The sequence below is a fragment of the Aulonocara stuartgranti genome (assembly GCF_965226115.1).
Source record: "Aulonocara stuartgranti genome assembly, chromosome: 6".
Lineage (NCBI taxonomy): Eukaryota > Metazoa > Chordata > Actinopteri > Cichliformes > Cichlidae > Aulonocara > Aulonocara stuartgranti.
The window spans coordinates 16,024,653-16,095,989 of NC_138944.1; the positions used below are offsets into that span (position 1 = coordinate 16,024,653).

At 39.0% G+C, this 71,337-nt stretch overlaps 4 protein-coding genes and 1 long non-coding RNA gene across 6 annotated transcripts; all 5 read left to right on the forward strand.

Annotated features, from left to right (window-relative positions):
* Positions 1 to 1,355: 1,355 nt before the first annotated feature.
* On the forward strand, positions 1,356 to 11,955 carry gga3a (golgi associated, gamma adaptin ear containing, ARF binding protein 3a). The gene is made up of 17 exons (XM_082536817.1): positions 1,356 to 1,439; positions 2,069 to 2,153; positions 2,308 to 2,383; positions 2,502 to 2,600; positions 2,692 to 2,815; positions 2,975 to 3,078; positions 4,624 to 4,704; positions 4,861 to 4,998; positions 5,300 to 5,381; positions 5,576 to 5,698; positions 6,155 to 6,367; positions 6,976 to 7,049; positions 7,129 to 7,574; positions 8,149 to 8,348; positions 9,124 to 9,293; positions 9,421 to 9,531; positions 9,735 to 11,955. The coding sequence occupies exons 1-17, from the start codon at positions 1,403 to 1,405 to the stop codon at positions 9,843 to 9,845; spliced, it is 2,274 nt and encodes a 757-aa protein (XP_082392943.1). The 5' UTR covers positions 1,356 to 1,402; the 3' UTR covers positions 9,846 to 11,955.
* Positions 11,956 to 12,215: 260 nt separating this feature from the next.
* On the forward strand, positions 12,216 to 16,831 carry sumo2a (small ubiquitin like modifier 2a). The gene is made up of 4 exons (XM_082536818.1): positions 12,216 to 12,324; positions 13,213 to 13,344; positions 14,670 to 14,741; positions 16,309 to 16,831. The coding sequence occupies exons 1-4, from the start codon at positions 12,304 to 12,306 to the stop codon at positions 16,372 to 16,374; spliced, it is 291 nt and encodes a 96-aa protein (XP_082392944.1). The 5' UTR covers positions 12,216 to 12,303; the 3' UTR covers positions 16,375 to 16,831.
* A 4,365-nt stretch (positions 16,832 to 21,196) lies between these two features.
* On the forward strand, positions 21,197 to 38,997 carry jpt1a (Jupiter microtubule associated homolog 1a). Its single transcript, XM_082535912.1, has 5 exons — positions 21,197 to 21,422; positions 23,715 to 23,857; positions 36,539 to 36,636; positions 36,908 to 36,935; positions 37,453 to 38,997. Exons 1-5 carry the CDS (start codon positions 21,367 to 21,369, stop codon positions 37,584 to 37,586), a joined length of 459 nt encoding a protein of 152 aa, XP_082392038.1. The 5' UTR covers positions 21,197 to 21,366; the 3' UTR covers positions 37,587 to 38,997.
* A 2,536-nt stretch (positions 38,998 to 41,533) lies between these two features.
* Positions 41,534 to 46,775, forward strand: LOC309709099 (tapasin-related protein-like). The gene is made up of 4 exons (XM_082537562.1): positions 41,534 to 41,628; positions 45,383 to 45,456; positions 45,544 to 45,897; positions 46,270 to 46,775. The coding sequence occupies exons 2-4, from the start codon at positions 45,393 to 45,395 to the stop codon at positions 46,758 to 46,760; spliced, it is 909 nt and encodes a 302-aa protein (XP_082393688.1). The 5' UTR covers positions 41,534 to 41,628; positions 45,383 to 45,392; the 3' UTR covers positions 46,761 to 46,775.
* A 649-nt stretch (positions 46,776 to 47,424) lies between these two features.
* On the forward strand, positions 47,425 to 50,779 carry LOC309708379. 2 transcript variants are annotated; one of them, XR_014277254.1, is made up of 5 exons: positions 47,425 to 47,553; positions 48,044 to 48,076; positions 48,793 to 48,828; positions 48,948 to 48,995; positions 49,135 to 50,779. It is a non-coding gene; the product is annotated as an uncharacterized lncRNA (long non-coding RNA). The 2 variants fall into 2 exon arrangements; XR_014277255.1 differs by lacking the exon at positions 48,044 to 48,076 and having other exon boundaries at positions 47,426 to 47,553.
* The last annotated feature ends 20,558 nt before the right edge of the window (positions 50,780 to 71,337 follow it).

Below are 71,337 nucleotides of genomic sequence, written 5' to 3' on the forward strand. Positions count from 1 at the left end.
CTCTCTAAACAGATACATTAAACCGGACCTAAGACAAAACAATTGCAGCAGATGTCATGACAAAGAGTCTTGCTGGACTGTATTTCCTCCTTAGAAGCTTGATGAATGTGAGGTATAGGTGACAAAGTTGGCCTACTGTGCTTTTTTTGGTCTGTCTCAAGATGTAAGATATCTAAAACCTGTTACACAGTAGCACTGGAATTCATGTTAGGGATTTTTTGCACAGGAGCCACTAAAGTCCTTGAAGATATCTGAAGATCAAGATTCCTTGAATAGTTCATGCAGTTTTATTTGCAAACTCAGAGGGAGCCAGACTGAATTTACAATGGCATGCAGTGCAAGGAAACAACACCAGACAAACGCTTGCCATTACACAAAGCCGTAGCTCGTAATAGCTTCTTAGTCTATAAAGAAATCAAATTTTTGTGAAAAGTATTTATTTTAAGTTTAAACTGACATCTCAAAGCTAAACTTTAAAATAACTGACAGAACAATCTGATAGAAAATTGGAATTTTCGAGTCATTACATTTTAAATGCAATGGTACGTATAGCCAATAATTGGCTATATACTGAACACATTTATTTTTGTTATACAGTTGTGGTCAGAAGTGTATATACACTCAGCATGGTAATTTTGGTCTTTTAATGAATTCTTTGAACTTTCTTTTGCTACAAGCATGCCTCTTACCATATATTCCAGGAGCTGGAACAAACCATTTTAGGAGGGGGGGGGGGGGGGGGTTATTTATACTTTTGTTGTCAAAATGTTTCGTCTCAACCAAGTACTGTATGCTTTTTATATTTTTAGTAGTGTGTCACACAAACAGCAGATATTGTCAAAATTAAGTAAGAAATCTTTGGGGGTGCTTTGATTCAAAAAGCACCCCCAAAGATGGGCTGAAATCGCCCAAAATGGGCTGAAATCGCCCCTGGCACCACGTATTAAAATGTTTAAGAAAGCCTGTATAAATGCACACACTAAGTATGTATAAAGTTGCATAGAGGAAAAATTTTAAATAAATTCACACTTGTGCACCCAGTTCTTTTTTTCTTTCTTAGGCATTCACGGTGTATAATGTAAAGTCGCTCCACTGCAGTGAATGTACAGCAAAAGGAGCGTAGTTCAAAAGAATGAATTGAAAATCAAAGTTACGACATTCATAAATTTCTGATCTCAGCTGCATGCTTTTTGTGAAAAAAAAAGACATATAAACGCACAAATACACAAAAAGCTGAGATTAAAATATTATACTGTCTAAAAAAATGTTTTCAAATCATCACATGATGGTAGGGTAGAAATGTAGATTTTACAAATACACACAGTTTGAAGCAGGGAGCGCAGTGTCCCATTTATCCGGAAGCACGTGAAGGCAGCAGAAGTCACGCGTTGTTTGTACAAATATGGCGGACTATGGCGAGTCATTGGAGTCTTGGCTTAGTAAGTATATATTTAAACTCTTTCCCCCCGCTATTTATTCCTGACAGAAGTAGTCGCGTATGCTCTACGTTAACTTGGTTGTGCTAAATATTAGTTGCACTCGTATGACACAACTGCACTTGGAATTTACCATGCTAATTCATCTGTGTTGTCACAAGAGGTTAGCACGGTCAGCTGCTGTCAACTGATGGTTGATACACGACAAATATTAACCCTTTTTGAATTATTATTATTATTCGTTTCCGGTGGTTATAGTTGGTATGCCTAGAAAGATATGAGTGTTTTGTATTAAACTGGGTCTCCATAATGCACTTATACGTTTGCTTCCTGAAACACCTTTAGGCTTTAACCGAAGTTTAACACAGTCTGAAAACGACAAACATAAACAGGATCAGTAAAGTGTCTTGCGGTTTAGTAAGAGTGAATTCACATTAAGCTGAATATTTTGAACAACTGCCTGAATTGTTCGTAAGGTGGTCTGGGAATGGAGGGAGCTCGATGCTGGAGGGCTGATTGGATTCTTGGTAGTAAACAAATCTGTAGTCTTCAGTGGCTGTCCTTGGATTTAGGTGAACCAAAGAAGCTGTCAGAGTTGTATGTTCATGAGATTTTATATTTTTTTGTTTCAGACAAAGCCACTAACCCTTCAAACCGGCAGGAAGACTGGGAGTATATTATGAGTTTCTGTGATCAAATCAATAAGGAGCTAGAAGGGTACGGCCACGTACATTTAATAAGCCCAGCCTCTCCCTGCACTCATAATCAAATCGTGTGTCCCCTCCTTGTGGTAAACACACAAGCCTTTGTATTTCTTACATTATTGAGTTTGCATTGCATTGTTTGAATTGCCTTTCTGGCATATTTTCAGTCCACAGATATCTGTCAGACTGTTGGCATACAAGATTCAATCACCACAGGAATGGGAAGCAATGCAAGCATTAACGGTGTGTGGTGGATTTATTTCACTGTGTTTTTCATTCTGATATTAGTAAAGATACTTGTTTGGGGTTTTTTTTTGGTTTTTTTAAAGAATATTTTTTGAGCTTGTTTTTGTTTTTGCAGGTTCTTGAAGCTTGTATGAAGAATTGTGGGCGAAGGTTTCACAACGAAGTTGGGAAATTTAAGTTTTTGAATGAATTAATTAAGGTGGTTTCACCCAAAGTAAGTACCAAATGTTTTACATTTGCAGACAGCATCATACTTTGAGTTGTTGTTTTCCTTTATTAAGCAGTTCGTCTACATCTTTTTTTAGTACCTGGGAGATAAAGTGTCAGAACAAGTGAAGAAAAAAGTGATAGAGATGCTGTATAGTTGGACAGTGTCTCTGCCAGATGAAACAAAGATTGCTGAAGCATATCAGATGCTGAAATTACAGGGTGAGACATACACAGCTTCAAAAATGATTAAATATACTGAGTGAAATTTAAACATTATGAAGTGATCACAGTAAAATCCAAAAATCACAGCGTGCATTGTGCTATGAAGTCCTGAAGCTGTCTTTACCAAAGTTCAAAGCTACCTGTTTTTATTTTTAGGTATTGTTTTAGCTGACCCAGAAATTCCTCTTGATGCCACATTAATACCATCACCTTCTCCACGACCCAAGAATCCTGTGTTTGAGGATGAGAAGAAGAGCAAAGTAAGAGAAACTATTTTAGGATATTGTGTGAATGCCGCTTCTCATTAACTGCAATTAATTCTTGTTTTCACTTCTCCCGTCTCTGTTACGGATGTAGGTTTTTAATTATAGGTTATTCGGCATTATTTAAGATGGTATATCACTTATACCTCAGAAGATAATAGTACAATAGTGCATTTCAGGATGGAGCTCATTTGGTAGCTTAGGAGTCAGTGGCTATATGAGTCATCATGGAAAAAATGTGGCCCTGCAAACACCTTTTGTTGCACACTGAGAGATGTTTATATGTCTGGATTTATGTTGGTGCATTTTGTCAACGCAGTAGCATCTCAACTATGCATTATGCACCCCCGAAATGTTAAAGGTGTGGCGTAGGGATGAAGAATGACAAGATTGTGCTGATCCTAATGTTGTTATAGGTCTTGTTTGTAGTTCAGTTGACCTATTGATTCATATTCTTTTCTTTCTGTGCTGAAAATAAGTATGCCTACGCAGGTTTTCAGTACCACTCGGTCTTCATATTATGGCCACACTGCAGAAACTATACTGAGAAAGACCTGTATGCGACTCAGGTGTGCAAAAATGCAGCAGTTCTGAACTTAACATTTCTTTTGCAATTAACAGCAAAAACAGCAAGCACTGGTAAAATGATTAAGCTCACAGGCTAATGATTCCAATTGATTGGGCAATTAAGCACTGGTTGTCAATTAGAACTTCCTGATTCCAGCTTCTAGTCAAAATAAAAGTGCGATGTGAAGATCAATGGTCAAAGAAATGAGTCGTTGAATAATGCAGTAATTAACACTATTAAATATGTATGGCATAACCGTGAGTTGAGATTATCTGTGGCCATAAATTGCCAGAGTTACATGAGAACCATTCTGATATATGCACTTAAATACAAAGCTACAGGCAGAACACAGTTAGAGTAGCCTTGGGCAGTCAGAGAAACCGTTTAAAAACACTTCAGAGATATGGATAAAGTTCAGTGAAAAAAGTCTAATGCTTTCAGAACAGATTTTGAATAATCTTTGCTTTGTGACAGCTGTGAGCTAGCTTCTTTTCCCAAGGCCTGTTATGCTTCACTTACTATCTGATGACATTAACTTCACAAGCTTTGGCCGATATCCCAACTGAAGCCCTGAAATACTGGCCGTTTGTCCTCAGCAGCTCAGCTAACAGATTCCAGCTGATGGCTTTTCAGTCTGTTCTTGCCAGTACCTCTATGCCGTTTTCATGCTTGAATAGGAAACTTTGATTATTGGATTTTCTCACTACATACTTAAAATCGAAACACTCCAAAAGATCAAACGAAGAGATTCTCTCATGGCTGTCTCTTTGGGGGGTTTTCGAAATCCTTTCTCACTCTTGCATCATGATTTTCATTGTGGCATTTCACAGAAATAAAGACCAACTTTGTACATTTATGATGCTGCTTAACTAGCTCATTGGTTGCTACAAATATATTGGGTTTACAGGTAGGTGTGTGGGTGTTTACTTTGGGTTCACAGCAGTTGATCTAATAGTTCTCCTATCTCTCTGCAGAGATTATCAGAACTGCTGAAGAGCAAAAAGCCAGAAGATCTGCAAGAGGCTAACAGGCTCATCAAGAACATGGTCAAGGAGGTGTGTCAATGTCAGATGAAATGTTTTTGTTGTAATATTTGAGTATGAATGAAGTCGGACCTCTGGCTGCTCTCTTTTGGAGACATTTTACCTCCTTACATCAGGAATAAAGAGTCTGATCAACAAATACTAACAAATGTAGTTTTTCTTTTTCAGGATGAGGTGAGAACACAGAAAGCAACAAAGCAAAAAAGCACACTGGAGGCGGTGAACAACAGCGTCAAACTACTTAATGAGATGCTTGCACATTTCAACCCAGAAGACTCCACAGACGCAGACAGGGAGCTTATTAGGGTTCGTTATTTACTGGCTAAGATTCAAATGACCTTTTTGAAAAGATTAAAATTCAAATTGATTGATCTGTCTATTATTAGTTGACCTTTCTGGAAATACTAATAGAAAATTCCAAATGTTTCCCATACAACCCTTAAGCAGTTTGAGGTAATTCTGGGCTTTTTAATTTATAATCCCCTATGAATAATTTCTGAATTAGTTTGAAATTCTAAACTTATTTTATTTATTTTTATTATTATTGTTATTATTTTTGTAGTTTAGTCCCTTTTTAAATAATGATTTCTTTTTCATTGTTTTCCAGGAGCTGTATGGTGATTGTGACAAACTCAGGCAAACGGTAGTTCAGCTTGCTACTGAGACCGAGGATAATGACAGTAGTTTGGGTAATAAAATATTTGATTTGTTTATTCTGCTGAAATGTCTTTCTCAGTTTGCTTGGGTGTGATTCACCCATCAGACCCAGGTGACTCAGAATCATTCTGCTCACAGTTTGTAAATTGTCAGTGTCTTCACTTGTCTTCTCAAGGTTATATTAAATCTCACCCTGGTCTAATTTATTTTGAAATTCACATGTTAGGAGACATCTTGCAGGCCAATGATGACCTCTCTCAGGTTATTAATTTATATAAGAAGATTGTGGAAGGACAAACCATGAATGGAGAGACTGGAGGACGCCAAACACAAACGTCAGTCAGTGCAGGTAAATTTGAAGTGTAGGTCATTCTAATCAGAGAGAACAGTTCCTAACTATTCTACCATTTGGCATGGTTGTTTGTGACATGTTCTCAGTGGGGTGTATGTGGTATTGACTTTAGTGTTGTGCCTGTCAAAACCGATTAATGCACAGTCAGCACTAGCGTAGCCACACTGAAAGCTTATTGCGTTTGAAGCAGGACTTTGCTGAGAATCCCGACTACCATGTTTTTTAAAATATATTATAATGTGTAAGAACACATAAGGATAATCTTAAGAGTGGATATCCTGTCTAACCTGAGAAAGGAATAACACTTTTAAGTGAATGGCCTTTGTGCGTATTGGAATGGCGTGTACCGTTTACAAGCAAGGTTTGGTCTCAGTATTATTTTTAGGGGAAGTTTTATTGGTGAAGACTGACAGTACTACTGCTTTGAGTGCATTTACATACTGTATCTGATAGGCACTGGAAGCACAAATCAATCAGAGATTTTGATTGATCTGGTGGGTCTGGACATCCAGAGCTCCTCTGCATCTGAGCAGCAACCTCCAGCATCTTCGCAGTCATTTCCTGCTGACCTGTTGTGTGGATCAGCTGCCACTGACCCACCGTCCCAGAGTGTTAACGTACCCTCCACAGCACTGTCACTGCTGGATGAAGAGCTGCTGTCTTTAGGTAACATTCAGCATGATGTGGATTAATCACACTGATTTATTTTTTAATTTTGGAACTGAATGTTAAAAGGACCTATTACGCTTTTCTTTCTTTTTTTGTGTTACTGTGTATTGTTGCTATAGTGCATCCATAATATAGTGGTTAACACATTTATCTTAAGACTCATGATTTGAGACTAGGGTCCCAAGCTAGTGTACTTCTAGTGCAGGTCCCAAGCCTGGATAAATGGGAAGGTTGCATCAAATCCAACACAAGCGTGTGACCCCTTAGGAAACAAAGGAGCAGCCAAAAGTACCTTCTTCTATAGTTGTATTTTCACAGTGCTGATACATGAGCCAAAAACTCAGGCATCAGACTGCTCTAAACACTCATGGAAGTTGGTTGATAAGTGAGTTGGAAACTATTTTGTTTCAGGTAGTGTATGAACTTTGGCCTGTACCGTGAGCCTGTACAAATTTAACAAAGCTAAACTGTATGTTATGCAGCGCTACTGTGGTCCAACAATGAAAATTTGGAGTTAAATATCAAAATAATGGGTCCCGTTTAACAATTGTATCAGAATTTATAGATTTTGATGCAAATTCTGTCACAATTGTTTTTATTTACAGGCCTCAATGAACCTATTACTGAGCTTAATAAATCAACACATGGAAACCCAAGCAATCCGTTGCCATCTACACAGGTATTTAAGTGAATTAATTTAAAGTCATTTGAAGTATTGTCTTGTTGGTTAGAAGTGTTTTTATTCCCTTGATTTCCAGGATTCCAGTCAAGATTTGGATCTTTTTGACACTTTACCCACAGTTCCTGTGTTTTCTACGCCTTCTCTCTTTCTGGATGCCCTCTCTACAACAGGAGCCCCAGCTAATCCTTCCAAGACTTATACACCAGCTTCTTCCTTAAACTTCACTGGCCCTGTCTTTTCTACACCTCTGGCTTCTACAACATCCCTTTCAACAACACCCATTTCAACAACATCCCTTTCAACAACATCAGTCATATCCCCACAACCCTTCAGTTCTATATTGACCACCGTGGCTCCAGCTGCTCCTCCTCAGTCATTCAGCTTGACCTCATCTGCTCCCTCAGCCGCTGATATCACCCCTCAACTAATTTCAACTTCGACTTTGGGCTTCCACTCTCCATCGCTTTCTCCAGGTCAGATCCTGCAAGATCTCACTTTGCTGGATCTGGGCAACAATAATAGGTGAGTAATACATGTGCTGTTGTGTAAAATTCTGTAGACTGGGTCACTCCATCTGTACACTTTCACACATATTTATTTTTTATTTATTTTTTTTTTATAAAGAAACCCAGTATATGGTGCAAACTCTTCATTCCATTAAGACTGTGTCTCTTAATCAATTTTAAAGATGGTATTTATTTATGGTATTTACAGACATGACTGAGGGATAGGAGAGAGAGAGAAAGAGAAAGAAACTCTCTTTGGGACTCAGATTGAGATTACCAGTCAATAGCAACAAGCTCGGCGCTTCAGATCTTTTGTGTTTAATTTGCATTGAAAAAATGAGGAGACAGACTTAATCTGGCCAAGAAACTACTTGTTAGTCACTTGTCCAATTACAGTTGAGTCTCTGAAAATAGGGGGCGTTGTATAAGTTGTAGTACTTTTGTTAAACTCACCAAATCCAATTTATCAGTCTGCACTTACATCACATTTTGATTGTGGAATGTTAAAAGCCACTGTGGTGGTGTACAGAGGCAAAATCACAAAAAATGTGGGTTTTTTCCAAACATTTTCTTTGCTCTTTGTCTTTCAGTCTTGAAGCCACATCCACCCAAATTATATCAGAAGGAATACATGCATGGTCTGCTCCTCTGTCTATCAAGAGTCAGGCAGATGACAGCCCTCTGTTGCGCTCTCTGTCCCCTGTTCTACCCCTGAGCCAGTCAAGTCCAGGTAGAGGACAAGAGGTGTCCCTGGCCAATGTATTTGTCCCTCTTGATACCATTAAGCCAAGTGAGTTCACTAAGTGGTCTTTACTGACTATATGTTTATCTCTAAGTGAAGGTTTTTGTAGCCCATTGGAGTGTTTGCTCAGGGTCCTTGACAAGATTAATTTGAGGTCAAACCAGATCATCTGATGTCTTTCTGAAGGTTTTCAGTGATGGAAAAATGGTGTTTACTCTATTAAGCACTTAACACTATTTTAAGTGCTTAAAACCTATTGGAAATATATATTTCTGAAGTAGATTTTCACTGAAAAGGACCAGTGTAAAAGCTGTTCAAAAAAAGCTTTATGTTCTCAAAATGTGAAGATGTATTTTGTTTTTATTAGGACATTTTTGTTTTGCCAACCAGTAATTTGAAATGTTGGCTGCTATTTGACCATCTATCTACTTCGATAGAAAATCCTGTAGAGAGAATAATCACCTGAGAGATTTTGGGAACGCATTCGTGCCTGCGTACTGCAGATGGTTCACTGACCTCCAGGTGTTTTTTTGTCAAAACATAATTGTTAGATGGGAGAAAATGAACATATGGTCATTACTGGTGACAGTGAAAAAGTGAATAACAAATTGACAGTGAAAAACGTACTAATACTGTTAGTTTTATGTTCTCACTGTGGTCAGAAATTAAGCATCGCAGCATGCACGAAAGGAACGATGTGCATGAAAGCAGAAATCTCTTCTAGCTGACTCAAATGACTGTGTTGAGGGTCGTGTGTACTGGCTTATCAGTTTATGAAGTAATCTCAGTTTATTCTTTTTCTTTGCGCTACCTACACTTTTAGGTAAAGTGTGCCCAGTGACAGCTTATGATAAAAATGGTGTTCGCGTTCTGCTGCATTTCGCCACCGACTTTCCACCAGGCAGGCCGGATGTGCTGGTGATGGTGGCGTCCATGCTTAACACAGCCACTCAGCCGGTGAAGAACATTGTTCTGCAGGCTGCTGTGCCCAGGGTAAAACATGACGTGCATACGTAACACTGTTCCTCCATCATGAGATTAGATTTCAGTAAAAATTGAATTTGGGTGGGATGCAGCTTGTGTTTGATGTATGTGGATGTCTCTTCTGCCAATTCTCCAGACGATGAAAGTAAAACTGCAGCCACCCTCAGGGACAGAGCTGGCCTCTTTTAACCCAATACTTCCCCCTGCTGCCATCACTCAGATCATGCTGCTTGCCAATCCTCTCAAGGTAAAGCTCAGCCTTGAGCTTTTCTGGTGTCCATGCATTTAAGCATTTATTTATTGACAGAGCGCTTACTCAGTTGAGCTGTTCATTCAATAAAGCACAGTGAAACATCTTTTACTGTCTTCCTTGTCAATCAATATGAGAAAATAATGGTTAATGGCTCAGTGTGATCCTTAACTGAAATGTTCTGCTTTTATGTCTTGCAGGAAAAGGTCCGGATGAGATATAAATTGGGATTCACGCTGGGAGACCAGCCATTCACAGAAGTGGGGGAGGTGAATGATTTTCCACCTGTTGATAAATGGGGAGCTCTATAGCTCTGTAGGCTGATCGCTATAAGACTACTTGAACGATTTGGCTTTCAGTGTTCTGCTATGGTCAAAAGAAGGCAAAATATTAAAGCTTTCAGGCAGAGTTTCAATATTTGATAAATGTTGTTGGATTTCAGAGAGTTGAAGATGGTCTGCTGATGTAGCACAAATACAGTAATTTTATTACGATACCAGAGGTAGTCAGTGTGATGCAGTTACTAACAAAATGAACTGTCTGAATGCTAATGGTGGTTGTTTGGTGAATTTTAAATATTGTCGTGCTTTCAATTTTTTTTTAGTACCCTTTTGATATAATTTTAATGTTCCTATTTGTGTCTCTGTTTTATTGGAGAATAGTTGCACTTTTGAAAACAGCAGTCTTGCATAGAGGTTGAAATGATTATGAAACTGTGGTTGTATGAGCAGGTGATCGCAATCAGAGTTTCACATGATTTCTTGATGACTATGTAAGATTTTTACAGTTGAGACAGGCTGAAGCGAACAAGAGCCCCTCTATTTCTGAAAAATCACTCCAATATTGGCTGATTGGAAATTGGTCACTTCCAGTCTGGCTCAAAACTACAACTGAATACTTTTCTTCTTCTGGGTTTTACAGGAAATCACAGCTCAGCCTCTTATACTCACCACTTATGTTTTTTTTAGTATTTCAGTATTTATTGTCATGAATGTATTTATTTTGGTTAGTGAGGAAGCTATCACAACTCCTAACGTAATGTATGGTGATGCAGTTGTCAGCTGTATTCTGCATACCCCTTATTAATAGATACTTTGAGTATTGTGTTAATCTATTAATACAATACTCAAAGTTAGTGTGCTTTTCAGAGTCTTTAATGTTACCAAATAGTCATACAGATTTGTTATAAACGTTACATTATTTAGCAAACTAGAGATGGGCTTAACAAGGAAATTTAATTCCTGTTAGAAGAAACGGCGGCCATAGGTCAAGGCATAACCACTGGGTAACTTTACATGTTCATACAGAATTGTGACCTCTTTATCTCTATCTTCTTGGAGTTATGTGTGCTGGAGGTTCTCTACATATTTCTTATAAGTTTATTTATTTGTCATATTGTTAAATTACCTTGTCATTGCATTTTTGAACAACTACTTCTGTGCATGGATAAATAAAGACTGGGATGGATTTTATTTATGTTACACCTTTTAACATGACTGGTTTTTTTTTTTTTGGTTTTTTTTGTTGTTTTTTTCAGTGTTCAAAATCAGTGTAAATGCAACTGAATGTTTTTCAATTTTAGAATTGTTATCTCAGGTCCTTAAATTAGCTTGAAAAATGTCTAAGGTATGCAAAACTGCCACATTTTGCCCCATTGAAAGTCATTGAAATACAATTTTTTTGATCCTACATTTATTTTTGACATTGACTAATTCATTCCGTTATGTTAAGGTTTTATTTTGGAGTACTCTCCTTCAGTTTTTTATTTTTATAGTTGCCCACCAGGTGGTACTGCTTTTTCCCATTCAAAGCAAGCAGCAAAATTTTGCCTTTTCTTTTTTTCTGCAAGGCTGCTTTGCTACTGAAATAAATGTTGTTGGATAATCGTATGTGTGAGAGAGAGGTCCACCTTTAAGTCTTTTGTCTTAGTTTATAATGCAGGGTGTGGCTTTCTAATTCAATAACAGTAAATGTATTGTATTGCATTTTGTCCATCTCCATATTTTGATATTCTTCAAATGTTTGCCTCCCACAAAGACTGCAACAGTCTGAGTTTGAACCTGGGACCTGCACACCATGCCACCAGCTATGCACTGCTGCTGATTGTAAGTTGTGGCCATGGGAAACACTCAGTGGTGTATATGGACACAGAGGAACTACAGCCTATTTAGGGATGCTCATTTCAGATGGTGTTTGCAGGTAACAAAAATTAATCAGTTCAACTTAACATGTTTCAAGCTGAAGTAGTTTTAAAAGACTCTGTCATTTAAAGTGGAAAAAGTAATAATATATAATATTTTATTGGTGGGAAGTTACTTTTTTAATAGAACCTAGATTATACACTGTAGAAAAAATAAAATGCTGGAAAATCAATGTTTCTGCCAATCATTAACCTATCCCAGGGCCTAATAAAATCATAGTAATATACTCCTTAAAATTCTTTTTTTTGCTCTTTATCCTGTTGTTTGCTGTATGTGAAGTGCATTAATATAACCAAACATAGTCCATGTGGTGTATTTATTTATTTTCCAATGCCAGATGGTGAGTACGAACTAGAGATACAGTTCCTGTATCCCCAGATTATATGCATCTAAACGTCGCTTACTCATTTTTATTAACTTGACGATACTGGAGCCATGAACTATATTGCTGTTAAATGAAACGCGGGCTCTTCGCTCACTGTATTGCGGCCGACGCAAAGTGGCGCGCTACACTGCGCAGCCGCAGCAGAACAGGCGAGACGCAGGCAGACAGTCCTCAGCAGCAGCCATGGCAGATGGAAAGGCCAAGGTGAGGATTGGACTTTAAATGAATCAGAGCCCATACAAAGTTGAATGTACACGGTAAACTGATGGAAAGGAGTTCGTACAATTATTTCGAATCGTATAACACCAAAGACCGCTTCAAACATGCGCTAACTTTACGGTATTTGCTAGGAAGCTAACGGGTGAAGTTAGCATAATAAGCTAACGTGGCTAACCGACTCGATCCATTTGGTGTATTTTCAAAAAAATCTATTTTCTGTAAAATAATTTTTAATCGGCACCTCTAAATTTTTGCCATCGTTATGAGTAATGCACATGTAATGGAAAATGTAGTTATCCGATATCCGACTAGATTAAGCACCAGTTCAAGAAAAGCGAGTTAACGCTGAGACAGAACAGAACAACATAAACGGTACAAAACAACAAAAGCCGTAATGTGTAAACGAATCTTAAGTTTAAAAAAGGGTACCGTTGTACTCAATCGCTAGCCATACGCCTGGGTAAAGAGATAAGGGTTTTGTTAATAGCACAAGTAGTATAATTTGAATCCTTGCTAGGCCGCTGTGCATCTTGTTGTATTGAAGGCCATTGTTGCTTGAGTTGCCTATAGCTAATGCTAACGTTGAAGTTGTAAATCCAGTCCTCATTGCTCTCGGTACCCACGCTAGTCTCCCGCTCTACGCACATCAGGCAGGCTGGTGTCGCGGAGGATTAAAAAACAAGCAAAAAAACGTAAATCCACACACGTATTGTGAAATTAACTTTTGTTTGAAGACAATGAGGTATCGCTGAGATATGCAAGACACCTATGACTCGGAATTTGAAATGGCGGGCGCAGTTTCTTGTAAATAGTCACACCTCCCCCTTTTTTCTAAATAATCTGACTTTCTATGAACTTGTTTTTTGTCTTTAGGAGGGAGTAAAGACTGAGAACAACGAGCACATCAACCTGAAGGTGGCAGGACAGGATGGCTCAGTGGTGCAGTTTAAGATCAAAAGGCACACTCCTCTCAGCAAACTGATGAAAGCTTATTGTGAACGGCAGGTGAGACTGGGACACAATTTTAACTGTTTCTTATAAGTATCTTTAACCTCCTAGGACCTGGTGTCTACATATGTGGACATCACATTTTGGGATGTCTAGACGAAAATACTTAATTTTTCTCTACAAGGGCCTGATATCCACTTATGAGGACATTATACTGCCACTGTTCTATCAAAATTTAAAACCAATGCCTCATATGTGGATCTCATTTGTCTCAGAAAGAAAAAATTAGGTAAAAAAAATCTGGTAATTCTTTGTTTTTACATTCATCAGGTCCCAATCAACCCAAATAGCAAAGAAAATTTTAAAATGCATGCCATGAAAGAGTTTGGGTCTTAGGAGGTTAAATGTATTGCTGGTCTTCTAAAATTGGTCATCCCTATTCCAGAGACCAAGAAATTGACATTTTAAAAATACATGGTTCTTGCCAAATCAGAAATGGAGGGGGGGGAAAAAAAACTATATTTTGACATCCATTAGGGCAAATATTCAAAACTAAGGCATATGTTTTGAACCAGTATTTTTATTAATTGGCTTAATTTATTTATGCTTATATTATGTTTAAGTATATCAGATGGTCAAAAATATCAGATGACGCATCAACTTCTGTTAGCTATGGTAACAAGGCTCTTTGCTTTAACTGTGTGAAGACCAATTGTTTGTATGTATTGCCCCCCTCCCCCACCATCTTGACTTTGTTTTGGCCCTATAGAAGCACATCTTTGTTTTAATTTTGTCATTACTCACATGGTACCCGGAGGAAAGGTTTGGCCCATTCCAGACAACCTTAAATTTATCTGAAAGTTAAGAGTCTTAAAAAACACCTAAGGTCTACTTTATACATAATAGGTGTGCAACATCAGTCCTTCCCCATCTAATGCGCAGTACACAGTGTGATAGTTACCCCTTCTTGCACGTCCTCTGTACTGAAAATAAAGGATTGCAGATTAGAGTAAAATGTCAATCATATATATTTAATCTTTGTAAAATTCTAGATCTTTATAAATTGTGTTATTTGTATATGTTAGAGCTATTTCTCATATATGTAACTTTGTAATATATTGTATTATTTAATTTTGGTCAGCGTGTTACTGTTCTTATTGTCTTGGAGCAAGTTTAACCACATAATTTCCTGTTATCCCACCCTCTTTATTTACATCTAATTTTGAGGAGGTTTTTTAGTTTAGCGGTCAGTAGTGAGAGATGGGGAACAACAAAGGTTCTCCTGAAACTGGAGGTATTGCACTTCACAGCCAGTGTTTTAAACCTGCGGTCACAAAAATGCCTTGTGATGTTTAAAAGTAAACATTTGTTTTTCCACTCAGGGGCTGTCAATGAGGCAAATACGATTTCGATTTGACGGTCAGCCCATCAATGAAACAGACACACCTTCTCAGGTATGTGTACACGCTCTTGTTTTTGTGCACTTTTGGAATCAATTTTTGTTATTGTGAACTACGGCTGAATAACCCTTGGTCCTCACATTCTTGCTACTCCGGATCTTACATTTCATATTAGTTACTACATGTAAACTCACTGCATTATGCTGCAGTACTCACAAACCAATCAGCTGTTTGGGGGATTCCAGGCCAGGCCAACACGACCCTTTTTTGGTTTGGTTTGGTTTGATTTTTTTATTTGTTTTTGCAGTCCCGAGATTGCATTTCAGCTGATATGTTATCAGCATATACCATTTACTTTCATAAACTCAAAGACGCAGTAATTCTGCATTACAACTGTACTACAACTAGACCAAGAAAGAGTTTATAATACTTAGTTAGTGTCGTATACAGAAAAAGCATAGAGTTTGCATAAGAGCTGTGATGAACAGATCTAACTCCTTGTTGCGTTTGCAGTACTCCCTTCATGTCAGTGCAGAACATAATGTTTTTACTATGATGTTTAGTGGAAAACAGTCAAAACACTGGGTGATAAATCAGGTATGATACATGAATATACTGATACATTAAGTATTGTTATATTCTCATAACAGCCTGTCTACAAGCACCTTCACATAAAAGGGGTGACATTAACAACATATGACCAATCATGCATATGGACTTTGTAGTGACAGCACACACACAACAAAAATTAAAAGCTATGATATTTTAAAAAAAATTGAAGAGGTTAAGCACACAATAGTAACTGCTGTGTAGGTTTACACACAAGTATTACAGGTCTGTTATTAAAACACGGGACGAGATGATGGATTACAATTTTTATTTCATTGAGTTAATGTTTAGATATGCTTATGTTTTAGGAGAATATTAATGCTTATAGGATAATCTTCTGAACTTGCGGTTGACAAGTGGGGGGAAAAAAGCAGAAATTAAGCTGCTTCCCAAGAGCAGGTGGGAAAGACAAAAACTTTAGATGCTATTAAATATTTTTGGACCTTCTTAGGAGGAGATCTGAGGAGATCTTCCAGAAATGGTGATGATACTTTTCCAGAAAAGTGAGTGCTTAGTAGGCAGTTTTCTACCTGTTTATCTCTTATCTTGAGTATAACCTTCTCCAGAACAGCAAGAAGTGAACAGCTTTCAGAATATATCAATAAATAACCCTGAAGTTAGTGAGATGGGTACAAATCCTGCTTCATAGTACAGTCCTCAAGTCTTAAAAAAGTGTAGTCAACATGGATGTGTCTTATATTTTAATGGCCACTAGAGGGCGAGCAATCCTTTTGTTGAAAAACTTTTGATTGTGGGAAAATGGCCCCTGGCTTCCTCCCTCTGACCTCGTTGAACACTTTCTTGATGAGTTTTTGGGCTTGGGAAACAAACATCGAGTCCATTCAGAAAGAAGTAAGATCTGTGGTTCATACCGCAGCTCACTGAGTAATAACTTGTTTGTCAAGTCTTTTAACATACCAGTGGGTTGCATCACGGTGGCTTCGGCCACCTTTTAAAGCATTTGTACTTCCTTCTAATATTTAAAAAGTTTTCTTGTCTTTTTCTTTTGCAGCTAGAAATGGAGGATGAAGATACAATCGACGTGTTCCAACAGCAAACTGGAGGCTCTCCTCTTTAAAGACTGTTTCCTATGAACATCCCTACCTCCCCCTTTCATCCCTGAACATCTTTGTTATACCCAGTCTTCAAATGCTCATGACCAGTGTTGATACGATCCAGTGGAATATTTACACAAAATACTCAAAGGCAGCACAGTTAGTGTTGAGTTTGATCACACTGCCATGTTACGTGACATGTTAACATGTCTGAACAGCGCAGTGCAGACAATAAGTAGGCTGCAGTCAGTCTAATGTGCCGAAGAAATGAGAAACTGTTTTTGTTTGGTTTTTTTGTTTGTTTTTTAATTTCGGAAGAGAACGCTTGGTCCTGCTTTTGCTTTTATACTTACCAAGGCTTTGATTAAAGATGGAGGTTTGATTGATGTAACCCGGTGTTTTAAATTCACTGACATCTGTTGTTATTATAAAAATGTATTGTTGGAATAAAATGAGTCTTTTTTTTTCTTCTTTTTTTTTTACAAATCTGTGTGTATGTGTGTTTTCGTCACATCTGAAAACTGTTTGCAGGTACTGCTGCAGTCATTTAAAATTGTAGGTTTGAATGTCCTCAGTTATTTGTTTCCATGCAATAAGAGGAAATGCTGACACGTCTTCAAATTATAATCATCAGATAGCAGTTTTCATGTGTGGTTATGATGTAAGCACTTTAAGCAGCCAAATATATAATTATCCATTATTCCATAGCCAATAAAATACAGTGGATATGTAGTCAGTTTTCAAAAGTAATCAGTGTCTAGATAATGATCTCTTGAATGACGTAATGAGCTGTGTGTGCATATGCATGTCCCCACTTGCCCTGCTATTGTCTTTATTCTTCAAGCTTAGTCCCTCTACCAGATGCCTTGGAGTTTGAGTCTTGCGCAGCGTCTTTGCTGTTCCTAGACTACACTACACTTTTCTGAACATAGATCTTTGTCATCCCTACAGTCTGCTGGACGCAAATCTTGTTCTTTCCATTCAGCTGACTTGTCAGAACTGGCCTTACTGCAGGTATTTCATAGTTTCCCACGGGTCTCTATGGCTCCAGTTTGCTGGGGGATTCTAAAGTACTGTCCTCAATATATTCAATCTTGCTTTCTAATAATAGTCCTTTTGCTTCTCACTATGTTCCTTCTCTTTATTTACCATCTGACTGCACTTAACCAGTCCGAATGGCATTCCGATGATGATGCTGTTGATCTTACTCGGGAATTGATGTCTCATTCGTGGCTGGCATACAGCTTGAGGTCATCCATGTAGAGGAGGTGGTTAACGTTTGCTCCATTCTGTTGTCTGTATCTGGAGCCAGTCTTAAGAATGATATGGCTGAGAGGGTTCAGGTCTTGGTAAATCCTGCAATTGTACTTTTGCACTAGACGGCCTCTAGTGTTGTTCTCAGGGTCCCTTTGATTGTTCATGTCCATTTGTGACTCATTGTGTCATAGGCTTTCTTGTAATTGTAATTCTAACTACTCTTGTGCAGAGTAGTCACTTTTGAGGCCAGACTGACCAATGTTCCGGCAGCATGGTGTTTTTTCTCTGTTTTTTCTCTCAATTCCTTTCTGGGCCCATGTATTGAGTCCTACGCCTATTCATCTGGAACAGGGGTCTCAAATTTGCAGCCCATGGGATGCTTGCAGCCAGTATGTTGACAAGAAGAAATTCAATTTTGCAGTTTGGCCCTTGAAGTTCCTTTTTTTGTTAGGAAGTATATGTTTTTTGTTGAGTGCAATGTTCAAGTAAGCTCTTTAAAAAGCAGAAACTTATTTAATATGAAGACATTATGAGCAGAGAGTACAAACATGTTGAGAGTTTGGGTGTGTTAGTTCAGTGAAAGTTATTTGTAAAGAAAACAAATTTCACTAGCAGTCAAAAACTAATGTGTACACTTATCTCTACATTTTTATTTTGTTAAATACAAACAAAATTATAGCACAAGTGCTGCCACGTGTCTGGTTAGAAAGAGAGTACCAATTAGTGTTTTTTGGTAGTTCAATGAAAGGCTTCAGTTAGTTAAGAGAAGAAGAAGTTTGCTGATGTCTTCAACCTGTCATTATCCCAGGCTTTAGTCCCATGCATTTTCAAATCCTCCACAGTCATACCAGCCCCCAAAAGACTGGACATATCCACCCTAAATGACTTCAGGCCAGTGGCACTCACACCAGTTGCCATAAAGTGCCTAGAAAAACTGGTTCTCACACATATCAACCACATGGTCCCGGACACTGTCCATCCGCTCCAGTTTTCTTGCTGTCCCAATCGATCAGTGGATGACACAATAGCAATAGCCTTACACCACACTCTGCAACATCTGAAGAGTAGCAGAATGTAGAGCAGGATGCTTTTATTGTACTCCAGTTCTGCTTTCAATACCATGCGTCCGGGCAAGCTGACCAAGAAGCTGACATACCTTGGCGTCCCAACTCCCAACTGGATTCTGGATTTCCTGACAGATGGACCACAGGTGGTGAGAATGGGAGGACGAGCATCTGCTGCGCTTACAGTCAGCACAGGGTCCTCGGCGGGCTGTTGCCTCAGCCCCAAACTCTCCACCCTGTATATGAATGACTGTGTCTCCACCCAGGATAACATCTTTGTCATTAAATACGCTGATGAGACCACCATCCTACGGTTTATCAAGGTGGGCATGAGTCAGGGTACAGCCCTCTTGTAAAGGGGGTATACTTTATAATTTACAATTTATATTAGTTTTGTGTTGTCTTGTTTATGTCCTTCAATGCACATATTAAACAAATATATAAGACTGCGTTCTTCCATTTGCGCAACATCTCTAAAATTAGAAATATCCTGTCTCATAGTGACGCTGAAAAACTATTTCATTTATTTATTACTTCCAGGCTGGACTACTGTAATTCATTATTATCAGGATGTCCAAAAAACTCACTGAAAAGCCTTCAGCTAATCCAAAATGCTGCAACAAGATTACTGACAGGGACTAGAAAGAGAGAGCATATTTCTCCTGTTTTGGCTTCCCTTCATTGGCTTCCTGTTAAATCCAGAATTGAATTCAAAATCCTGCTCCTCACATACAAGGTCTTAAATAATCAGGCCCCATCTTATCTTAATGACCTTGTAGTACCATATCACCCTATTAGAGCACTTCGCTCTCGCTCTGCAGGCCTACTTGTTGTTCCTAGAGTATTTAAAAGTAGAATGGGAGGGAGAGCCTTCAGCTTTCAGGCCCCTCTTCTGTGGAACCAGCTTCCAGTTTGGATTCGGGAGACAGACACTATCTCTACTTTTAAGATTAGGCTTAAAACTTTCCTTTTTGCTAAAGCATATAGTTAGGGCTGGACCAGGTGACCCTGAATCCTCCCTTAGTTATGCTGCAATAGACATAGGCTGCCGGGGGATTCCCATGATGCATTGAGTTTTTCCTTTCCAGTCACCTTTCTGACTCACTATGTGTTAACAGACCTCTCTGCATTGAATCATACCTGTTATTAATCTCTGTCTCTCTTCCACAGCATGTCTTTTATCCTGTCTTCCTTCTCTCACCCCAACCGGTCGCAGCAGATGGCCACCCCTCCCTGAGCCTGGTTCTGCCGGAGGTTTCTTCCTGTTAAAAGGGAGTTTTTCCTTCCCACTGTTGCCAAAGTGCTTGCTCATAGGGGGTCATATGATTGTTGGGTTTTTCTCTGTATCTATGAAGCGCCTTGAGGCGACTTATGTTGTGATTTGGCGCTATATAAATAAAATTGAATTGAATTGAATTTATTTTTGCCTATTTTTTTCAAGCATGCTTAGTATGACTGAGAGAGCAAAAGAATTCCAATGTGCCTTGACTGCTGATTTATGCACATATGGCAAATAATGAACCTTGAACCTTAATCTTAGCTCCTATGATGCCTGACAGGAACTTCCATTTTTTGCTGAAGCAGGTTACTGGTTGGTAGATGGATGGGGCCAATCCCTTCTGGGATCCTTGGGCTTCAGGAATGTCTGGCCTTCAGTTAATCATTCTGGGTGTTTCATCCATTAACAGCTGGTTCATTTATGCTGCAAGATGCTCATGAAATGCAGTTAACTTCTTTAGGGAGTAGGTGTGAATCATGTCAGGGCCTAGTGCTGTACAGTGCTAGGATGTCTGCCACTGTAATGGTTACTGGGTCCTGTTTAGGGAGATAGAGTGACTCACACTTCAATAGCTCTGAGTAAGTTTAATATCCATCTTTTGTATGAGATGTTTTTCGTATGGTGTTGAATTTGAATTTATCTTATTGTGTGTCACCTCCTGTCATGCTTCATTTCCTCATTTAGGGACATTTTGTTATACATCCCTTAAAATTTGGAGAAGTGCACTTGTAGTGAAAAGTTTACATACACTCACCATGAGCATGATCATGGTAGTTTGGGGCTTTTAGAATCAGAATCAGAATACTTATTAATCCCAGAAGAAATTATGTATAAGTGAACAGTCAGCATGCTGTTAACGCATCCTCGGGCTTCTTTGTACTGCTCTTTGTCCATGGTGGAAATATTTTACAGCATACATCTTAAATGACTTTAAAAAACAAGAAATCGGTGCGCAAATTTGAAGATATTTTGGATTTGGATTTTCTCTAATCCACAAATTCAAAATATACATACGGTCCAGCTCTAATCAGAGAAAACCGGAAATATGAAAATTGGCTTCACACTTAAATTCAAGGTGTCATTTTTGTTAATGGTTAGATAGCAAAGGGCAACTCCTCAGCTGCAAAATTTATATCCCTAAGCACACTAACATACAGTTTCACGTGAGCTAATTGAACCACAGAATCGCAGCCCCTTTTTTCCCCACAGTTGTCTTATTTTATTTTGAAACAACAGCCGGAAGTGAGATCTCTTTCGTCGTTTAGTTCTACACTGGTCCTCTCAGACTGGAAGCAGGTTGACTGGGAGCCACCAGCTAGGGTGGATAGTGATGAGGTGGTGAAATACTGCTTATGAGAGTGTAGTTTGGTTGCATACTGATAGGCTTAACATACTGTACGACATCTTGTGCAAAAATGACGACTACTACGACATTTCAAGGGATGGAGCCCGGTGCTAAAAGCAGTTCCAGGTAAAAGGCGTCTTTCAGACCTCTGTGTATCCGTTAGCCATCCACCATGAAGCCAACAAGTCCAGCATCCTCTGACTTTACCCCAACGCGAAACACAGGCTAACGGAGAAAAATAGACGACCGTTTTGTTGTTGCCCCTGCCTGTAATTGTTACTAAGGCGCCTAGACATAGTTTGAAAGTAAAGCCGTCGACGATACAATTATAAAGCTTGCTACCACGCCTTCCCATTTTGCCCATCCGGATATAGCATTCGAACGTGAGCGTTAGTTAGCAAGACAACACGTCTGTACCGCTGCCTTTTGTGGAGAGAGGATGCTTAGCGAGCTGATGCAGACTAATCGTGGTTCCGAGGCCTTTTATGCCTTCGTGTGTTTGTACTGCATTTCCTGCTTGAGTATTTTGTGGTTATTGTTTGGAAAACGTAGGGGAGTAAATATATATTCATTCAGCTGGGTGGGGTTCCCGCAGATTTCTGATCAGGGAAGCGAGATTATTATCGGAGGTGCAGTAAGACATGCTTTAGTCTGTCTTGCATATGGTCTGATTGAGGCGAGGGCCATGTTACTGCTGGCCACACCTGACATTATATAGACCATACACTGAATTCCACGTGTATTGTATTCGTTTATTAGATGCAATGAACATCTGATTTAAGACCAATATAAAAAAAAATAAAAAATAAATGAGCACTATTTAAACGAATGAGTTTTCAGAAAGTTATATGGTTATTGTAGCAAATTCAGTAGCACCATAATTACAGTGCACTTGGACGAAAGCATATTTTAATCATCATCACGCTGTAAAAACACAAACTGTTGTTATCTTTAGTGTTTTTGGAAACGTATACCAAAATAACATTGTTAAAATCTGCTGCATGTACAGCATAGAAAATTTAAGTTTCCTCAATTATATAGTCTCAATTACCCATGTATAAGACACATCTGTATAAGGCACATCAGCTGGAATTAATTTGGTGCTAAAAGGTGCTCATAATACATTGTATTAATATAGTTTCGCAGCTGTCATAAGTTAGGTAATACAAAATGCAGTAGGAGATATGAGGATTAAAAAATATTTACTTTCACAATATTTGAAGAATCAAGGTATTCTGACACCTGTCATTTATACACAAACCATAAACACGCATATGCCACACCTGTGCATAAAGTACAATCCACATATTTAACACTGTTAAATAGCCTACTCCATTTTTAAGCATAACTAGTATAATGTATCACATAAATCACAGGTTAGTAATAATTATTGTCATTATCATATTTAATTGTTTTAGTGCACCATACATGCCATACATTATTGATTTGAAACGGCTCCTGTTATTTTCTAAAACTATATTTTTCCAGTTTTGCTTGTTTATTTTTATCAATACTGTTCTTACTTTCAGATAAATGTAGATTATACCTTTAGTGCAATAACTTTATATATTGCAGATTTTCCACTGCCCATTACCCAGAGTTCTTTAATAGAATCCCATAATAGACTGGGGGGAGGGGGGGGGGGGTTGCACCAATTATATACTGAACATGGTTGTATTTATGAATTAAACTCTTCATATACCATGATATCACATCTATAGATCTGAGGTTTCAGGTGTTATATTTATTTGATAGATATATCTCTAAAGTCTGTCTCGGTGTATGATATTCTAAACAGCAACTGAGTTGTGAGGTTATGTGGTGTAAAGAAAATTTTAGCCATTTAGTAATTTACATTTCTTTCTCTACCACTTAAAATCTGGCAGATGTACAGAAACCCATCGCTTAGTATAATAAATCTGTCTGATTCATTACTGGGTTAATCTAGTTTTGTTTTCACTTTTACTTTATGTTTCATTAAGAATTTTTAGTTTCAGTTAGTTTCACAATGGAGCTTGCTCATTTCGGTTTAGTGATTTTGTTTTCTTTTTATTCGTTTATTTGTTTCGTCATTGTCAGTGTCCCCACAGCAGGGAGATCCGCATTTTTCATATGGCAGATTATTATTTTTGGCTGACCTTCCTGCTCATTGCCCAAGGGATCCATGTTCCGTTCTTGGAATGAACCTAATATGTTAGTTTTCAGTTTTGTTTTAGTTGATTATAAAAAACTGTAGTCGTGACTCTTACACACTCCCCCCACTGGGATGCTCATTGTTGTACGAGCCAAAACACAATTCACTGAATTTTATTGATATGAGTATAAGCGAAGCATTAATTCTAAGGCATAACATTTAATAAATACATATAAATATTGGTAGAAAAGTGAGAAGAAACAGAAGAGTCTCTCTCTTTCCAGGGTTTTGCGCCCTCCTGGTGGTGGCTCCAACATTTCGCTTGGTGCAGATGAGGAGAAGCCGCCTGTCCGGAAAAACAAGATGGCGTCTAGCGTTTTTGCCGAGCCAGAAGACCCTTATGCTAATCGAAGGAACAACCCACCAGGTAATATCTGCATCACATCTGCACATATGTTGCTTTTGTCAAAAAACCTACAGCTCAATTTGCCATAGCCATCTTATCTAGAAAATGTATCCAGAATCTGTTTCCAGTCATGATAGTTCACACAGCAGGTTAGCTTCCCAAAAGATCGTGATTATATATTGGACCAAAAGTGTTTGTCTCGTAAGCAACAAGTTTGCAGAAATCTTGAATATTTGTGTAGTTTTGACTGCTTCAATTCCTTGTTAAAGCACAGGGTTTATTGTTTAAAATGAAAATGTTCAGAATGGCCTTTTTAATTTAATTAATTATTTTTATAGCGCCAATTCACAATAGCAGTAATTTTTTATTGTAGGATGAAGACCCTGTAATATTAGACAAAAAAACAAACAAACAAACAAACCCAAACTACAGTATATTAAATGCAGGAGTGGTGTATAAACGAACAGGGAATGAAAAGCAATGAGTGAAGAAGAAATACTCAGTAGATCACAGGAACCCCCTTAGTAACCTAAGGCTATTACAGCATAACTAAAGAATGATTCAGGGTAACTTGACCCAGAAAGGAATGTTTTAAGCCTAATCAAAAAGTAGAGAGGGTCCCAAATCCAAACTGGGAGCTGGTTCCATAGTAGATTGACCTGTTAGGTTAAAGGCTGTTGCCCCGATTCTACTTTTAAAAAACTACAAACTTTAAGTAAGCCTGCATTCTGAGAGTGAAGTGCTCTGTTAGAACATAAAACCATGGGAAAACAGCAGTGGTTTATTTTTATAGTTTCTGTCAGAACACTGCACCATTCTGGAGAAACTGAAGGCTTTTCAGGGAGCGTTTAGAGCAGACTGTTAGTAAGGATTTACAAAAGTCCAGCCTAGAAGTGTTAAATGTACAAACTAGCTTTTCAGCATCACATTTCAGACTTTTTTTCGCAAGCTGAATGAAGTAAGTGCTACATATTTGTTTAATGTGCGTGTTGAAGGACATATTCTGATCAAAAATGACTACAGGCTAAAGAGTAAGTATCTGGTTAGACAACATGTGCCGAAGATTGTTAAGATGGAGTACAATAACTTCAAATGTCTGAATTGAGAGGTAGGAAATAAGAAGCAATCCAGACCTTTATTTTTTTAAGACATACCTATAGCTTAACTACACTCAACAAAAATATAAACGCAACACCTTTGTTACTGCTCCCATTCCCCATGGGATGGACGTAGAGACCTAAAATTCATTCCAGATACACAATATAACCATCCCTCCCAAACAGTGGTCACAAATCAGTCCAAATGTGTGGTAGTGGGCACATCTGCTATATTGAGATAATCCATCCCACCTCACAGGTGTGCCACATCAGGATGCTGATCTGACATCATGAGTAGTGCACAGGTGTACCTCAGACTGCCCACAACAAAAGGCCACCCTGGAATGTGCAGTTTTTTGCGCTATTGGGGGTCTGGGGACCCAGAACCGGTCAGTATCTGGTGTGACCACCATTTGCCTCATGCAGTGCAACACATCGTCGCATGGAGTCTATCAGATTGTCAATTGTGGCCTGTGGAATGTTGGTCCACGCCACTTCAATGGCTGTGCGAGGTTGTTGGATATTCGTGGGAACTGGTACACGCTGTCGTATACGCCGGTCAAGCACATCCCGAACATGCTCAATGGGTGACATGTCCGGTGAGTATGCTGGCCATGCAAGAACTGGGACATTCTCAGCTGCCATCTGCCCTGAACAATGTGAACCATGATTCATCCGTGAAGCGCACACCTCTCCAACGTGCCAGACGCCATCGAATGTGAGCATTTGCCCACACAAGTCTGTTACGGCGACGAGCTGGAGTCAGGTCAAGACCCCGATGAGGACGACGGGCATGCAGTTGAGCGTCCCTGAGACGGTTTCTGACAGTTTGTGCAGAAATTGTTTGGTTGTGCAAACCAATTGTTCCAGCAGCTGTCTGGGTGGCTGGTCTCAGACGATCTTGGAGGTGAACCTGCTGGATGTGGAGGTCCTGGGCTGGTGTGGTTACACGAGGTCTGCGGTTGTGAGGCCGGTTGGATGTGCTGCCATATTCTCTGAAACGCCTGTGGAGACGGCTTATGGTTGAGAAATGAACATTCAATGCACGGGCGACAGATCTGGTTGACATTCCTGCTGTCAGCATGCCAATTGCACGCTCCCTCATTGCTTGTGGCATCTGTGGCATTTTGCTGTGAGACAAAACTGCACATTCCAGGGTGGCCTTTTGTTGTGGGCAGTCTGAGGTACACCTGTGCACTACTCATGATGTCAGATCAGCATCCTGATGTGGCACACCTGTGAGGTGGGATGGATTATCTCAATATAGCAGATGTGCCCACTACCACACATTTGGACTGATTTGTGACCACTGTTTGGGAGGGATGGTTATATTGTGTATCTGGAATGAATTTTAGGTCTCTACGTCCATCCCATGGGGAATGGGAGCAGTAACAAAGGTGTTGCGTTTATATTTTTGTTGAGTGTAATTGATTTGTGTCATTTGGCCTCATGGATATATACATCCGGGTATCATCTGCATCATCTGAAAATAAATAGTCATTGTCTCATTGTAGAAACCTCTGGAACACCATGGTTTAATAAGTCTTATTGTTGCAGTGCTGAATATATACAGTTGTGGGTATGAATGTGATGGTAAGTTTGGTCTTTTAATGATTTCTTTGAAATATTATTGTGGTAGAATGATTGTACAGCATAGATCTTTAATGATTTTGAAAAACAAAAATGGGGTGCACAACTTTGAATTTGTTTATGATTTTTTTCTAATCCACACATGGTCAAAGTATACATATACCCACTAATATTTGGTTAAATGGCACTTAGCAAGAAACCTCAACCTCAACCAGATGCTTTTAGTAGTTATTAACAAGCTTCTGGCATAATTCTGGCTGGATCTTTGACCGCTTGTTTTGGCTCATAGAGTTCATTTAAATTGGTTGGTTTCCTGGCACAGACTTGGCTTTTAGGCATAATTCACAAATCGTCAGTAGAGTTAAAAAGGGTTGGTCGGGGCTTTGGGTAGGCCATTCTAAATGGATTAGAGAAAGTCCAAAACAAATGAAAACTTGTGCACCCAATTCTTGTATTTTTATAAATCATTAAAGATGTATGCTGTACAATGATTCCATCCTGAAAAAAAGAAGTTCAACGAAATGATAGAAAACCAAACTTACCATGACATTCATGCACATGACAATGGTATGTAGACTTTTGGCCTTAAGTGTACTTTCCTAAATGTAGATTGATGCACAACAACAAAAAAAACACAGAAAAAAGGAAATGAAACTAGACATGAGGTAAATATGATGCTAGGTATTGCAATTTTTATTTGCTTCTCTTGTTCCAGAGCATTTTCCCCAAATGAGCATGAGACACACCTAAAAAGAAAATAAATTATTTAAACATCAACATAATTTTAAAAGTACATCTTACAAAATAGGTCTATTACGCATACAGCTAGCACAAGCATTTCTCATGCTTTCCAACCTTTGAAAAAATCTAAATAAAACTCCAAGTTTCTTTTAAACAATATAGCTACAAAAATGGCTCTTCAGTACTGAATGTCTACTGTAAATTTGAAGATCTCAGGGTCTCTAGTGAAACAGTTTTTAATGTATGATGTTAGAAATATATTATAAATTGTCATTAGTAAATTTATCCTTCTATCATTTGGGGAATTGGCCTCTGGATACCTTTTGGCAACTTAAGATAGACACTGTTGTGATAGGCCTGTAAAAAAAGTGGTAGGAAGTATCACATACAATGGTGTGTTGGTGGAAAGTCCAGAGACATGAATAACCATGTGATGACATCAGTGTAAAATACACTTCACCAAGAAAGTAGCTGACATCAGGAAGCCTACATCAGGAAGTGTTCAAGGGTCTATTAATATATGGGGGAATTTACTTAACAATAGAGAGTAGTTTAGTATTAACAATCTTTTCATCTTCTGAGCCACACAATAAAGATTTGAGTAATACTATAGTACCTACAGGATCTTTAAAGTCCTGTATGATTTCATACCAAATGCAAGAAAAGCTTCCACACAGTTCCTTCCTCCTTTTTTACTTCTCATATTGAGTGGTTGAAAGTAATAGTCCTCTCTTTGTTCTGAAAGTTTAAGCTGGATATAATTCACTCAAGTCCCAGCTTTCAGTTCCTTCTTTTACTTCTCTGTGTTTTGGTGTTTTGAGAAGTGGGACACTTGTCCTGAGTTGTTTTGAACTTTGATTAAGCAGAGTAAGGTCTTCTTCGAATTAGCAGGCTCAAGTATATTTCTTTCCTTCTCCTTTCAAGAAGTGATTTACTCACAGTCACTGAGCAGGTTTCTTTTTTTCTGCTTACTTACCTAACCTGATCTGCAACTGCCACAGCATGTTTGTCAAAGACAAGAGAGAGAGTAAGAGATTTATGTGTTTACAGAGACACGTGGGGTGGTATGGGATCACATTACATTTCTGTTTAACACAGTAATGTAACGTTATTTTACTGAATTCAGTAATCACATTATATTTACAAATCAAAAGGTTAATAAATGAATGCCAAGCATGTTTTTTTTTTCAATTATTTCCACAATGACTGATTTAAAAAGGAAAAAAAAATCAAACATGGAATTGTTTTTCACATACTTCCGCACAGTCAGCTGATTCCAGTTGGTGTGCTTGGAGAAGGAAAATGGTAGAGTAGTTTACAGCTTTTTAGAAGTGGAGATATCTGCATTACTTATATTTCTCCTTTATAGCATTCAAGCCTTAGTTCGTACCTGTGGCTGTTTCTACAGTTGACTGGCCACCGCTGCAAAGTACTCTCTGGGCTGGTGTTTAACTTTGCTGTTGTCTTTGTGTTAAATCTTAAAGAAACAGCTTGTGTATCTCTTCATTAGAGTAGTAATTTGTGCCCTTGTTTGGGCTTGTAATTATGTGAAAATGCAATTCAGAAAATATTATGGAGTAAAGCAAAAGTGCTACAGTGAGTACTGTAACAAATTACCTAACAAATTTTTATTTTAGGTAACAAGTAATGTTACTACTATGATATAACAACTCCATAAAATACCAAGACTATAGGAATAGCATGAATAGGAATAAATTTATCTGTTTATTTTTCATTGACCAAATGTCAAATTTTCAGTTGTTTTATGTCACGGTCTCCATTGCATGCTTTTATAAGCTCAAAGTACATATTCACATAAACTAATTATCATAAACGCTTCCTTGTTCTTTCTCAGAAGTGGATTTATTGTAATCCTGTGGCGTCATGAATGCTGCCAAGTCTAGACTGTCTGGAAATAAAGCAACAGGCACTCTATCTGAATAAAACACATTTTTGTGCTCACTATGTTCAGAACTCATGATCACTTTATTAGGTACACCTGTTGGACTGTGCATTAACACAAATATCTAATTGGGCAATCACATAATAGCAAATCAGTGTATTTAGCCATCCAGGCTAGTTTAATTGGATAAATAATGACTTGTGTCAGTGGTTTACCCTGGTGGTGGAATGTACACTTTAGTGTCTTAGTACCAATTGAGTAGGGCGGCAAACAAAAGATTATTTTGGCAGTCGGCTAATCTGCAAATGATTTTATTTTTGATTAATCAATTAATTCAATGCAATTCAATTTCATTTATACAGCGCCAAATCACAAAAACAGTCGCCTCATATATTGTGTCCCAAATCCAAACTAGGGGTGGGTTTTGGTGATTGATTTATCGATTAAAATCGATTCTGGCTTGGATAACGTGATATCGATTCATTAAAATCCTGAATCAATTTTTAAATCTAAATTTATGTTGCCCAAAACGCCAGAATCTCAGGTTAAACCTCACAAAATTTCAACAACCACCAAACAGCTAAAATAGTAAATGATAGCAGGTACACAGATTCTGCACTAAGATGTAAACACAAAGCACGGACCCGCCGACGGATCAGAATCAGTGAGATGTCGCCTTTCTCACCCGACGACATTGACACAGTCGGGCTGAAAGCCGACAGCTCACTGATTCTGATGTTTCGGCGGGTCCGCGCTTTGTGTTTACGCCCTTTTTTGCACTAGATTCTGAAGCTGGAGGTTTTTATCTCTCTCCAAACAATATTGACCGAACCAGCAGCAAAAGAAGATCCAAACTACGCTTCACATTTCGCTTCACATATCTTGTTTTCCCTTTCTTACTTTTGCTGTTTCGCTTCCAGCACGATAAAATCTCACTTCAGGCACAGCTCTCTGTCTCTTTTAGTGTACTTCAAGAACAGTGTCCCATCTAAAAATCTCAGTTTTCTCCATTATTTGCTTGCTTATTACCCACCAGTCTAACGTTGTTTACAGTGCTGTCGGCCGCTGTTTTTTTTCCTTTTACTTACTTCTGAAAAGAAAGCTTCATTTCTGCAGTTAAATAGGCTACTGAACAAATTTAAACTTTTTAAAATTATGCAAAATGCTTAGCTGTGCATGTAATAAAACCTCTGTAACTTTGCTCTGCTTCACTTCAGCAGCATCAGGTAATGTTCATCGAATCGAATCGTGGATCGAATCAATTCGGGACCTTCTGAATCGGAAACGAATTGATTCTAGAAATTACCTAGTCCCTGTCAGTACTCTTGCTGCAGCATTTTGGATTAACTGAAGGCTTTTCAGGGAATTTTTAGGACATCCTGGTAATAATGAAGTACAGTAGTCCAGCCTGGAAGTATTAAATACATGAACTAGTTTTTCAGCGTCACTCTGAGACAAGATATTTCTAATTTTAGAGATGTTGTGCAAATGGAAGAAAACAGTCCTACATATTTGTTTAATATTTGTTTTGAATGACATATCCTGGGGAAAAATGAATGACATTCTAAAAATGACAGTGTTACTGGAGGCCAAGGTAATGCTATCCAGGGTAAGTATCTGGTTAGATACCATATTTCTAGGAATTTTAGGGCCAAGTACAATAACCTCAGTTTTATCTGAATTAACCTAGGTTTGTGTAGATGACTCTCCATTTACATGAACAAATTGGAGTCTTTTAAATAGATATGATACAAACTGTAATACACACAGCGTGCTCTGCTTGCTCTAATAGAATATTATGGTCAACAGTATCAAACGCTGCACCGAGGTCTAGCGGGACAAGAGACGAGTCCACCGTCAGAGGCCACAAAAAGATCCTTTGTAACCTTCACTAAAGCTGTTTCTGTGCTGTGATGAGCTCTGAAACCCGATTGAAACTCTTCAAATAAGCCATTCCTCTGCAGATGATCTGACTACTACTCTTTCAAGAATTTTTGAGATGAAAGGAAGGTTGTAGATTGGCTTATAATTAGCTAAGACAGCAGGGTCAAGAGACGGTTTATCTACTGCCAGCTTGAAGTCCTGTGGTAGCCCATTATTAGAGATGGGTTGATCATATTTAGGATTGAAGCATTAATTAATGGCAGGACTTCTTTGAGCAGTTTTGTAGGAATGGGGTCTAAAAGACATGTTGATGGTTTGGAGGAAGTAATTAGAAAAAGACTCTAAATATCAATGGTATGAAAGTAGCTGTGGATAATGTTACATATATGAGTTGATTATGAGTCATTTTTTCTCTAATGGTTAAATTTTTTGTGAAGAAGTAGGGTTGTTCTTATTTTCTTAAATCAGTGAAGATGTTCTAACTTTACAGAGGGCTTTTTCAAAAAGCAGCAAACTATTCTTCCGAGCTAAATGATGACCTTCTAAATTTGTATAACACCTTTTCCTCTCCAGCTTACCAGTTACCTGCATTAAGGTGCGCGTTTTAGAGTTACACCAGGGAGTCAAGTACTTCTGATTTGAGGCCTTATTTTTCACAGGAGCTACAGTAGCCAGAGTCATAGGTAGTGAGGAGGCAAAGTTATTAACAAGATAATCGACCCCTGTTAGTAGCGTTCAGGTAGCTTCTCTGCTCTGTGTTGGTACAGGGCATTGAAGATTACAACAGTGGGTGGATTATATTCTTTAACTTTAAATCTACTCCCCACTGCTGTGTAATCTATTATTGTAAATTTAAATGTTATTAGGAAATGATCAGACGGGAGATGGTTTTCAGGAAGCACTATTAAATGTCAGTTTCTATGCCATATGTTAAAACAAGATCTAGAGTGTGATTAAAGTGGTGGGTGGGTGCTTTTACATTTTGGGAGAAGTCAGTTGAGTCTAATAACAGATTAAATGCCGTGTCGTGACACCAGTGTGTGGACATTTTAAATGTCCGCACATTGCAGTGGTGCTGCTGTGGAGGAAAAGTTGTCTTTTGTGAAATTTCACCCACACAGAAGTCTCTGTCTTGATCTTCTTCCATTATTCCACTTGTCTCTCATTGAAAACGCTAGATCCAGGTAAACAGAAACAACTATTTGGGATTTCCTCTCTTTGGTTCACCGTTGTTTTCGCTGCATTTTTCTTTGTTAGTATTAAGCAAAAAAAAAATTTTCTGGCACAACTTCACCTGCTTCCAAGGTGCATGGAGAGGATGAAAGAATTCACAAAGTAGGAACTCCAGCAACACTTGAGGGAAGATGAACAACTTTAATAATTGACCAACGCGTTTCGGCTTGGGGCCTTCATCAGGGTCACAAGCCGAAACGCGTTGGTCAATTATTAAAGTTGTTCATCTTCCCTCAAGTGTTGCTGGAGTTCCTACTTTGTTAGTATTAAGCTCAGTCTTAGCAGACCATGAGAGAGATAGTGCCCCCATATCTTCCTGTAGTGTATTGCAGATATAAAAACATATTTATTTGGTTTTAGAATATGATGCATCAACATCAAAATTGCATATTGACAATTTTTCAAGTCAGCGTCATGAACTGTGTCGATGAATCACTACAACCCTACAGTTGAACAGTGTCTGAATGCAACAGCCTACCTGAATAGTTTTGCAGACAATGCTCCAAGTTTTCATGACCACAATGTACTAATCTTCTTATAGCTGCTTCCTGTTGGATAGTATACCATGCCACAAAGCTCAAACCATCTCATGTTCGTTTCTTGAACAATGTGCTCACTGTACTCAAATTGCCTGATCATTCACCTGAGCGTCTTTGCATTGTGCTGAACCGGAAGATTTCCATAATGGATTTCTGTCAAATCTGCAGCAACTACATATCATCAGTATGGATCAACGTCTCTGAGTTTCCAGCACCTTGTTGAATCTCTGACAGAAAGAATTAAGAAAGTTCTGAAAGCAAAATATGGGACCTAAACAATACCAGTAAAGTGTAGCTAAAAATAAAAAGTGAGCAGTAAATGTAATTTTAACACAGAAGTTACTCTTCAAACTATGGAAATTACAGGTGGAAGTGTAATTTGAAATAAAATGTGCAGTATTACCCTGTAGATTATGCGTAGGATATAGTACAAGTACTTAAAAATGAAAATGCTTAAAATTATTTTTTAATAGCAGTGCTTGCGTCAGTGTATTATTTTGCATCTGCTGTACACACACAGTAATGCGTGTACGAGCCAGATGTTCTTATTGGCACAGACCTAAACCCCCAAACGCTAGAGTACTCACTCATGACTTCATGATGTACAAAGACAAACAGCTCTGTGTGTCAAATACAGTGGGGCAAAAAAGTATTTAGTCAGCCACCGATTGTGCAAGTTCCCCCACCTAAAATGATGACAGAGGTCAGTAATTTGCACCAGAGGTACACTTCAACTGTGAGAGACAGAATGTGAAAAAAAAAATCCATGAATCCACATGGTAGGATTTGTAAAGAATTTATTCGTAAATCAGGGTGGAAAATAAGTATTTGGTCAATAACAAAAATACAACTCAATACTTTGTAACATAACCTTTGTTGGCAATAACAGAGGTCAAATGTTTACTATAGGTCTTTACCAGGTTTGCACACACAGTAGCTGGTATTTTGGCCCATTCCTCCATGCAGATCTTCTCGAGAGCAGTGATGTTTTGGGGCTGTCGCCGAGCAACACGGACTTTCAACTCCCGCCACAGATTTTCTATGGGGTTGAGGTCTGGAGACTGGCTAGGCCACTCCAGGACTTTCAAATGCTTCTTACGGAGGCTCTCCTTTGTTGCCCGGGCGGTGTGTTTTGGATCATTGTCATGTTGGAAGACCCAGCCTCGTTTCATCTTCAAAGTTCTCACTGATGGAAGGAGGTTTTGGCTCAAAATCTCACGATACATGGCCCCATTCATTCTGTCCTTAACACGGATCAGTCGTCCTGTCCCCTTGGCAGAAAAACAGCCCCATAGCATGATGTTTCCACCCCCATGCTTCACAGTAGGTATGGTGTTCTTGGGATGCAACTCAGTATTCTTCTTCCTCCAAACATGACGAGTTGAGTTTATACCAAAAAGTTCTACTTTGGTTTCATCTGACCACATGACATTCTCCCAATCCTCTGCTGTATCATCCATGTGCTCTCTGGCAAACTTCAGACGGGCCTGGACATGCACTGGCTTCAGCAGCGGAACACGTCTGGCACTGCGGGATTTGATTCCCTGCCGTTGTAGTGTGTTACTGATGGTGACCTTTGTTACTTTGGTCCCAGCTCTCTGCAGGTCATTCACCAGGTCCCCCCGTGTGGTTCTGGGATCTTTGCTCACCGTTCTCATGATCATTTTGACCCCACGGGATGAGATCTTGCGTGGAGCCCCAGATGGAGGGAGATTATCAGTGGTCTTGTATGTCTTCCATTTTCTGATGATTGCTCCCACAGTTGATTTTTTCACACCAAGCTGCTTGCCTATTGTAGATTCACTCTTCCCAGTCTGGTGCAGGTCTACAATACTTTTCCTGGTGTCCTTCGAAAGCTCTTTGGTCTTGGCCATGGCGGAGTTTGGAGTCTGACTGTTTGAGGCTGTGGACAGGTGTCTTTTATACAGATGATGAGTTCAAACAGGTGCCATTCATACAGGTAATGAGTGGGGGACAGAAAAGCTTCTTACAGAAGACGTTACAGGTCTGTGAGAGCCAGAGATTTTCCTTGTTTGAGGTGACCAAATACTTATTTTCCACCCTGATTTACGAATAAATTCTTTACAAATCCTACCATGTGAATTCATGGATTTTTTTTTTCACATTCTGTCTCTCACAGTTGAAGTGTACCTCTGGTGCAAATTACTGACCTCTGTCATCATTTTAAGTGGGGGAACTTGCACAATCGGTGGCTGACTAAATACTTTTTTGCCCCACTGTATTTTATCCTTTACATATTTGGGGAAAGTAAAAACAAATGGCAGTAAAATGTTTAAGCATCTGTCCTTGTGGCAGCAGAGCTCAGTCTGTTAGAGAAAGTGCTCTGCTGACTATCCAGTTAAGTGGTGCACAGGGTGATTTAGTTCATCATGACCTCATAAGGTCACGTTTTCTGAAAATCCTGTGAATGCAATAACTTGAGAACAAGGCGAATTTATACCACAGGTGTATCTACTAGGTGGCTGCGGAGTAGCACTGATGGCCGTCTCACCAGCATCGGTGCCGGTGACACCGAGAGATGTGATGTTAGCAGGATTTGCAGGCATTCATTCAGCCAAAAAAGTCAGTTGGTCCTTTAGAATATGTTATAAAATGGGATGACGGTAAGCTGGTACCTTTTATCTGATATAATAAATGTGCAAAAAAAATAATACTGAAAAGTTTAAGAAGTTCATATTACGTAGTTGAAATGTCACATTAAGCTGTTGTCGATTTGGAGAATAGGACCACTTTTTTTCCGTGAGAACAAATTATAAAAATGTAAATTTGCCTTTTTGGCCTTCTTCTCTACCCCCAATCATGTGTTGATAGACAGTATTTCTGAATAGCCGTTATTTATACCGAAACTGACAGACACATGCGTTGCTGTTAGGCTTGTGAATAAGGGTACTGAGAATGAACCAGAAACCCCCTGGAGGCGAAAAGGAAATGGCCTACACAGTAAAAGTGGCCTACGCAGGAGAACATGACTGCGCATCTAAATTAACCTCAGTGTGAAAATGGTTGTTGTAAGACGGACATTTCGTGCGAAAGTGCAACTAAAGAAATGTCAAACTTCCCCAGAGCACAATTTAAAACTGGAAGGTCATATGTAGGAGTCCAGTCAGTGCGCAGCTGTTTGAATAGCTTCTATCATGAGATTGTTATTTCCTGCCCTCACAAATGTCATTTATTACTTGCAAATATTTCGTGGGAAACTGAAAATGTGTCATTTATCTGCTTATAATCAGGCCATTTATTACATATTTGCATCTGGTTGCATCGATCAGTGCTCTCTGATTTAGGTGTCGCTGTTTTGTTTTGTTTTTCAATTAGATTTTGTAGAAAATCTGTGAAGAACGAAGTGTGGAGGATTGTGTCAGTCAGGCGTGTCTGACAGTTGGCTCGGCTTGGGGTATTTTTAAATCTCCGGGGTCTCATTGCCTCAGAGAAGTTTTAATGCACCAATTCTCAGATGTTGTTATTCAGTGATGTTTTTTTGAGATGCCTTTTTATTTTCCACTGGTGGATCATTAAAACACAGTTCTTGAGACATGCTGGCAGTGATAAGGGATAGTCCCATATGTGTGTCTGCCTGTCTGTCCAGCTCTGCAGTCCAGACTGAAACAGCTCAACACAGACACACATATAATACGTGTTTATTTAAATTGGGATTGTCTTTCTCGTTATTCCCAATATTTCATTCCTCTTCTAGGCGGGAAACCAACAGGTGTGCTGTGTGGAGAGCCATCGGCCCCCCTGAGGAGAGGAGGAAATCATACTACCAGTCACTTGGGGGACACGCCCACCACAGTAAGACAAAGGCTCAGATCATGAGATGCACAGAGAAAGGAAGTGAAACTTAAGGCCAAACAAACACCAAGAAACAGCTTAAGTCCAAACTATTTAAAGTATCAATGTTTTCCTCTTCTTCCTTTTGAGAAATTACCAAATGACACTTGGGTTGTAACTAGTGCTGTTGAACTGCGCTGTGAATGTGCGTTTTTCCATCAAAACAGTTGTACAAAGTTCCTTTATGAAGTTGTCAAACATTCATCCTTTCTTTTCTGCTTATCTTGATTAGGATGGAGATATCTCTGTACGTGAAAATGGTAAGAGCATGTTTCTTGATCACATCATTGTTATTTTAGTTCGAAACCTCCCTGCACCCAAACTGTTGGCACATTTATACAAGTCAGTTTTAATATAATGCTTACAACACATACACAGAAAGGAGAGGAAAAGAAACACTGACATGGTAATATTATTATTCCCCCTGACTCCCCCAGTCTGCCTCCCTGAGTTAACTATACATAAGGTTTAATGGTCTGCTTGAATTTAGAGTTGTAGAACCAGTTTACCAGGGGAAACTAAATATGTGCAAAGCAAACTAACTTTCAAGCTTAGTGTTCATTTGAAAACAGGGCAGGAGAAGCAAATTATTGTTATCTGCAGTTGAGTTGAAATGGAGAGTAAACTGAAAACAACAGGAAACACCCACATCCAATGGCATTCATAGTTTGTTTAGAGAGTGAACACGATAAACTTGACACACAGACTGTGCTTTCAAGTAGAAGTCATAAGGGAACATTTTCTTATTTATTTTGTAAACTGTCTTTTGATGCTCAGAAAACAGCGCTGCTGAGCCTGAAGCAGTTCGAGAGCAGCAAGATGAGGCCCCCCAGGCTGAGGAACCCTGTGCAGGACTACCATCTGGCCGCCGAAACCCCCCGGGGGGCAAGTCCAGCCTGATCCTTGGTTGAAAGCCACTCGACTACCCCTCCTTACCTCCATTCATCTTCGAACATCTTTTTTATTTAAAGCAAGAATCCCCAGCTCATTTGTCTGTCCTGCAGGAATCCTCTGATGTCCAGCAGACACCAGTCTCCTCCACACCCCCAAGTGCATTGTTTTGATACCTCTTTTTTGAAAACCGTTTTGTACTGTTTTTATTGTTTGTTTATTTTGACAGAAGCACTTTATGTATTTCTATGTATACGGTTCAAAGTCTGTCTTTACCTCTGAAATGCATTTGACCTGCCAGGTAGGGTACAAGGCTCACATTTCTCACATCAGCCAAATGGTAAATCTCCCCTAACTTTAATGCAACAGCACAAGCTGTGAATGAATAGAGAAGCATTTTGTAGAACACAAGCAAAGGGAAAAAAGCTTTTGCTCCGTGTTGATCTTTGACCCAATCTTGCATGCATGTCCAGTCTTTAACGTATGAATGTGAGAAGAAACATAACTGTGAATTTTCTTCCGTTTAATCTGTTAAATACTTTTTCTTTTTTTTGTTGTGAAACAATTCTTGTTCTTGTTGTTGCATGAAGTTGGACTCTTTCTACTGATTATAGTATTATTATCCACAGGATTCTCATAAATTACTGTCATTATGATCTGGAAAATGCAGACATTTGTCTTCAGTTGAGTACTGTAGGGTCACATGCCAGGTAAAATAAAAAAACTAAACAAAAAAAACAAAAGAAAGTTGGAACAAGCCGTTTTTGCTACTGTCTCGAGCATTAGATTATTGTAACCCCAGTGCCGGTTTTAAGTGCCCCGTGTTTTTATAGGTAAAATTTACTCCAAATTTTACTCTAAAGTGCGCCTGTTTGTGTGTTAGGCTACAGCATCAAACAAGGTTGGGTTTCTTAATTGCATCCTACCAGTATCACAGATGGGTGTTTTTTCCATTGCATTTGCATTGAAAATCCATGGACTGTTTATAGTCCCGACAGCTGTGTTCCTGGTAAACCCATCCTAGATTTGACAAGTGACCTTATGACAACCCAGCCTTCTTTTCACTGCTCTCCCCCTTTTATACATTAGTTGGTATTCTTGCTCACTGGAAATTTAGAACAATCTTTCTGTAACTTTCACGTGGCATTATTCCAACCAAAATTCTTCTACTTGCTTCTGTCCTCTTGAGTCACCTGCATGACAGCAAGCTGTCACGCAAGAAAATTGCATTTTAAGTTTGCATTGTTTAGTGTTGTGTCTTTCTCTTATAAGATAACCTTTATTAGTCCCACACGTGGGAAATTTGTTATGTTTATTATGATGCAGCGCTTGCATCATACCATTTCCTGTTGCTGGATGTAAGTCACTGCTGAAATTTAAAATCAATAAATGGCACAAGTGGACATTGACATTAAATCAGTTTTGACCATCGGCTGTGTTTGTATATTTGTAGTGGCTGTTAGTTCGTTTTACTTGGGGGGGGGAACTTTGCAGCCACTAATTTGCCTGATTAAAAAAATAAAATATTATTTGAACAGTTACAACTTCTTGAGCTATGACTCAGTATTTGTGTTTTACCCCTCAGCTATAAAAGGCTGATGAGGTATGGTCAACCAGGTGGGCGACCAAAGTTTGTGGATGTGAGAACGAGGAGATGTAGGATTGGTGTTTCTACTAAAAATCAGGGTAAAGTTGGAAGCTCAGTAACCTTGACCTCAAGGTCAGAGGTCAGGTTTTCTCAAAATCTTGTGAATGAGATGACTCAAGAAGAAAATCACTTAGGGTTTTGGAATTGATACCATAGCTGCATCTTCTTAATATCTTGGATTAATTTGAATCTCAGTGATCTTGACCTTAAGGTCTGAGGTCAACTTTTCTGATAATCTTGTGAATGCTCAAGGACTTAAACTTTTCATGGTTGTAGCAATCAGTGGTTACACAAATATAAAACAATCCCACTTAACAAACCTGATTGAAAGAAGTAGAAGACTGTCTGATGTGTTGCATTCTTATTTTTATGTGACTCTGACCACGTGCTGAACAGACTGCATTGAATAAAAGCCTTTAGAAATGCCAAAAAAGTACCAGGCACCACATGTGGTCTTTAATTTACAAGAAACTAAACGAAAACTCTGATAACACATCAGATTTCAATGTAATGTTATGGACTGGGTAGTGTGTTATAAACGAAAGGATGCCATATCATGGAAACGGAAATTATCAGCCTACAGAGGGCTGAATGCAAAGACACCTCGAAAATCAAAGTGGAAAAAATGATGCGGCTGACAAGTGTATTTAAATTATTGTATGCATGTCTGTCAGTGCAGGAGAATTTTTGTCCCAGGTCAGCCCTGCTGACAACAGGAGGGGAAATTCTCAAAAAGACTGCGGATGCCCAGGAGGATCCTCTAGATCTGGACCTGTATCACTGAGGTCCAACCTGTTGGCGATGGATGAACCAAACCATCATGCCACAGAGGTGTTCTGCCTTTCTTGGACTTTCTCTCTATGCTCTTGAGAAAAAAAATGTCAGTCCTCCATCTGTAAAACCATTCATGTCTTGGGCCTTGTCAGATTGTTGCCCCTCTAGTGCGCCTGTTGATACAGTATCTCACAAAAGTGAGTACACCCCTCACATTTTTGTAAATATTTTATTATAACTTTTCATGGGATAACATTGAAGATATGACACTTTGATACAATGTAAAGTAGTCAGTTTACAGTTTGTATAACACTAAATTTGATGTCACCTTAAAATAACTCAACTTACGGCCATTATTGCCTAAAACCCTGGTAACAAAAGTGTGTACACCCTTAAATGAAAATGTCCAAATTGTGCCCAATTAGCCATTTTCCCTCCCTGCTGTCGTGTGGCTCACTAGTGTTACAAGGTCTCAGGTGCAAATGGGGAACAGGTGTGTTAAATCTGAACCCTGAAACTGAGCTGCAGCATGGTGGCCAAGACCATACAGCAGTTTAACAGGACAGGTTCCACTCAGAACAAACCTCGCCATGGTCGACCAAAGAAGTTGAGTGCACGTGCTCAGCACCATATCCAGAGGTAGTCTTTTGAAAATAGATGTATGAGTGCTGCCAGCATTGCTGCAGAGGTGTGGAGGGTCAACCTGTCAGTGCTCAGACCATACGCTGCAAACTGCATCACATGGCTGTCATCCCAGAAGGAAGCCTCTTCTAAAGATAATGCACAAGACAGTCCGCAGTTTGCTGAAAACGACATGGATTACCTGTGGTCTGATGAGACCAAGATAAACTTATTTGGTTCAGATGGTATCAGGGGTGTGTCTCCACACTTAAAGCCTATTGAGCATCTATGGGGCGTCCTCAAATGGAAGATGGAGGAGCACAAGGTCTCTAACATCCACCTGCACAATGATGCCATCATGAAGGAGTGGAAGAGGATTCCAGTGGCACCTTGTGACGCTCTAGTGAACTCCATGCCCAACAAAGTTAAGGCAGTGTTGGAAAATAATGGTGGCCACACAAAATATTGACACTTTGGGCACAGTTTGGACATTTTAACTTAAGGGTGTATTCACTTTTGTTGCCAGCAGTTTAGACATTAATGGCTGTATGTTGAGGTATTTTAAGGTGACCTCAAAGTTACTCAAAAAATGTAAAGGCTGTACTCACTTCTGTAAGATAATGTAATTTCATTAACTGACCAGAACAATATCTCAGATATTTAACTAACTTGATGCTATACTCTAAATAAAAAGTGTTCTGTAATTATCCTTTTCATCTAGGCCTGTACAAAAAAGATGAATGAAAAAGCTTTCATTTCGCTAAAATGCCCAAATTCGAACATTTTTCTGTGGATTGAAGCTCATCCAGTGCTAATGCCTCCTGTTAACGTTGCTGAGAATACATTAGAATTCTTTATTTAACAAAATAAATATCTGCTCCTTGTAAAACAAGAGGCGACGGAAAGCCAGTGGGTTGTCCTTTTTTTCTGACTCAGAATGAAAGTGAAAGTTAAAAAGCCAGTTAAGACTGTACAACCCAGTCCAGGCATCACATCTCCGGTGAAGAGGAGCGTGTAATGTAAGTTGAACTTGATCGACCATTTGCGGTCATTTATATTAGTACGGCCTTTACGACTTATATGTCTCCTCGGTGTATAACAGATGCAGGCAACCGAAACCTACGGGTTTGTGTATTACGCTCAGTCGACGTGGAGAAACGCGGCCGACCGAGTTATCCGCGTTCAAAAGCCATTCAAGAGCTGAGGACTGTAGGCTGCTTGTCTCTGACGCTGACTCGGAGGTCTTGTGATAAACTCTTGCTTGAAAATCTCCTTATAATTGTAATATAATATACATATAAATTATAAAGCTGTTTTGTTGGTTTCGTATATGGTGTGCGGTGTGTGCGCGTGACCTGTTCTTTCTGAGAACAGCGACACCAGCAACAGTTTGTTGACCGTGACTTATGTCCGTGACCCTGTCCTGTGAATGTGGACACATATACATATATAAGTGTGTGTGTGTGTGTGTGTGTGTGTGTGTGTGTGTGTGTGTGTGTGTGTGTGTGTGTGAGAGAGAGAGAGAGAGAGAGAGAGAGAGAGAGAGAGAATATGTACAGGTAACGTGTTCAAAGTTCAAGTTCAAAGTTCCAGTTTGGAAGGATTATTCGCTGGTTTGTTGTCGCTGTTCTCAGGTTACATTCAAATTCTCTATGCAAACAAACTGGCGTCTGTCCCACGATAGTGCTTCTGTCTGTGCATTAGGAGTTTTTGTTGTGGATCAAGCTTAGTTAGTGTACAGCCTGTGAACAGCCAGAGAACAGTGTGGTCTGTTTCTGACTGTGTGTGTGTGTGTGTTCAAAAAACTGCAGTGCGGTTTTGAGCCAGAAGCTGCAGTCCCGTTTAATCAGCGCCTATAAACCACTAAACGCGCCTCTCATTATTCATGGAAGAGAAATGCTTCTTTTTGTGCTGTGAGCATGAATCATGAAACTGTGACGGCAGTAAATACACACAGTGAGACAGAGTCATAATGTGCTGACCTGGAGTGAGAGTTAGACTATACCTGTGCGCTAAATATAAGTCTAAGTACATATATGTCTGTGAGAGAGAAGCTGCCCGCCAGCTGCAGAACGAGGTTGTGGGTTGACAGTTGACACAAACATTGGGCTAACATTAGTGTGTGGACATGTTGTCTCGGTCACAGGTCCATGGAAAAAATAGTTGAATGAAATCCAAAAACTTTGTCTTGATCATTTGTTGTTGCCTGTTGCCTTTCTTCATGTCATCTCCCTGCTCTCACCCCCCACAATTTCTCTTGGTCTGTTCTGTAACTTATCTAGCTACAAGAGGCAAAACAAGCCAAAAAGAACAGAAACAACTGGCAACGTGAGGGGCCTGAATAATAGACTGACACAGCAGTGTCAATACAGATATCGTACAAACGGGCCAGACTCTCAGGGCAGTATCGTCCGAAGGAAGGGAAAGAAAATAAGCGCACACATATCAGGATCATATCAATATTTCTGTATCCTGCATTCTGTGACCTCGGGCTTCGTGACATTTTGCAAACTTCATTTTGACCTGTTGTCTCAGTTGCATGAACAGGATGTGGAGAAGTTAATTAATGCTCATCTGGAGCCTGCAGATGTCTCCCAGCTGCACTCAAGAAATTCTTACTCTGCTGCACAGCCATAACTGCTTTCAGAATTAAAAAAGCATTTCTGTACAAAATTGTAATGCATTGCACTTGAATTTTGTGACGTGTATATGAAGTAGATTAATCATGCATACAGAAAAAAACAGAACATAAACAAAAAGACAAGCAAACCAAGGAGCAGAGACGGCAGCTGAGCTGACTCCTCTGTAACTTGTGATCCATGACGCTATAACACTTTGGAGGGAAGAAAACCACAGAAAATGACACATTGATTTATATTCTTTTGCTCTTTTAGTTGCAGTGGTCATAATATGTGGCACAGTTTCAGCTGAAATAAAAAGAAAAACTAACTGGACACTTTCTCTTTCAGTATGACTCCTCATTTATAGACCCATTAAAAAATGCAACCCACCGAACGGGCCGCAGAAAATAAATGAATGGGCATTATATCAGAATTAAATTTGCAAACCATTTAACTCCATATTTGAAAGAGGAAGATGAAATGGCACAATAGCTGGCACAAGAGTTACAAGTTTGAATCCATCAGCTGACTGGATCCTTTCTCTGTAGATTTGCATGTTTTCTATGCTTGTGCCGGTTCTCTCCGGGTACTCCAGCTTCCTCCAACAATCCAAAGTCATGTATGTTTGATTAGCCCTGCAATAGATTGGTGACCTGTCCAGGGTCTGCCCATCTCTCATCCAGTGTCAGAAGTGGATGTTAAATCTAAGATCATCAGTATCCTATTTTTTTTATTTTTTTTAAAGGGTCAATATAAGAGAAGTTTTTGATACTAGAAATTTGCCTGGTATAAGTCATGCAATATAAATATCAGGAGCATGGTGCACAACACTGAAAGTCTGTAGAAAAACAACAAGTTGTTTTTGTTTATAAAATTGCAATGTTTAGTTACAAAAACATGTGGCACTTGTCATATACTGTGTTGCCTGTGTTGAGCGGGTGGGCATTGCGGCTTTACGCCACCCTGACAGGCTTTGCGGCAGGGCTGTCCGTGGCAGTTCTACACCCGTTGTTGTGCTGTAATAACCCATGCTGGATATACGCTCAATAAAGCAGCATCACAAGAAAGCTATCGAGTGGTCATTCTACAGCACTGAGCCTATTTTTCAGTAAATCCTGGTTCCCATGAAGCCATTTATATATAAAAATAAATAAATAAACGTGTGCTAATATCCTATGCTGGAAGGAAAGTTTAGTTTTCTGTTTTTAAATTAAGATGACATACCAATCTAGCTTTCTTTTCAAAAACACATAAATGTATATGTAACATGTACATAATTTTTTTTTGTTTTAATCTGGGTAGCTTAAAGTTTTAATGAGCTAGGAGTGTTTAATATAAAAGAAAACCTGACAAATGAGCTCATTTTGCAGAAACTCCTTTCTACAAAGTGTCAGATTTTTTGGATTGATGAGTAACAGCTTGGTAATAAAATGAATTTAACTCCATTACGCCAATGTAAACACTAAGCTAGGCCCATCTTCCCAGTCATGATAAAACTGTGGACACGTCCACCTCCTGTCGCTGCGTTTGCATAACCTCTGGTGACCTTTTCTTTTTCATTCTCACAGCCAGCGTAGAGTGTGGCTCCCTTGAACAAAAGTGAAAACACATGTGATACATGTGGCATAAAGAAAGAAACCAAGCATGAGCAATCATACTGAGTGGGCACAAAAACTTTATATAGTTTTAAAGACCAGTCCTTCTGTCTTTTGCCCACTAACAAAACTTATTTAGTAACATACCAGTGAAAATGAATGCCTTCAAACAAGCAGACTCTGGGCCCTACAGACTGCTTTTCCCTTGTTCAGTGCTATGCATTTCTCTACCGTTAAGTTCAGTCATCATTCTCTAAATGAACAATAATATTACATAGGCAGGAGAGAAACATTAACATTAATTTTTTTTTCGCTTGTAAAAATTGCATACTCCTGTTTTTGTGCAGGAATTTCCCCCAGAAATACTTTTGCTGAGTGGGATAATGAACACACACACACACCACCCCAACCTGATGTGCTGCATCTTCTCAGGACTTTGTTACACTTAAATGTGTTTTGCATCTCACCGTTTGATTCATAGAAGCAGATCCCTGTGACATAAAACAGGTATACACTGATCGCCACGTAATAACTGTCAATTTTAACTGTCTTTTCAGGTAAAGAAACATGGCCTCCAGTGGAATCATTGTATTCATTTTCCCTGTCCTCTGCATCTGTGCAGTTAAGAGTGGTAAGTTTGTTCATAGAGAACTTTAAGCATGGAGTGGTGTTTGGTAGTCATGTGACCTCAAATCTAATTTTGCTTTCTTTTCTACAGGATTTGTGAAAGTGGAATGCAAAGCTGAAAATGTGGGACACTATGGCCAACAGTCACTGCTGGAGTGTGTCGTCAAAACATCATCAGATGTAAATGATCCAAATATTCGTATGGTCGCTTGGAAAAAACTGACCTCTCCAGAAGACGAAGGTGATCTCGTGTTGGGTTTTAAGAGAGGGAAATTGGACGAGCCAAAGCGAGGCTACAGGTTTGCTGAACCATCATGGAACGGGAAGAACATGAATGTATCTCTGCTCATCACCAACACTGCAGTGGCAGATGATGGAGATTACAAGTGCATGGTGATCACAGACAGTGGTGATGACAGCATAGTCACTACGCTTAAAGTCCAAGGTAAAACTGAAACATTTTTATATTTTTAAATCAAGGATGTTTTTACATTTTATAAACACCTTGTAAGCAATGAAGATTGTCTAGAGATTTGGGGACTTTCCAGGCCAATCAGATTGGTATTCCCCTTGAGCAACTCTAGGCTTGTCTGCTTACTTTCAGTTTCATTGTGACAGCAAAGACATCTAGAAATACTAGTTGTACAAGTACTTGCAGCCATTTACTTAAGCAGCTTGTACTGTTTGACTTGTAACTTCTTAATGCATGTGAATACTATGATTATCACATCTTAAGATATTTAATTGAGGTAATTTTAGTTGGCATCAAGGTGCAATGTTCAGCTCAGTGATTGTGCTTTCCATTTCGTCTCTGCAGCCAAATACAGTGTCCCAACTGTATACTCCATCCCTGAGAAAATTGTCCCAAATACAGACAGTACCCTGGTCTGTGAGTCTCATGGAGGCTACCCACAGGGAACAATTCGCTGGTTTGATGAAGAGAAACATGACTGGACAGGAAGCTCTAAAATGGAGGCAAAACAGTCAGACGATGGTTTGTTTCAACTCACAAGTAGACTGTCTTTGTTGGGAGGATCCACTTTCTCAAAGTATACCTGCGCTGTGTTCAATGCCAGTGGAGGCAAAGAGGATGAGAAAACATTTGAAATGCCACCACCACCACCATCATCCCAAGGAGGTATAGTTTATGACACACCACACATGATAGTTGTTATGCCTGCTGGCACCATCCTACTGCTCACAATACTGTTTAGTAATTTCAGCCAAAGTGGAATCAGAGAGAATTTAAATCTGAACCAGCCCCACCCCCCCACTCCACCCCCAAAAGTGTATATGCAATTTATGTAACCATTAAACACTTTATTGTTTGTGCGTATGGGAGATTTAATGGGGGCTGAATTAGAAACCTCTAAGCACTAAAGTGTGTAGGTAATATTTACATATTTAAAAAAAAAATCCTGTAAATGTCAAACCATAATAAAATAGGAGCTCCACAGAGTAATTAGCAAAAATAGAGTTCTGATTCACATTTAGATGATTTCATAGATATTTTATGTTTTTTATTTTATGTATAACAAAAATGAAAGACTGTCTGTGCTGTAGTTTTTTTACACTCTTCAGTAATAAACAGTTTGCAATATGTTCCTTACCAAAAAATTCTAAACTTAAAACAGTCTGGGTGATGCTTCGTTTGTCATGGAAAATGTAACTTAAAGATGAAATTTGAAAATGCAAACTTATTATCAGGTTTTCTTGGCAACTATCCAGCCACTCAGATCATTATCTGTAGTTCTGTCATCTGTCACACGGTAGCAATAATGCAAATATTACCCTCTATGTTGTTCTTGTTTACTCTCTGCTTCTGCAAGTTTAGTGTTTTAACATGAAGCAAATGTGCAATTTGTACTGACACCTGTGTCTGTTAATGAGAAAGTGAATTTAAGAATGAATGAATGTAATGTGTACTCTGTGTACTTTTAAAGATGAGCTCACTTCATGTTTTTTTTTTTCAAACTTCTCATTTATTCAGGGGTTTTTCGCCCCGGGTCACCTGAGACTAAAGTAGTTGCTCCTTTGGTGGTTATCGGCTCGCTGATCATAGGGTTGCTGTTGCTGTTGTTGTACAAAAGGCGATCTCAAAGTGAGTAATTGTTTTTTTTTTTTATTAAAATGACTTGTTGAACTGTATGTGATTAAATAATAAAATATTTGTGAGTAAAGACAAATGAGACATAGAGAAATATATTTAAATATCTAAAGTCGTTCATATTTGAATATTTTTAATAAGGCTATATAATTATTCAAATTTCTGCATGTGGAGCTCCAGCATTCTTCCATGCCATGTGAGAGTTCATCACCTGCTTCCTGTAAACAATACAAGCTGAAAGGAAAAAACGTGCAGCATGATGCTAACGTGAAGCAGAAAAACCTGTAATGCTCGAGGCCATGTAATTCAGGATGGAAAAATACATTCCCATCATTGTTGTGCTGGTTTAAATGCGCCTTTTAAAAACTGAACAAGTTCAAACAGCAGTCTAAAATACTTTCCATTATTAAACATCAGATAGATGATGAAATACAGCGAAAGATATCTGCAGGGAGAACTCACTGCTGTGACATTTTTTTGACAGAGGCTCGGAGGAACTCTACAGCACCCCTTATGGGTACGCCCATTTTTGGACATATTATTACTGCTCTTTTGTTTCTCCTTTCTAACTTGCTATAAAGGATGAACACTTGCTGTGTCTGTAGAGATTTGGAGAGGTTCTATTTATCCTTCTATCGGCTTTTTAATCTACCTGAATCTGAGAACTGCTGAAATATTAAAAAGCGCTGTTTGCTGGGTTTTTTTTTTTTAAGTGTATTTGTCTATAGAACTAAGTTTTCTAAATCTTTTGGTCATTTTGATAGTTTGGATATTATTATTAGACATTATTATTGCACATTATTATTTCAGCTGTAAATATTTGAAATATTTGAAGGAATATTTTTGAGATAAAAATGGCTACATTCTCCACAGAAGGTTCAAACAAAACATTTAACAAAAACTTTTGGATTAAGGTTCACAAATCCACTTGAATCATGTGCTGGTCATTAAACAAGGATCTATATTGTTACTGGACTGAATAGCCATCAGTTTCCTCTCACTTGTCCCAACCACATTATTACACTGAGCATCCATTCCCTTCCTTTGAGAATTATTTATTTATTTGCTTTGGTCACATTACTCCTGTGTCAGATAGTTACTGCTGGGTTTCCCTCTATGCTTGCATGGCATGATCTTGTTTAACATGGTTATGGTTTTATATCTATCATTAGCTGTCAAATCATTCATTGTAAAACACAGTCAAATCTTATACAGTGTTATCATTTTTTCTAGATCATCGTGATGCGGCTCCTACAGATGTTGAGGAAGGTACGTAAATCACATCAGTCTGACTGTCTGTGTTTAACTAATAACACTTTGTGTTATTACAGCTTTAATTATCAAACCGTAAGATTTCATTCAGATTTTAATGTTAAATCTTTTGGCAGGTTATAACTCTCACGAAGATGAACCAATCAATCAAGCCCAGTCCTGAGGTAAGAAAAACTCAAAATCTCTACTTGGACTTCGCTTCTGTGTTTACAGGCAGGCATATATCAATTTATAGATAAGGGGTAAGAACATAAAGTATCAAAAGTCTAAACACTCACTCTCTCTCTCTCTCTCTCTCTGCAGGAGGCACCTTGTACCAGATGAATATACTGTAATAATCTACTGCCAAGACTCCCTTGTTTGCTAATTGCAGTCTGTCTCTGTACTTTCTTTTTGTGTAACCAGGAATAGCCTATATTCCTCTGATTTAGCAGACAAGCTGTAAGATCTTTATTCACATAAGCTCTGTATTTAAACAAGCAGGTCTTGAGCTTAAACCAACATCCTCGCTGAATCAAGCCAAGATCAACTATAAGAGAGGGGGATGTTACAGGCCAAGGGACTTTAAAACAAGGTTTAAAATGGAACATCACCAAGATGTTTCATAAGAGTTGTTTGGTTGAGGAAATGTTTATACATAAACAATACAACTTTATCAAGTCTATGTAGAAACTGTAGCCTTTGGCAGCCAATCAGGAGCAGCATTTCTTCTCACTTCCTCTTCTTATGTTCTGTCAGGGTTGTAAGGGGAATAATAAATCATGTTTTGGGATAGCGGCAAGTTTTTATATCTTCCTGTATGAACAGTATATATATATATACGTGTGTGTGTCTGTGTGTGTTAAGTGGCTCTAACTGAGGTTAGCTGACCTGATCTTTTCCAATGATCCATGTAACTCAGTAATTTGTCTGAGAAGTGTAAATGTGCCAAAAGTTAGCAACAATTACTCTTACTGTTAGCAAATCCCATCAAAAATAAAAAATCACCAGTTTGCTCGTACAGTTCCAAAGTTTTCCAAGTGTAAGCTATATAAATATATTGTTTTATAAAATATGTTTATGTCACATAGACAATGAAATGAGATATGCAGGACTGTTTGGCACTGAATTGCTGAAAACACTGGATGTTTGTCAGAGCAACATTTCACTGCCTTGAATGTTGTTCTGACAAACTATCAACTGTTATTATTTCACAAGGAACAGTTGTTTTTTTCCCTCTAGGATTTGTTGCTATTTTTTAAGTGTTTTTGTTCAGGAGTTTGCTTTTTTGTGTGTTTTTTCCAATTGTCGTATCTCTTTAAGTTTAAGTCATACTCCTCTTAACTCACTGGGAACAGTTTGATGTAGGAAAGTTCATATCCTTTTTCTCACCACTGGTGATTTCATGTCACATGATTAGCACCTGTCACTTGTGAAATACATGGTATGTGGTCTCTAAAAGCCAAATGCACTATATTATTTTTGTTTGAGCCGTGACTCTGTTTATGCAACTTTTGTCAAGTTCACTGTGAAATCAATCCATGCAAACTCTGGTGGTAAAAGTTTGGTTTCATTCTATTCTTCAGATAAGAGCTTGCACAAAAAGTCTTATCAGGAAGTCTCTGGTACAGTACCAAGATTAATCATTCACCAACAAGTCAATAATTTGCCATCGATTTTTTATGATGAAAAAAACACGAGCTTAACAATAAAACAATTCTAATTTAAGCTCTACTTTCAACGTTGAATCAGAAGAAACACTTACTACCAAAAATGTTAAACAATCACCTGTAAAGTTTTGTATATACTGTGTTTTTAAATCTGTGAATTTATACTCCAGTTTAGGTGTAGATAAACCTTGCTCTGATCTGTTAAGTACAAAGAAAGTTAAAGTTTCTTTACAGTTCGCTTTATTTGAACGACATCTGCTCATTATTGTTTTGTAACATGATTAAAAGTTCTAAAAGGATTCTGTGTGATGACTGATATTTGGGATGATTTTTTGCTGACTCTTAGACTGTATTTACTAGTTCCTGTTCATGTTGCACACATTTCTAGATAAAATAATGTCACTTTCTTGTTTATTCCTTAAATTTCAAAAGAACGTAGATATAGACACGTGATCTAGCATGAACCGTCAATTGTTGCCCCAGCAACAAAAACATTACCATTATCAATAACATCTCTGGTCTCTGTTTTAAAGATAAAAGCTTCTTCCTGCTGCTCCCTGAACCACTACAGTTGGTGGCTTTGCATGTTTAATTTGGCACTGTTTTTAACAGATGCTGGTCTGTAACCCTTCCATTTATCTGGACTTGGGAACAGCACCAGGCGTACACAAGCCAGTGATATTCTGTGCAGATTTGTGTGGGTGTTACAAAGATGCATTCAAAATTATCTTGCTTGCAATCTGTCTGTTCAGATAAGATCACGCTGGTTATGTTTTTTGTACTTCTCACATACTTTTGCACATAGTACTTTGAACAAGCCTTTCTCTTTACAGTTTATGCTGTCTTTCCTGCAAATGCCCACTGAGCATGCACTTCTCCCTTAATAATAATGTGTAGATTAGGAGGCAGTGGTATTTAGACATGTACTTAAGTTCATGTTTTTGTACTCAAAAAGGGTTTGTTTTGTTTTGTTTAGTTTTTTTTACAATTTTTTTAACCCTTGAGGCTTGATTAAATGATCATCTGGCTGACGAATAAAAAAATGCACTTAAAAGAGTTAAATGTCCACAATGCAAAGTAAAAGCTGACAGCTTACTAAAAAAAGGTGGTTTTTATTTCACTTCCCTTCCTTGCTATAGTGTTATGTTGCATTTATAAATACTGGAAACACAAAGAGCTGCAGATAAAAGGGAAATCACTCACAGATGTACCATTGGTATACAAACACTTTTCTGATCACGTTTTGATAAAGCACTGAACTCCAGGTGGTAGCCATTTTCAGCAGTGGCATTGACAAAGACAAAGTTTCTTTTCACATAAACTACTCTTTCCTTTCTAAATGATCTTAGAATCATAATATACATGTTTGACCAAGTAGAAGTCAACTTTAAAAGTCTGAAATTAATTAAAAAATGTAAAAACACAACAACAACAAAAACAAAAAACCTAACTTTAAATACATTTTTTAAACAATGCTGGGTGTGTGAGTGTAGCACTGCAAGTAATGCAGTACTGCTTTGTTTCAGTCACATGTCCTGGATGGACTTTTTGGTCCTCGCTGGTTACTCAATTCTGTGGCACCCCAAAATCTTGCTGCTCATGGTGGATGAACATTCAGACAACTCACCGTCTACTGTTCAGAAAGTGGGTGGATTTAATCCCCCAGCTTCTGCAACTGCATGTTGACACGTCCTTGGGACAAATGTTGACCCTAAATAACTCCAGATGCATTCATCTGGAGTTATGTGTTAAAATCAAAATTTGTCTTTGTATTTGTATTTTGTTGCTTTATTTGGACAAGTTAAAATAATACAACAACACAGAAAGAAAGAAAGAAAGAAAGGAAGAAAGAAAGAAAGCATAATCATTAAAAAAAATAAAGTAAACAGCAGAAAAATCATAATAAATAACATCTCTAAAACGGAGTAATCAAAAGCATAGAAGCATAAGCTTGCTTTAATCCACCCCGTCCTACTATTTGTACTAATAATCATCATTTTTTTCTTCCTGCATCTTATCATAAATACAAATACATGTATATGCACATGGTGTGTAGATAGTGAGTGAGAGCACCTGGTCAACGCCCCACATCCTCACCTTTACTTTGCAAAAAACACATTTTCTTTCCTGCTTTTTAAACAGACATGCTGGGACATTGCTTAAGTTCCTCGCTCAGTCTGTTTCACAGCTTCACTCCACATACAGAGACGCAAAAACATGTTGTACAAACACAGGAATGTTTTAAATTTAATTCCCCTCTCAAGTTGAATCCTCCATCCCTTTAAGAAAACAGTTTTAGGATGTTGTCGAGAAGTACTCAGTTTATTCTTTTATAATAATAATAATAATAATAATAATAATGATGATGTATACTTTATTAATCCCGTAGGAAATTGCTTAGTCCTCTGCATTTAACCCATTCACTCAGCAGTGAAGCAGTGGGCAGCTATCGATCCAGCACCGGGGGAGCATTGTGTAGAGACGGTACACACCTCAGGGTAGTTTCATTTTGTTTGGAACTTTTCTGATCTGAAATGATAAGATGCAGATGTTTGTTAGTCAGTCTCAGATCCCTTCTGACCTTGCTGACAATTTTCACATGAATGTCATTACAATCAGCGGATGTTTTGTATTTACACTTTTTTACGATGTCAGTTATTTCTTTTCCCTCCACTGCTGTTAGAAACATTGAGTTAGGATTCCTGTCAATACAAAATAATTGTTAAAGTCCGTCAGCAATATTGTCCATAATGATGGCATTATCAATAAAATATTCAGGACAAGTTTGTATATCTTGGTGTGACCTTGACCTGATTTTCATCACAATTAAATCAGGTGCTATTTAATCTATAATCACACAAAATGTGAAAACGATATATTGAAAACTGTGGACATAAGACTGCTAACAAGCAAACAAACAGACAGACAAAGAAACAAACAGAAGCAATGACCATCTCCGTCCCTTTGAAGGGAGAAAAAGCTTAAATTTTGACTCTGAAATGTATCCAGTAGCTGAAATTTTCAAGTTGAAAATCTGTTTCCTGTGATGGAAATGAAAGTCAAGTTGGGTATTTTTCTAAACAACAAACTTCATTTGGACATCATATTTATTTCAAAACAAAATTATATTAAAAAAAAAAAATTTTCCCTGCCGCTTTCTCCCCTACACTGCTGTCTGTCACAGCACCAGCACATAGAAACAAACAACCATTCACACCTGTGGTCATTTTAGAATCACCAGTTAACCGAACCTGATGCATATCTTTGAACTCTGGGAAAACACCTATAGGCAGAGGGAAGACGTGCAGTCTTTACACAGAAAAGCCCAGATGGCTGGCTTACTCAAATCCAGGAAATTCTTGCTGTAAGGCCACAGTAAAAGACACCAACTTGTCACTCTTTTTGTCAAAGAAAAAAAAAGTTTATCTTTTTCTAAGCAAACCAAAAGTTTTCCCTGAGGAAAACTCTGAGTCCTACTCTAACATTCATCCGAAGGTGGAACCGTTGTACTGCCAAAAAGCTCTGAAACGAGGAAATGACGGAGGAGCTCAGCAGGAACATTGACAGAGAAAACAAGAAGGAGAGAGGAAGGAGATGACAATAGACCTGTTGTGCATGGAAAAACCACACTTACATTAAATGTGGTTATAAAAATATCTTACCATTATAACATAAAAAGCTCTGGCTGTTTAATTTTCCATTTAACTGAAAGTACTTTTGGGTATTTAGTGAAACAAGTTGTGTCAACCAACTTTTGTGGGGTTTGTAACTAGCACAGCACAAACATCCTTAACAGAGTGGGGCAGAGGCCAGTGAGCTGATACACTACTTTGTAACGTGGTTTTATTTGTTCGGCTGATATTGCTACACTTTTAAGCTAAATCGTTAATGTTCCCAGTGTGTTTGTTCACCAGCATGTGGGCGTGAAATTGGTTTCCTGTATCAAGCTTCTCTGAGCAAACAATCTGCAATACAATAAGTAGCAATAATAACAGCAGAGTTCAACCAACACAAACAGCACTGACAGAAGTGTGTTGCCAACAGATTTTTGGACTTTTGTACACAGCACATGTTCATACAGCCTGCTGTATTCTTTAATACTTTCATAAATACTTTGAGAAGTAGAGCTCTCCGGTGCAGAGGTAACCATGTGTAAGACAAGATCATTAGTTTAAACATTGATTAGTGTCACAGGTAAAACATGTATTATCTGGTTTAAAAAACTCCCATGAGGTCTTTCAGATTTTGCAAAGTCTCACGTCTCTAAATCAGTTTTCTTATGGCAGGTACCTGAAAAACATCCAAACATTCTGACATTCCTACTTCATGTCTTATTGTTGGGACCTGTCTGTGAAAGCTATCTGAAGTGTGATAAGGCCTTGTTTTTCCTGAAGTCACATGACAAAGAAGATTTGACAAGACAAGCAAACATAAGATAAGCTTACCAGTATTTTTAAACAAACATGCATAGCAAGTTCAAAAGCTTGAGATCTAATAGGTCTGACAGACCTTTTATGAACGCTCCAAGCAAAGCCTGAGTATTGCTCAAGTTTCCACGATAAGACGTCTACCATGAAATGTGTCATCATATGTATTTCAGAGTAACTGATGTAACACTTTAAGCGACTAGTGTACTTCTGAAGAAATATACAAGCGTCCTCAACTTAAACTCAGCTGTTTTTTGGTCACTCTGTGGTAGCAGGATCAGTTACTTATTAAAAGATCCACCAGAGAGGGTTGTCTTTTTTTCTCCCTTATACATGAAACAAGTCAAGTTTTGGAAAGGAGCATGAATTTATTATCAGTCAAAGGGTTATCAGGTTGGTAGATGTATTGTGGGGTTATCTGGGGAAAAGGTAGCAAATTTTAAATAGGTGCAATAAATAACCTACAAGCAGTCATCTGGAAACTTAGCACGGCAACTTGACCTGATACGACTTCAGGGAAGTCTATTGTTAAGCTATGACATTGTTTCCTGTTACATCAGCTGTAACTCACTGTAGTGTGTTTGTTATGGTAAAGACTAGAAGAAAATATGAGACCTGTGAGAAAAATATTAAAGCTTTCAACAAAGTTTGTAGGTATTATTTAACCAGACATGACATTACACACTGTTGAATTGTGACCTCTCACAGTTTTACATAGATAAGATCATGTGTGCTCAGAGACAAGCCAAAACATGTTTGTCTGAACAGCATCTCTTAGAGGTAAAATTTCAAAGGCAAGATTTCTTCAGCTTCCTCAAAGTCTCCAGTCTTCAGGCTGATTTCATTTTTGGAGTTTTTGCTTGAGCATAACTGAGAAAAACTGAGCCATGTTAGCTTAGTATAGTTAGCATGCAGCTCCAATATTTCAATTCAAATCAATTTTATTTTATTATTAACGTCAAATTACAATAGTTGCCTCAAGGCGTTTTATATTGTAAGGTAAAGGCAACCAACACTCAGATGACCTCTCTTGTGAGCAAAGCACTTTGGCGACAGTGGGAAGGAAAAACTCCCTTTCAACAGGAAGAAACCTCAACTTTAACAGGCAGAATGAAGCCTGTTAAGCCTGTGTGTGTGTGTGTGTGTGTGTGTGTGTGTGTGTGTGTGTGTGTGTGTGTGTGTGTGTGTGTGTGTGTGATATATAGATATATTGGATCACTAACATGTGAAGTACTACAATTCCAGTTATTCACAGCTCTAATGCAGCTTCCTTAAGATGTTTTGCTGAAGCTCAAGGACAGATCTTGAGTTTACTTTACATCAAAGAAAATCTACACAAGAGCTGGAATCAAAAGCTTTAATAACCTGAGTTTGCTCATTAATGGATAAGCAAGTAACCAAGAATAGAGACTTGGATTGTGGACATGAGGACACGCTGGAGCCCAATACAAATCTTTTTTTGAACATATATGATTTATCTTAAACTCCGCCTTCCATGTTCCAGACTAATTTTCAAAAAGGCACAAGCTTAATTATATTGTCAGAACAAATTAATATTTTGACATGTCTGAAGACTTAATTACGACTAATGCATCCACACGTCCCGAGGTGTAATTGTTTTGTGCTCAAAAAGCGAACATAGTTATTAGACTTATAATGAAAGGCCATTGTCTACTGCATCTGCCCGCTGCTTCACTCCCAGATTCCTGTTTTCATGAACTGAAGCCTCATTTATTTCCCACTAAGCTGTGGAATTCAGAGTTGTTCTGCAAAACTCTCAATATTGTTCAGAATGGAACATTATTACATGTTCATTAATAATGTCCTCATTAATACAGTGTAGCATAGGCAGCACAGTCAGTGCACCTCAGCTGGTCTGATAATACTCTGGTACTATGATTACTGACTGTAGCATAGTCAGTGCAACTACGAAGAAGAGTAATATTGGCATATTAATAAATGTGATAAGATACAAATTTACAAAAACACTTATTTCTACAGGTAGATAAAATAATATGCAGGTTTTTCAGTGATGTTTTATATAGATGTGTTTTTGTGTTTAAAATCTGTTGCTACCAACAATACTTCAACCAGTAATGTTTGTAGCACTGGGATGAGAAAACATTAGCATGAAAACAGCATGAAGAGTAGAATAAACAACATCACAATGATATATGGGAATATGACAGTAAATACTAAATATTAAACATTATTGTGCAGCACATAAGATCAACAGAACACAGTGTGCTTTGAGGTAGGAGCCAAAAAGGGTGTAGTTTGTGGGTGTGATCACCCGTGTGTACACCTGTGAGCATGGACGCGCTTGTTTTTTGTTTTTTAAAAGGTTCCTTCATGTAATGATCTGCTAGAGGGTGTGGGGGGGCCAGAGCCCCGTCCTCCAGGGCATGAAGCAGGTATGGAGGAGATCAAAACTCCAGACATCCAGAGGCCCCCAGAACACAAGAGACCAAGGAAGACCAACAGAGGGGCAGCCGCGCCACTGTCCCAGAAAGAGCTGAGGAGAGTCCCAGATGAGGGCTCACTCAGCAGCCGCGGAGCAGAAGCCAGGGGGAGTTGCAGTGACGCGCCCGTGAGCTCCGCCGGCAGCCAGCCGTGCCTGAGTGACCGAGCCCCAGGCCGAGAGGCCGGGGGCACCCCACCTCCGAAGTGGCCCGAGCAAGCCCCAGGCTCCAGGCCCCGATAAGCGGCCGCCAAGGAGTGAGCCGGTGTGTACCTGGACGCCCACCCCCGGACACAAAGAACCACCAACGCACCGACGTCTGAGGGAGTCCGCCACTGGCAGGGGAAGTGGTGGTAGGGGGAGATAGGCCTCCATACCTTGGAGGGCCTAAGATGTCCCCAGAGAGGTGGCGTCTGATACCCAACCTGACATATAGACACAGACATACAGGCACACACATATACAAACATCCATTCCCACCCTCATGCTCTCATATACACTTACTCCACACTCAACCAACGTGGAGACAGACATAAAGAGACGCTGTACACACGATCACACTCCCCAAGCGTACTCTAAGCCCCGGGTCTAGGTACCCTTGCCCCTGGAGGGGGGGGAACTGCACCCAGACCCAGGTGGTGTTACCCTTTTCCCTGCGGTGGGGAGAAGCAGACCGCCCCGACTCCGCAGCAGCAGGGAGGCCCCACACTCCAGACTGCAGTCGGACGGCCAACTCCTCCTTCTAGCCCCCCCGCTCCAGCAGGTCGCAGAGAACAGGGGTGTGAGAAGACTCCAAACCTCCCTCCACCCGCTCATTGTAGTGTTGATGCATGTGTGTTCTAAGGTGCATTTAAAACCCAGGAGGGCATGGAGCTACCTGCCAGAGAGCAGCAGGTGTGTGTGTGTGTGTGTGTTTACACACACACACACACACACACACACACACACACACACACACACACACACACACACACTTTCCTCATGTTGTGCATTTTATGGTTGGCAAGGTGTCATCTATCTTAATTGCCCCTTGGGGTTAAATAAAGTCTTTTTGACTTTGACTTGACTTTGACTTGACTTTGACTTGATCCAGACATCTCCTTTTTTGCTAACTCTTGCTATCAGAGGTTAATCCTTTTACTTCCTGGTGGTTCGTGCCATCTTGAGTTTGCTTCTAATAGATCAAAAAGTCCCACGGTTATGTCTGCAGGAATGTTCCCAGTCTTTATAATGCAGCATGAAGCAATTGTGCGCCTGACTTCAAGGAAAACCAATCAACCAAACAAACCCCCCCCCCAAAATACTCCCATCAGCCAGGTTAATTTATAACTTACAAAATAAAAATAACAATTACAGTGATTCAGACCTTAGTATCCTTAAAGCTGATTATATGCATGGTGGATTATCCACTAGTGATTCTGAAGACATGCTCAGCAGCACAGGTACAGTTGGTGGCCCATCCAATTCACTTTTTACAGCAGTGTAAATGAAGTAGCCAGGATGCCCTCACCAGTGGAGTACCCACTTCACCATGTAATTGAAGAAACAAGTATCCAGGGGATATTTATGTTTCATCAGCATTATCATTAATGTTTAGGGGAAAAAAGTTTATTTCTTTTTCCAAGTGGACAAATGCCAAAAATGCTTTTCGTGGGGGAAACTCTCTGTGCTTTCCCTCATTACTGTTTCAACACTCCTCCGGAAGCAGCACTCTGGTACTTATGAAAGATGGTGAAAGGAGGAAATGAGGCAGGAGGTTATTACGTTAACAGACACAGAAAATGAGAAGTAGAGCAGTTAGAAGTAGAAATCAAGTAGAAATCACAGTTCCATTAAACACAGTATTATCATTATAACCAAACAAAACATTAAAATACCAGGCTGCTTAATTTTCCATATAAATATATGATATAATAAAACTTTTAGTTAAGTTGTGTTGTGATGGTTACTTTCCATTTTCAGTGAGGTACAGTGCTCTCTATTTCAAACTAGTATGTGTATATGTGTGACAATATCACATATGCATAAAATAGTGGCTCACATAGCTGACATAGCTCACAAATTGCAGGTCATTGACTATAAGTATAAATAAAATTGCCACATAAACACTGGTGCATTATCACACACAAGCAGCACTTTACATTCTCTTGTGTTTTAATGGAACTTTTAGTGTGTTGAAAGATGCTTTGTCCTTATAAGACACTAAAACATCCCGCACCCTAAAACCACAAAAAATGTTTTCATTGTAAAGTGTTGTTGTAGCTCAGATGCAGGCAGAGAGGTGGGGCAAGGTGCAGTGCCAGCTGGAGCGGCACAATTCCTCATCTTCTCATGACCTACAGCCTTTCATGTGGTAGCAGGCTGGGCCCTTTCATAGATCGGCGACATCACTGGCAGGCTCCACACATAGCCAAAGAAGGAACCAATCTGAGCTGTTGTTTAGAGCTCACTTGTAAATGTCAGGCTCAGCTGCGTTTATTTGTGTAAAGTGTCTGTATGCACAGTGACAACATAATTACGATTATTTATCTTCTCTGAATTATTTAACTCTATACTTAGGATGACCTGTGGAAAGCAGGATGTTGGCTAAACTTGTCTCTATATAATTAATTCTTTTGATGGGTATGGGTTTGATGGCTTAATAGGTATTGAGAAGGAAGATCAGTATTGACATATCTGTATTCCCTCCACTCTCACAGAGATTTCTAGATTTCTTCACATGGAAAAACAGTGGAAACTTAAACTGTCACACAAAGTTTTGCAATCATTGTTGTTGCACAAATGATCTCATCAAGTTGAGACTTGAGTCTATCACCGCTGCCCCAACAAGTTTATTTTTTCTTTCAAGTGTGTGTTTACAACAGCAGGTATTGCATCATTACTGGGTATTTAGGATTCTCATAATGCATCACAGGGACACAGGCATTCTTCTACCTATGGATTATCATAAACTGACAACCAGGCAGATTACTCGCAGCAATGCACAACAGTATGTGAAAATTTCAGTTGTTTGCTGAGTGTATGTAAACAGAGAAATGAACCATTTGTGTTTCTGAAATCTGAGCAAAACAGTAAACTTTTCACCCCGCAAATTGGCCGCTCTCCCCAAGTTTTTCAGTCTGCAATCTCTTACAAACACATATGCAATAAACGTTGTTGATCGCATGTTGTTTCATGACAGCAAGAAGATAGAGATGAGGGAAGATGCCTGTGGCTATTCTCATTGTCCCACAAATATGGCTTAGTTCCATTAATCTTCAGAGTAAACAATGAGAGCATTAAAAGGCAGTTACTTTTTTATTAATATCAGTTTCACCTTCTTCTGCCTTGGCACGCCAACTGAACAGGTGTGTCAACAATTGGAGGGATAGATCTACAAGATTGCAGTTGTTGCAAAAGTTTCTTTTACATCTAGATTTGTTTTTGCTCATAAATTAAGCTGGAGGATGTACAATGATGGCACTTTTTAAAATTGTATTGTACTCATTTTTCTTTTTTTGTTTTTGCTTTAAATTGGTTGACACATCTGAGTCATTTCATTTTAGCTTTACAAGCTAAAGGTTTCATTATCTAAACAAGTAAATGATGAAATTCAGTGATTTTATCTCACAGAATGTAAACATCATCTGTGCACCTCAAATATGCAGGAAGCGCTGCTTGCGGCCGCCGATCTGATTGCATATACAGACTGAGAGATGCAAAATTTATGATGTCGCTGCTGCAGACAGGATGCCACTGTGTTTATTCCAGTTCAGGGAAGTCCATTTATTTATTTTGATTTTCCCTAAGTATGCTGGTAGTAAAAACAGTTAATAAATGGTACTACATTGTTACTACAGATGTCTATGATGGGTTTCTAATCAGATATTTTGTGTCTTGTATTACAGAAAGCTCTATAATTGTCAAAGAGCCTGGTGAGAGCATCGCTTTAAGGTGCTCCTGAAGCAAAGCAATGATGAATATGTTGACTTACATCTGTAGCAGAAGAGTAAAGCAAGAGTCATTGCTATGAAGAATTTCCCAGAAAAAATCATACTAAGTTAGCTTAGCAGTATAAATGAATATTATTGGTTTCCTGCTGTTTTGCCCCTCTTTAATCAAACACCTCATTACATGAGACAAAATGTCAAACATGAACATGTTTAAGCACTAAACAGTGAGTAAATGAATCTGCTAATAGTGTCAAATCTTTCTTGTTATCAATGGCTCGCTGTATTTGTACTTCAGTGAATTCATTATGTGGTATTTGAATGTTGAAGCACAATGACTGCATGCTTGGTTTTGAAAAAGTCTTTAATATAGTGAGTTTTATGACGTCCACACTCCATCAAAAATTATTTATGAAATTACTTATCTATACTTTAGGTATTACTGATAACATCTGCGTTAACTTGGAGGAAGCTCATGCTCCATAAACGTCTCTCGTTGCTCCTTTATTTGCAAGGGGCGTACACAGACTTTTATACTGGATGCCATTAGAGATACAACCCTCACAGAAGAGTGTGCCTTCTACTGGTGTTGAACTGGGAGTCTTTTGTGTGTTACACAAATGTGTTAAAGACTGACAAATAAAATGTTAAACTTAAAGTTATGAAACTAGTTGGAATATGAAAATCAAATGAATGCATGAACACTTGTGCAGAGCACACTATCATATTGGAAGTGTACAAACTGAGCAGAAAATCTGTTTATTACAATAACACACAATGGGGCGGATGGGTGGTTTTATATGTCTGAGCATTTTCATCTGTCATGGATAGCAGAAGGTCCACAGTGAAAAAAATCACAGAATCCAAGAATACACAGTAGCTACAGGAAAGGAGGAATTCAGGGAAAGCTGAGGTTTTACAAGAAGTGAATGAGGAAGACAGGAAGTCAAACAAAAGAGATAGATCAGAAAGACAAAACACACACAGGCAAAACACAAGGACATCAAAAAGAACCCAAACATCAGGAACCAGATAAAAGCCCTGAGTGGAAACAATCACTCAGATATTCACAAGAATGCAAAAACACATACAATCAAACTCACGAGCTATATCATTACAGATCTGACACAGTTCAAGTATGAATAAATGTGTTAATTAGATATTGAAAAAAAAATACCAAAAAGAAATCACAAGAAGAAATTCATGGTGATGACTGGTTTTGTGACCCTATTAAAAAAGCAATGAATGATTTTAACAGTGGTAAACATTAGTGTTTGTAATGAGATGCACACAAAATCAAATAAAAGACAAACTGTTTTTTTTTTACTGAAATGTTTAACAAGTGCCTCTCTTTTTTCTTTATTCTTTTTACTGACTTCATGACTTTAGTTTAAAGCACTTTTCTAACTGCTAGAAACTATAAAAGGTAAAAATGTTTTTCAATTTTTGAATTCAATTTTATTTATACAAATCACAGCAACAGTCGTCTCAAGGCACATTATACTGTAAGGTAGACCCTACAATAATACATATCACAGTTTAACCTTACTTTCAAATGTTCTTCTTTACAAAACTCCTTTTCCAGTAAAAGGCGGGAGGTGTATGTGAGGTATATGCTACACCACTGTCATTAGAAAAACTTCCACACAATAATAAGAAAAACAAACACTGCGGTGCCCTCCCATGGTTTAGCCTCAAAACACAATGAGTTCATATGGGAGTGCTGTGAGTTGACATAGTTCACCTGTAAGGTCATAAAAGCTGGCCCAGGTACTTACACTTACTTTCCAACAGCTGATCTCTAACCTGTTTTTTTAAGCTTACACCCACCAAACCTGTTACAGCGGCATCCAAATTCACTGATTTCAACACTAGTTTTTAGCTTTTAATTTATTGTTTATTTTATGCTGTCGATCTGTTGTAAGTTAATGCCAGACTGTTACATTTGTATCAATATATAAAATGTATTAATATCAATAAGGTTTTATTACTTAAAATAAAACCTTTACTGGTCAGAAAAAAAATATGGATTTACTTACCTGGATGATTGAGCATGCATCAAGACTTAATTATGGAGTATTTACACTTTAATAGGGTGAGGCGTAAATGTGGGTCTTTAGAGTGATTCTAAATGAAAGAGGTTGCTGTAAATGTCAGTAATGTCAAATTCATCAGAAATTGTTGTGTAGTATCTGATATTGCTTGGACTTGTAGTTCAGGGAGTGAACAAAAGTTGTTGTTTTTTTCAGATGAAGTAGATTCTGTTCATCTGGACGTTGCGTTTTCACAGGGGGAAGAGTTTCGTCACTCATGGCAACTTCCTCAGTCTGGTTTCCAGTTTAGGTTTCTACTGAAACTAGCACCACTGACAAACAATGGGTCACTGCCAGTCTTCTGTTACAGAAGAGTTGAAACTGAAATGTTTTATCTTTTCTATTCAAACCGTCTGGCCGACTCTTTGTAAAATTAACAAATACAGCTGGTGTCCAGAAACGTCGCTCCAGTATTTTTAGTACAAACGTATTGTAGAATAAAGCATTGTTCTCCATATAGATTACAAACACTAAACTTGTGTGATGTTTCCTGTGTGGTCATCAGTGTTGTTTTGGCGACTGATCATCAAAACCTTTAGAAGCTGTGGTATAAACTTGAGTAAACATTTAGCTCCAGCATTACCAGTATTGCTCATAGGTCTGTTCGTGCATCATGATAACATCAGACATCAGGACGTGTGAAAACAACAAGAAGATGATGGGTGTGTGTACTATTTTGTATAACTTATCTATATAATGGCATAATAGTTTTGTAGCGGTGTTTTTAAAATTATTGTTCTGCACTGCAAGTCTTACAGTCATGTCAACAATTTTTAAATATTTTGCTAATGTATCTGTAAAATTGTAAAACTGAGGAATAATATAGAGATTTTAATACAATTTTAATAGTGCCCCAGAATGAAGAAAGTATGACTAAACAGGGCTTCAATCTGTGTTTTGTTTTTTTCTCCTGCACAGTGAAAGCTAGAGAAGTGGCTCCTGGCAGTTTTAGGTTTAACCAGAAGAGAGCAGGATTTGACAGCATTTCTACTGCAACACAATTTGTATGCATTGAGAAACAAACAAGACAAACCTTACGGCAGGATCACTAAAATAGTTTATAAATAGCTGGGTCTGACTGCACGCAAATTTTTTTTCCCAATCTGGAAAATGTTCAGGTGTGTGTATGTTTGCCTGTGGTGAATTCAGTTGACTGGACATGATAGAAAAGGTATATTTGGAAGAAAATGATTAAGACACGAAGAGATATATGAAAATAGTGCTGTAGAGCTTTCCCACATAGCAAAATTGGTATGGCCCGGATCTGGCCCACATACCGCAAAGAATGACGACCCTTTTGTGACCCACACATGGGCCAGAACAAGGCCAGTTGCAGACACACAGGTGGTGCTGTGCTGGTGTGGATTACCTCTGGCAAAACTGATCTGGGCCACCATTCTTTGTGGTATGAGGGCCATGTGTAAGATTTGTGCAGCCATGGGCCAGTTGCAGATTGCTCAAAGTGCTCTATACAACATGCTACATTCACCCAATCACACACTTTCTCTAAATCGAGTGCTTCCTAACTTCATACTCTTGACATGCAGACTAGAGGTTGGCTACCATAGCAGTGTAGTATTGCAACATGGCATTTGTGTCTTCTAACTAAAATAGACACCGGCCAGTCAGAAAATGCCAGCTTGATGCCAGATCCGGGCGGGACCTGTTTTCTATGAGCCTGGGCCACATAAACCAAACCACAATCGAGCCAGATATGGCATCCCATCATATAGACAGTGCCATCTATGCCAGGCCTGCCCCATATCTGGATGGCATACGTCTTAAAATGCCAGAAGGCAGCCAGCAGTGCCAGCTTGATACCAGATCCAGGCCAGACCTGCTTGCTATGTTGGTTGCTATTGTTGTGGAGTTAAAGACTAAAAACCCAAACAAACAAACTTTACTAAACCTTAAAACCCCACACTAAAAAAACAGGCCATGTTGGATTTACTTCATTCAATAGTGGACATTGGTTGCACATAATTATTTTGCTTTGGCAGAAACTTAAACAACTGAGTTAAATCAACACAACTTTTTTATATTCAATAAACCTGTGCATTTTGTGTTGATAAAACGCGATTGAAACATGTTTAGATGAAGTAAGGTGAGCTTTTGGAATATTTTAATCCTTCGCAATTTTGTCATTTTATTTCAACACTATTCAATAACTTTTACCCCAATACTACTTGGTCACTTAAATGCTAAAGTCTAGAGTCTGGTTAACATAAGAACTGAATGATGACTACCATCCTCCTTTCTCTATCCGGATTGCAGGGGGGCTGGTGTATAAACCTGAAGTGATGGGGTAAGAGGCAGGGTACACCCTGGACAGCTCACCAGTCTATCACATAGAGACAAACAATCATTTGCACTTACATTCACAGATAATTTAGAATCACAAATTAACTTAACTCTAACACCTGAATGACTTTTAACTGTAACAGGAAACCAGAGAGAACACACTGCAAACTAGCCAGATTGTGCATGTGAACCCAGGACCTTCTTGCTGTGAGGCAACAGCACTAACCACCATGCAATAGCGACCAATAGCGATAGCATACATGTGGTGTGTGTGTAGCTGTCCGCCTTATAACTTCAGTGATTTTCCTGCAGTTTGAAATCTTGTGCGATCTTGTGAATTTCACGATTCCAGCAACTAAGCACTCTTACTAGATTGTATCATGTCATCTCAACAAGAACAAATTAAGTTGTTGAATTCCATACAGATCCTACATGATTTAATTATGTTCAAGATAGAAACATGAAATTTTTGTGTTCAAATTACAAGGTAGACTTTTTAAATGTAGCAACCACTCAATTTACTTTTTTCGGTATACCGAAAAAAGTAGAGGTGGCTGTGTGGTGGATTTTTGTATGATATGTATAACTATGTAACTATATACACTATATATCTATGTGCACTGAACATATATATGTTAACTTTCACGTAGAGTCTTAAGCACAAGACATTTTGCTTCACCGAGGTTTATTAAGGTGGTACAGTAACAGGGCAGTTAATGTAAGGGGAGAGTTCTCCTGAATAATTTACTCTCCGGTAACTAACCTTCCCCAATACACACTCAACGTCTATCATGCAGCACAACCAAAACAGTAACATTGTAACAGAGATCCTGAACGCATCACGATAAAATATCATACGATATAATCACACACACACACACACACACACACACACACACACACACACACACACACACACACACACACACACACACACATACTTTGAACTACACTGAAGTCTAACCTATGTCGTTATAAGATTATATATTATAAGATTGTGCCACTTGCTGTGTAAGATTTAATAATTAGGATTAATGTGCGATGTTTGACTGTGTCATGACCTATTGTGATAAGCAAGAGCAAGGTCAGAGTCCTGACTGGCCTCTGGCCAAGACCTTGGCCGCTACCTGACACCTGCAGCTGTGTTTGGCTGGAGGACACGTGGGAAAGTTACCCAGCAGCAGGGGGCGGGGATACTGGTCCCTGGACAGTGGTGATTGGACAGACAGCGTCACGGAAGCTAAAGAGCAGACGAAGTATTGTGTGTGCAATGAACAGGGCAGAGCAGAAATAAACACAACACTGCTTGATAAGATTGTTAAGTTTTGCTGTGTTTTGGTGAATATGTGCCCCAGTGTGGTTGTCAAACCAGGGCCAAATGAAACTTGCTCTTGTTGAGTATTCATAAAGCTGTTGTGTTGCATGTGTAGTTCATTGTAAATAATTGTACTTTGTGTGAAGTAGTTTCAATAAAACAGAAAAGAATAGTATATTTATTTGTTTGTTTTTCATTCTTGATCTGTTCACATGTACTTAGCAAGTACATAAAAATGAAATGCAAACTATTTACATGGCAACACACAGCTGGCATCAATCTTGAACCAAAAAATGAAACATTACAGGTTATTTGGAGCAGCACGTTGTTTGGAGAAGTATTTCCAAACAAGTTCAGGAAGGCACACTTTAAGAAAGAAGTCTTGTGCTTGCTTTAAATGCGGTTCCCAGAAATCCGAAGATGCGTATCACAGCAAGGTCTCTCTGTGTCCACACAACGAGGTCACAGTGGTTGCCGCCGGTAACAAAGATTTGTGTTTGTACCTGACAGTAGTATGGGTGCACCCGCTTCAACTGAAGACCATTAGCAGCTACCTCCAAGCAAAAGTCTTTGTCCTGTGCAGCCAATGCCTCCTTAATGCTGTCCGTTCATTGTTTAAAAGGACACTTTATCTCCAGACACCCCTTACCACAACAGTCACATATTGTGAGTCCGTCTGGAGATGCTCCGACTTCCGGAAAATTGGTGTTCACACAGAAACCACATAACCGAACCTGCAGATTGCGGTGATGCGATGCCATTATCTCGTTGTAGGCCTTTCTTGCGTCCTCTTCATGCTCGACACCCCACCTTGTTTGCACAGTAGAAAAGGTCCTTTCTGGGTAACACACACAATTCACAACACTATGGGCTGGAGTGTCCAAACTTGTAGCAAAACAGCATGCATAGCCGAAGCTGTGATTCTCCCTGCACGCCAGCGAAACCATGCAGGGGTCATGTGCTGCGATCTAGTCTGTGCTTCAATTTCTTCAATGTGGGTGACTGTGTAGTGTAGTTGGTGTAATAGTTTTCTATTCCACACAAACTCACTGCTTTGCTGTGGTCCTGCAGTGTATCCAGTAATGCTGAAAAATCCTCCAGCGTTGCAATAGGAATCTGCCTTTTTTGCGATCGCCTCCTTTTGCCTCTCGATGCAGAGGGTGTGTTTATGATTTCATCAAGACCAAGTTTTTGGGCAGCTGCTGAGGAGAAGTCAATGTTATGTGCAACCTCCGGCTGTATCTTGGTCATATTTCCGGGCAATACCCAATATGCAGGCTCGTCTGTTACAGTTCTGGTGCCTCTGATACGCACTGTAGACTCGACTTTAAACAAAAGAGCAGCGACATGGGTGCAGGTCTCTGCAACTCCGGCCATGCATGTGCAGTGAGCAGCCTCAACCCTCCCATTGGTGCTCACAATGACCCATGGCTGTAATGCAGTTTCATTCAGTCGTTGTGAGTGCAGTACCTGAAACACACAAAAGCCACTTTTAATAAAAGGTCTGTAATTAACCAAGGCTAATATAGATGGGTTGGCTGTACGTGCAAATCAAAAACTGTAACAAGGAAGTTGTTTAGAAAGTTATCAAGTTCAAACCGACTTACCTTTGTCTTAACGACAACATTTTTAAGCGTGGAGGCTTAAAGATGGACAAATCTTGCACCCGGCCTTTTGTGAATTGGATGTGGGCCTCCAGGGATTTATAATTCTTAAACTGGTTCGCTGTGTATGCGCTGACTCCACAGACAAGGTATGCGAAGATATCGGGATAGGACAACGGCGGTAGGTCGTCTGGGTTTCCACTCCACTTCCTTATTTCATACGGGTCCACATTACCGGTGCACGCAATTTTTTCAAAGCACCGCTTCTTGACGTCTTGGCGCAATCGGTCGCGATACAGCCCTTTGTCTTTTGCGCTGATTTTGAGCATGGTTCTGGCAGTCCCGATTTCAACACTCCAACACTGTGCGCTTGTTTTGCTTTCTGGCCTACTGACATGGCACCGCAATCCCACAAGGCACTGCGGCGTGACGTTGGGTTTGACAACCACACTGGGGCACATAGTCACCAAAACACAGCAAACCTTAATAATCTTATCAAGCAGTGTTGTGTTTATTTCTGCTCTGCCCTGTTCATTGCACACACAATAATTCGTCTGCCCTATAGCTTCCGTGACGCTGTCTGTCCGATCACCACTGTCCACATTTGCAGCTGGTACCTCAACCTCCATTTGTCCAACACAACTGCTGTCCACTGCCTCCATGACATTGTGATTTTTATTGTTGGCCTTCTGTCAGATCTTCATCGATCACTTCTGCACGGGGCACACCTTCAGACTCTGCAGCTGCATAACGAAAGCCTGTAAGATAAAATTAGTGCATACACATGAGGTAAATGTACACCAATATTCCAATGACAGGTGTGTGATTCATCTGGAAGTTATGTGCGGATTAGTGTACAGTGATAGCAATTTAGTATGTTTTTAGAGGCCCATGTGCAGTGTTGGTGCCCAGTCTGGATTTGTTACATCCATTTCATATGCTGCTTTGCCTGCAATAATGCCAAATCATAAGCTACTCAGTCGACATGTCGACATGACGTGGTTCTGCAGCATCACAAATTAGCATGTTTTATCTCATTATCTATGACTTCAGCGCATTGCAAATAACACTAAAAGCCTTTTAATAGTGATATGAATTAATTTAGAACTCACCAGAAAGAAAATGCCGTGAGCAAACCAACAAAAAGGTGTGGATTGCAGAGAGCTCGATATCTGCTTGTCTCACCGCTGCAATCCAAGCCTGATGTCTTTGTTTAGTAATATCGGATACATGGGATCCCTCACGTTGCCTCCAGGATGGAAAACGATGAAAAGAGAGCCCATTATCCAGCTTCTTGCCTTCACGATCGTGTGATCTAACGTTGCAACCGACAACAAAACACGTACGAACCATAGCTGAAGCTGTATCCTGTGTCTGGCCTACTGTCATGGCGGAGGGAGGCGTGGCCCACCTCCCGTGACATCACACCCAAAGCCCTATAAGTGGACCAGAGGACACCCCCAGCACTTTTTCCCCCTCTGCTGTTTCTCTCTGTCCGTCTCTGTGTTGCTCTACTGTCTGTGCTTAAGGCTGTACACCCCGGGGTTTTGCTTTGCTTGCTTTCTGCTAAGTAATTCTATTGCTAAATGTCTGTATGTATTTTTCCTGCTGTTCATATGATTCAGTGTATTAAACTCTGTTCCAAGAATTCTACTCTTTTCCAGGGCATCTTTTTGAGTGTCTTGACTTTAATTGCGACCACAGCTGCTCAACTGAGATGGATGCCTTCCTCAAACCACAATCCAAAGCGCGCAAGACTGAAATCCTCATTTAACATTGCTATATTATTGACTTACTTCACTCGAACATGATATGGAAAATTTAATCTACCCTCTCTGCATATCATGTAATTTCTACACTATATAGTTACACTTAACTTTAAAGCATGAGGCAATTGTGTTAAATATGCTTACATAAATCCAAGAGATGGCCAATCCCTTTTTTCAGTGCAGATCAGAGGCCCAGGACCATGACGAGTATCTTTTTATTCATTGAAACCTTTTTTTTGCACATCCAGTCAGATTTCCATGTGTCCATGAGTCATATCACTTTAAACAGTTGTTTAGAATTGGTGTTTAAAGAGGTGGAAGTATTATTACTTAAGCAATGTGTTTCAGTCTGTTGCCTTCGTCAGGCACATGTTTTAGTTATACTCTATAATCTATATAACGTAATGTGACTGAATGCAATTATTTTTTTGGAAGAAACATTTTTCAAAGCAGGTATGTTCATTTGTCTTTGTTGGTAAAGTGCAGGAGTTGATACTTTCTTTATTGGATTTCCACCGTCAGAACAACTTGAACTGTACACGAGACATTCAATAGTCACAGGAATTTACCTTTTTTTATTTATTGCAGTGATTTTCACTTATTCATGTGTTAAGTTCCATGAAGTATAACCAAGCTAAATTTTCTTTGTGCATAGTAATAATGCCAATTAAAACTACTGCTAAAGATCTGACCGGTGGGGCTCTTTTTGATGTCTGAAACGTGTGGGTCATTTCATTTAAAGAAGTTATTCACACTTCCGTACAATCTTTTTTTTCTCATGTATACATTTTTATTTTTGTATTAGTCTTTAAAAGCTAGAGCTAATGTCACTGTCCAAGTCAGTATTATCATTGTATCAGTATCATCATAATAGTAAAGAGTTTCTTTTGTCACAGGATGTCGCACATCGTCACTCCACATCAAACAGGCAGGAAACCATTGGTGTGTGACCTCTTTT

What these genes read in the sequence shown, in the direction of transcription:
- gga3a (XM_082536817.1), top strand. Translation starts at nt 1,403, where the DNA reads ATGGCGGACTATGGCGAGTCATTGGAGTCTTGGCTTA. An exon ending in ACAAACGTCAGTCAGTGCAG is followed by an intron (nt 5,699 to 6,154) that starts GTAAATTTGAAG and finishes TGTATCTGATAG; the next exon opens with GCACTGGAAGCACAAATCAA. An exon ending in TGAAGAGCTGCTGTCTTTAG is followed by an intron (nt 6,368 to 6,975) that starts GTAACATTCAGC and finishes TTTTATTTACAG; the next exon opens with GCCTCAATGAACCTATTACT.
- sumo2a (XM_082536818.1), top strand. Translation starts at nt 12,304, where the DNA reads ATGGCAGATGGAAAGGCCAAG. An exon ending in TGGCAGATGGAAAGGCCAAG is followed by an intron (nt 12,325 to 13,212) that starts GTGAGGATTGGA and finishes TTTTGTCTTTAG; the next exon opens with GAGGGAGTAAAGACTGAGAA. An exon ending in AAACAGACACACCTTCTCAG is followed by an intron (nt 14,742 to 16,308) that starts GTATGTGTACAC and finishes TTTCTTTTGCAG; the next exon opens with CTAGAAATGGAGGATGAAGA.
- jpt1a (XM_082535912.1), top strand. Translation starts at nt 21,367, where the DNA reads ATGACGACTACTACGACATTTCAAGGGATGGAGCCCGGTGCTAAAAGC. An exon ending in TCGAAGGAACAACCCACCAG is followed by an intron (nt 23,858 to 36,538) that starts GTAATATCTGCA and finishes TTCCTCTTCTAG; the next exon opens with GCGGGAAACCAACAGGTGTG. An exon ending in TATCTCTGTACGTGAAAATG is followed by an intron (nt 36,936 to 37,452) that starts GTAAGAGCATGT and finishes TTTGATGCTCAG; the next exon opens with AAAACAGCGCTGCTGAGCCT.
- LOC309709099 (XM_082537562.1), top strand. Translation starts at nt 45,393, where the DNA reads ATGGCCTCCAGTGGAATCATTGTATTCATTTTCCCTGTCCTCTGCATC. An exon ending in CATCTGTGCAGTTAAGAGTG is followed by an intron (nt 45,457 to 45,543) that starts GTAAGTTTGTTC and finishes TCTTTTCTACAG; the next exon opens with GATTTGTGAAAGTGGAATGC. An exon ending in CACTACGCTTAAAGTCCAAG is followed by an intron (nt 45,898 to 46,269) that starts GTAAAACTGAAA and finishes TCGTCTCTGCAG; the next exon opens with CCAAATACAGTGTCCCAACT.